Source organism: Ambystoma mexicanum, chromosome 1p (genome assembly GCF_040938575.1).
Source record: "Ambystoma mexicanum isolate Mex_15411 chromosome 1p, UKY_AmexF1_1, whole genome shotgun sequence".
NCBI classification, from domain to species: Eukaryota; Metazoa; Chordata; class Amphibia; order Caudata; family Ambystomatidae; genus Ambystoma; species Ambystoma mexicanum.
The window spans coordinates 454,487,877-454,559,965 of record NC_090921.1 but is presented as its reverse complement, the minus strand read 5'-3'; positions in this window follow the sequence as shown (position 1 = coordinate 454,559,965).

Sequence of the window (72,089 nt, the reverse complement as noted above, 5' to 3'; positions counted from 1 at the left end):
TCTCAATCGACTATCGATACGTACCATTATTTTACACAGAAAATACATTTCAGAAAAAACAACAAATATGAGCATGCACCAACCATCGCTGCTCCAAACCTGTCTCACTTTGCTTCCATCTTCCTATTCAGTCAGTACCATTAATGACTAAATAAATAAATAATTTACTCTCAACCTCTTAACACAGCCTATTGTTTGTCGCTCTTCGACATCTCACTCTTTTTCCTCTATACATAAAATACATACAATACACAAACAGACAAAGTGGCCAGTCCCAACATATATCTCTTCTCAGCGCTCCTCGCTACTATTCTTGCCCCTAAATTTACTCAGATGGGAGTGTAAATTATTCCTTTTAGCAGACCTTGTCTGCTTGTCGCCTGTTCCACTTGGATTTTGAAATAATTTCTTCTATACATTCCTTGAGGTAGGACTCTGGGCTTATCTGTGACGCTCCTCGTCACATACTTCTATGTGACGCTCTTCATCATTAACTAAATACCCAACCAACCTTCTGTTACTTTCTTCCCATTATCACTTCCCCACTTATTATTCATTCATTTTTTGCCACCTTTCTCAATCTACTCACCATTCACTTTTCAGCTCCTTACCGTCGGGATCGTCTCCTCCCCAACCGGCCACCGTCACTTTCGGTCCGCTCAGCTCCTTGTGGAGACCAGGAGAGGATTTTGTGAAAGAGGGACCCGTCCCACCTATCTCATATGTCTTGCAAGAATTTTTCGGCCGATATCCACAGGAAGCCTCGCAGTCCTCCAGCTAAATGGCAGATAACATCCGATATTCCGAGACCCTTAAAAGCCTACTGGGTCGATGAATCTTTAACCATCCTACCACTGCTGGCATGTGAACCCCGGGACCTGGAACCCTTTAAGACGAGGTAGCAATACTTAGAGATGGATGGGGAGGGGCGTGGTCTGACACAGTGGAAGATGGCCGCCTAAATATGCTGCTCCGTCTCACCTCCTCATAACTATGGCATTTTGTTTACTTACCGGCTTGTTTTCTTTGCGTTTCCCTACCCCGGAGTCGCAGCTACGCTTGGGTAGTCTAATCCGAAAATCCCTACTTCAATCCGTTAATTCGCAGTCCAGCGTACAGAACTGCATCATCCGTGCGCCTGCTGCTCCCTGCTGTGGCCACCCCGCGTGAAGAGACACCCAGCGGTCCGTTGCCTACAGTGCGCTGGCTCGGGCCTCGTCGGCTCCTCCTCCATTACAACACCACCACCTGTGTACTCTGCATAGTACAACTCAACATATTCAAGTTAAGTGTTTTCTCACGGCACACTTTCACTTGATATTAAACTGTTTTCTTTATAACGTGTGGTGGAAACAATCATTCAGTCGTATTGCACTAAAGTGAATTGGGCAGCATTAGTTTATGTAAAAAAAGGAAAAGAAGTGTGGTGATACTTTAAGAATACATTCTATTTCTTACAACGAACTGCTGCATACAATGAAAATTACTTAAATAAGAGGGAAAAGGGAAAAAAATCTATAAACAAAAGGAAAATAAGGAAAGAGGACAGATGAAAACATAGGGAAAGGCAAACATTTCTTAGCGAATCGTTAGCACAAATATAAAATATCTGAACAACCTATGAACATTTGGGTTCAACCTCAATATAATGTCTGAATCCTCTTTCTGAATCATCGCAGTACTTGCACTTCCCAAACCTTTTACAACCTTCTGAGTACAACTTCTGGCTATTGCACAGCCCTTACTACTGCCCTCTACATCATTAGACACACAGCTCTTCTCTGAACCTACTGCTTAGCTTTGCATCTAGAGCACCTCTAAATCGGTGGTCTCTATCCTTTATATCTCCTAGCTGGTACCTCGGACCACAATGGCAATTAGCAAAAACAATAAAAAACGACTGTCATCAAAGACCCTAACCTTTCCTCAACCAATCTGAAAAGGCCTAAAAGTGACTCACCACCTCCACTTTGCTTAACAGATCTAGTTATTGAGACCATTTTACAAGAAATTAGAGCACTAAAGCCCTTCATCGAGACCACTAATCAAAAACTTCGAAAATTGGATGATAGATGGAAGGGCTTTGAAGACAGAATGGAGGAGGTGGAGAGAAGGGTAGGTCTCATGGAGGATGTGTCTCCTAGAGTGGCGCAGCTTGAAAAAACTGTCAAAGACCTCCAAAAACATAATGAGGATTTAGGAAATCATAGCAGACACAACAATCTGCGTATCTCAGGCCTGCCTGAAGGTTGCGAAGGCTCAGATCCCATCGCATTTATACAGAAATTGCTACCTGCCATTCTTCATCTACCTATAGAAACTTCATTTAATATACAGCAAGCTCATCGTATTGTCCACTAAGAAACTCTGCATCCTCTCGCCCTCCTCCCTGAACTCTTATATTCTACCTGCTTGAATACACCCAGCTCCAGCTAACTATTTCAACAATTAAGGAGAAAAAATCTCTTATTTGGCATGAAAGTAAATTGCGTATTTCACAAGATGTAGCAAGGAGTACAACTCTACGCTGTCATGGTGTGGGTAAACTTCTTTCTCACAGTGACGCACTCAAAGAACATACATACATGGAGCTCTTGCAGGCACATCTATCTTTATTAAATGGCATACAACTCTGCCCGCTGGACCCTGCCCCCCTTCTTGTAACTTCCCTTAAGCTCAACACATCCCTTTCCCCAGCCTCCCGCCTCCCGCCCGTGTCCATGGATACGTCAACATGACATCTCCCCCCATTTTAAACAGTTACTAGACCTTCACAACGGGTGGACGTTTAGTGTGCAGTGTTAGCCCATCTCTTCAATCAGACGGTGAGGCTTGTTCCTTGCTCTCTGGGGACGTGAGCTGATGGGTTCTGCATAGCTGCCTCCAGTGCTGCCGTCCACATGTCCTTTGTGGTTATACTCCTCCGAGTCCTCGCAGTCCCCTTGATACAAATCATCAGAGGCGTAGTCACTGGGGATATTCACTAGTCCATTTAGTCTCCTTGATCCAAGTGGGATGAGTTCCGGGCGATAGACCCTTCTGTACCGTGCGCGGTGACCATGGATCTTTCTTTGGCGGTGACGAGCAACGGTTCCTCATGAAAGATGGAGGTGTTCTGATGAGTCTGGGGTTGCTTGACTGCTACAGCATCCCCCACCTCTATCTGGGGTACACAAGCCCCTCTGTGCATATCTGCGTATGCCTTCATGCGTTCCTTGGCAGTGCCGTCCCGCTCCCTCATCTCTAGATCCATTTCAGGTTGGTTGTCTACCCTCTTGGCTTGAGGAATTCTCGTTTGAACATCCCTCCCAAACCTCACCTCCGCCGGGGTTATTCCTGTGGTGCTATGAGGAGTACCCCTGTAATCCCTCATCAGTTGATGTAGTACCTGCTCATATGGCTGCCCTGTGAGCTTGGCTATTTGTAGCGCTCTTGTTAGATTGGCCATGAAGCGCTCTATCATGCCATTTGCTTGGGGCCATAAGGGAGTGACCTTCCGGTGATGAAACCCCATGTAGTCCGCAAACTGATGTCCATTGAATGGGGGTCCATTGTCTGTTTTGAGTACCTTTGGGATCCCATAGGCGGAGAAGATGTGATCCAGAGCCGGTGTTACATGATGGGCCACCGTTGATGATATTAACTGGGCTTCTGGATATTGATGATATTAACTGGGCTTTTGGATATCTGGAGCATTCATCCATTACTGCCAGTACGTACTTCCCTCCTTCGATAGGCCCAAAGAAGTCGGCCGCCATGGCCTCCCAGATTCCTTCAGGTACCTCGGACATGTTAGTGGCTCCGGGTGCCTGTTAGGGGTGATGAAGCTACACATGGGATATGATGTTAGTGCTTCCTCCGCCATGGAGTCTATGAGGGGAAACCAGACTTTCTGGTGAAGCATGCGCTTGGTGGATACAATTTCCTTGTGGTTCTCATGTGCTAGTTCAATGACTTTCTTCCACAGGGATGATGGGATTACCAGCTTGCAGTTCTTCAAGAGAAGATGATCGTCTGAGAGTGTCAGTTCATCCTTCACTTGCATTAGTCTTTTCACTTCTGTGTGCACGGGGTCCCCCGCTGCTTGCCCTCTCTCTCGGGCCCTTCTCCACATTCCAGAGTCCAGTCCATCACAGATGATTTTGCAGGTGGAATCATTTTCTGTTTCACGAGCTATCCTTTCTGTGTCGATTCCCTCCAGGGTGGCTTCATGTGTAAGATACCAGAGGTACCTGTCCGCTACGGATGGTTCTGGCGTGTACTCGCTCCTGGGCTGTCTGGAGAGAAAATCTGCTGTATTTTCCCCTTTTCCCGGCCGGTGAATGATCTCAAATGAGTAGTCCTGCAATCGTAGCCCCCATTGTGCTATGCGGGATGGCATCTTCGCTTGCAGATTTCCATATACAAACAGTAGGGCTTGGTGGTCGGTTATTACCTTGAATGGCTTGCCATATAGGAAGAGGTGGAAACGCTTGCACGCTCAAACTACGGCCAGACACTCTTTTTCAGCCTGTGAGTAGGCCTGCTCGGTGTTAGAGAGGCTCCGGCTGGTGTATGCGACTATGTGGGTCTGCGAGGGATCTTCTGGATCTACTTGAGCCAGCATGGCTCCTGATCCCACTGGGCTGGCGTCCACTGTTAGTTCAGTCTTGCGGCTGGGGTCATAATAGGATTTGTTTTCCGCCTTGGCGACCCTCTCACAGATGGTTTTGAAGGCCTTTTGGCATTTGTCTTTCCAGATAAATATGGCATCTTGCTTCGTTAGCAGTCTTAGTGGCTCACTCATGGTGGCAAAGTCCTTGATGTAGCGTGTGCAGTAGCTGGCTAGCCCTAGGAATGAGTGCAGCTCTGACACGTTTTCCGGGGGTGAGGTCTCGTTCAGAGCGGCTACCTTTTCGGAGTCAGGTGTCATGCTCGTCTCCAAGAAGATATGTCTGAAAAAATGTAGCGTGCTCTTTCGGAACTCGCACTTGTCACGGTTTAGCATGAGGTTGGCTGCCTCTAATGCTTTGCAAACCTTCATCAGTGCTTCGTCATGTTTGTTGACATCCGTGCCGAAAACCAGGATGTCGTCGCTGTAATGGAGGCATTTCGGTATGTGCTTGATAACATTGTGCGCCTCGGCCTGAAATATTTCTGCCGCCGAGGACACACAGAAACTTAGCCTCTTTAGCGGAAGAGCCCCAAGTGAGTAACGAAAGTGGTGATGTTTCTACTCTCAGGGCTCAGCACGAGCTGATGGTATCCCTTTTGTAGATCCAGCTTGGAGAACACCTTGGCTCCATTGAGCAGTTGGATCATGTCTGTTACGCGTGGAGCCAAGTGTCTTTCTAGCTGTATGGCTTGATTTGGTCACCTCATGTCCACGCATAGCCAAATCGCTTCCGATCCTTTCTTGGGGACCGGCACTATCGGGGACACCCAGGTGGTGGGGCCTGTGGCAGGCTCTATTATATCTTGTTCTAGTAATTTGTGCAATTCATCCTCCACCTTTTTCTGTATGTTGATGGGAATTCCCCTGTAGTGTTGCGCTATGGGGCATATGGATTCGTCTATGTGGAGTCTTATCAGCCTGTTATTTAGCTTTCCGATGCCTATGAAGATCCGGGAATACAGGTTGTTAATCATCTCGACCGGGTCAATGTACTTGTGGACCATTATGTTATATAAGATATGGATACGTCCCATGTCAGCAGCCGCCTTAAAGCTAAGGACACACCTGCTCTCTGTTTTGATCGGCAAGACATGAATTGGTATTTTCTTCTCGAGTCATTTGTATTGGCACAGGCCGTCAAACTGCCCTAGACATTTGAGTGGTGCTTTGGCACCATAAGCGTATATGTCCACTGTCACAGGGTACAGTTTAGGCCTTTGTGGTAGCTCTTTGAAGATCTTTTCGCTGACCACATTGACTGTGGCCCCTGTGTCTATGAGGAATTCAGTTGGTTGTTTGTTGAATTTGATGATTAAAGTGGGACTGTGCGCTGTGGCGGTGCGATTACCTGGTGCGTATACGTGCGCTTTCTTCCGGTGGTCGCTTCCTGATGAACTAGGGTCTGAGTCAGGTGGCGATTGTTCCACTAGGTAGCGCACATGGCATCTTGACCTGCGTTCCGGCCTTGCGTGCATGATGTATCTCCTATGTTCTCTTCTCTCCCTTCTTTGCCTCCCTTCTCCGGAGTCTCTTTCTCTTTGTTCCGTTTGTGCCTGACTCATGGCCTCTGAGAGGTGGTGTTGTGATGGGCTGCTGGTTGAGGGTTGGTTCTCACCTTGGGTCACGGTGGCGTCTCCCGGGTTCTGTCCCTTCCCTTTTCCCAGGTGAGCCTGCATAGAGCTTCCCGCATGTGGCGCAGCGCTGTCCGATGGCTGGGCAGATGCTGTCGTGTGGGTACTCAAATCCGCATTTGTAACAGAATAGCTCCTCAGACCTCCTTTCTAGTTGGAGTCTAAGTATGTTTTCGGCTGGCGTGGGGTTGTTATAACTCTCAACCTGATGGTCAACGGCACTCTCAGCTCTGGCCAGTGCTAGTATCTCGTCCAGCGTGTGTGCTTTCTGTAGCATTGTCCTCCTAAATGCTTGTGACTCACACCCTGCAATGATTTGCGATCGTAGTGTCTCAGTGTTGGAATAGTTGGCAAAGTGACAATGTTTCATTTTGGTGAGTAGGCGCATCACATAGGTGTCCATTGTTTCTCATTTGGTCTGTTTAGTGCTGTGAAACAGGCGGCACTCATAATCCACTTTAGTGTGTAAAGTGAAATATGCTGCAAGGGCGTCTTTCAGGTCCTGGGTGGAGTCAATGGAGTCGGGATGCATTTCGTCAATGATATTGTGTGTGGCGGAGCCCACCGCCAGTTTCAGAAGACATATTTGACGTACGTCTGCTATGGGCCCTGTGGCCCCCGTATATAGGTCAATGTCCCTTATCCATTTGGCCCATCTGGGCCCCATGTTGCTGGTGTCTGTGACGTATAGGGTGTCAGGCAGTCTGTACGGGGCCTGATCTGGGGCCTGATCTGGGGCCTGCAGGCCCTGTGCAGGCAGTCCTTGACCCTGGACCTGTGCCCCTTGGTTGTCTTCCTGTCCAGACATGTTCTTTGATGGATGACTGTATCCGCCGTGCATCTACTCCACTGGCACTTTCCTTGTGGCCACAGTGAGGTCACAGGACAACTCTTTGGCCTGTAAGCTGCTGGGTTGCTAGGATGGCCGCCTTTCCCAGGCACGAGCACCATCCACTTGTGCAGGTCGTGTCTTGGGCCTGCTGATGTGATGGGCACCTTCTTAGGCATGAGCACCATCCACTACTTGTGGCAGAGAGGTGGTGCCTGCTGCCCCTAGGCTCCTCTGCAGGCGTGAGCTATGGCCGCTGTGTACAGCATGGGACCCGGACCTCTGTGGCTGCTCAAGGTCCAGACCACTCTGCTCAGTCATGCGACTGACTCAGTGCACCACCGCAGCCCAGGGTGAGGGCTCAGCTGTTTCACAGCTTCCATATTACTGACCGGTGTGGTCCTAGCTGCTCTTTTCTTTCCCTGCGCAGGCGAAGTAGCCTCTCCTGGTGCATCCGTGCCCCGCTGCGCGGCCTCGTTGTGATGTACACTTGCCTGTATATTAATGAGCGGTGCCTCCAGGCGACCGACCCCAGCGTCTCCATTCTCTCGTGTCGCGTCACCTGCAGTGCTGCCAACCTTTGTCACCAGTGTTGCAGTGTGGGTAAACTCCTTTGCCACAGTGACGCACTCAAAGAACATATGGACACAGAGCTCTTGCAGGCACATCTATCTTTATGAACCGTTGTACAACTTTGCCACCTTGACCCTGCCCCCCTTCTTGTAGCTTCCCTTAAGCTCTTCACTTACCCTTCCCCAGCCTCCCGCCCTCGTGTCCATGGATACGTCAACATGACATATGCAGAAAATAATTCTTATCCTTCCGCATTGCATTGAAGCGGCTCAATATCAGATATGGGTTGTATCATCCATGCTCCTTCAAAGTCACCCACGAGGGACGCACTACCATGTTTCACGATCCTGCTGACCTGAAAGCTTTTATTCACTCCATCAAGACTGAGGGCATGGACACATGGACACATCATCACCGACAAATCCATCTACCTCTTCCAGAACATGAGGTTTCTGTTGCTTCGCCCACTGTGTACTTCATTTAATGCTGTTACTAACTTCATATTATACCATTGGTGAGACGGGCACTGTTGTGGCGTCTCTCTCCTGCTAAGAGTCATCTTTTCTTCCTTTTGACGACTCGGTAGGTGTCACATGCCCCTTATTTGTTGCCTCCTACTTCCTTTTTTTTCCACTTCCTGGTCTGATCTCCTTTTTATTCTTAAATCATGTATGCTGTTGTCTTTGTTTTTGTATTTGTATTTGTAATAATTGTTTTATATAGCGCCTTAATCCAAGGTGCTTTACAGTTAACAACAAGAACACATTAAACATGGAACAGTAGAAGCAATAACAGTAAACATGAACCAAACCAGAAAATCGCCATGTAGAACAATTTGCATAAGAAAAGGGGAAACGAGAGGAAGGGGTGGGAAGGAGGGAAGATGGAAAGAAAGTAGTGAGTAAAGTGAAGTGTAGGAGGCAAGAGAATTTAGAAGAGAAGGGAAAAGATAAAGAGAACAAAAAGAAGGGTACTAGAGGGAGGGAGAGAAGGTTGAGAGGGGGAGGGAAATCAGGGAGGGGAATGAAGAAGGAGTGATTTCAATGAGGAGCGGAAGGAGGAATAGGTAAGGGAGGAGCAGATAGAAAAAGGTAGGGAGTTCCAGTGTAACGGGCAAGGAGCTGAAAAGAGCGGAAACGAGAGAAGGCACAAGGAGGTAGGGGGACCGAGAGTAAGAAGAGATCAGCAGAATGAAGAGAGCGAGTGGGGGTGTAGAAAGAGAGAAGAGAGGAGAGGTAAGGAGGAGCAAGGTTGTGAAGTGATTTAAAGACGAGACAAAGGAGGTTTTTCCTGAATCTGAGGTTTTTTCCTCACTTTTTGACTCGGAATTGGCAATCCTTGATAAGACTTCCCCTCCCTATCCCCTTAGCCTTATGTGTTTTCCGTTTGTGTTATCCCTGTTATGGGAGGTCTCAACCATATCAATACTTCAATGATTCACATTGTTCTGGCATTGCTCATTTCATTCTGGTTTGATTGCGTTTTGTGCTCATTACAGGCGTATATCCTGACCCTACATTTACCTAATTGTTTCAATGTTATTTAAGTGTGTAACTTGGAACGTTAAGGGTTGTAATAACCCAATAAAAAGGTGCAAGATTATTTCCCATCTCAAATCCCTCTGGATCAAAGATGTTATTGCTAGTCCGGCGGTGGACAAGAAAAATGGAATTGCTATACTCTTCAGCAAGAAATTATCATTTAAAATTCTGGATCAAGATGCTGACACCAATGGACGATGGGCATGGGTCAAGCTTTTAATTGTGCCAGTTCATGTTTCTTTCTGTTCTGAACATCTATGGTCCTGCTGTACCTGATCCTAACTTTTGGGCTGCCATCAAACAAATGATTCTCAAAAATGACTTCACCAATCTTATTGTATGTGGCGATGTCAAGCAGATCCTTGACTCGTTCGTAGATAGAAAATCTAAATGTGTGTTCAAAACTTCTAAAACCCACAAATCCTTTTTAAAGTGCCTTGGTGAGACTGGCCTAGTTGATTCATGGAGGCTTTCCCATCCAACGCAGTTAGAGTACACTTTTCACTCACCTACACATGACACACTCTCTCGCCTAGATTACATTTTCTCTTCCATATCTCTTACGGGCACTATTATTGACTCCACAATCTCTAATATTATTTCTGATCATGCCCCGGTGTGCACTTCTTTTAATTTTGAGGATATTAAAAAGCTATTGTCCAGATGGAAATTCAACAACTATCTGTTGCAAGACCAGCAGTTCATTCAATCAGTACAATTATTCTTGCAGCAATGTTTGCCGAAAATCCTGATTGTGACACATCTGTTGTTAACAATTGGGATGCGTTCAAGGCAGCGCTTAGAGGTCATATCATGGCATACTCTGGGGAAAATAATAAGCTGCATAGAAAGCACCTTGATGAGTTTTATATCCAACTGTCCAACGCTAAAAAACATTAGTATCAAGACTCCAGTGCAATGAACCTTCATCAGGTCATGGCCTTACTTTTCCAAATTAACAAGGAGCTCACTGAATTAGCTGCTGGAACTCTATTGAAATACAAAACCTAGATTTACCAGATTTCCAACAAGGCTGGGAAGTCACTTGCATCTTATCCTAAAACTAGGAAGGAAAGAGCATATACATCACACATCAAAGACAAAACTGGTACCTCCCTTACTCACCCTGACGATATCTTATACTGTTTTAAACAATTTCATTCAGACTTATACACCCCTGAAACAACTGTCTCCTCCGAAAATATTGACTCCTTCCTCTGTAAAATCAATAGACACTCTTGTCCCCAAACTGACCTGTCACATTTAGAGAGCGACATTTCACTTCCAAAATCACTTGTGCAAATAGGGGATTGGGCAGAGGAAAGGCCCCCGGACCAGATGGTCTTTCTAACAAATTTTATGACAACATGGCCCATTCCCTTACCCCTAAACTTAAATTGTTGTTTTCCCACTTTATCTCCCAGAAATCCTCCTCAGGTTCTTTTACTGAGGCTCTACTCATTTTATTTCCCAAAGCTAAAGATCCCACACTTCCCTGCAATGTTGAAAGCAGAACCTTTGCTAAAATTCTTGCCAACAGAATTTAATCGTCTCTCCCCGTCTTGATTAAATCCGACCAAGTTGGGTATGTGAAGGGGCAGAACATCTCTGCAAATGCTAGATTATTATTTGACGCCTTTCATGTCATTTATAGGGATAAGAAAGATAAGCAGGGCTATGCTGCCGTTGTACTTGATGCAGAAAAAGCTTTCAACTGTGTCAACTCAGACTTTATATTTCAATCACTCCATGGCATGTGTTAAGAACGATTTCATATGTGTATGTAATTTTCCCTCCATGTGTCAACCCCCAAACTTTTTACTGCTGTTTAGACACCATTGACTGACTTTGCCAGAGAAGCACAGCCTTCAGCTGTACTCCTCTAGGCTTTCGCTCACTTTTTATGGGGAAACTGACATGCCCTTAAGACAGTCAGTACTGGGAGACTTTGTTTCCCTTAGTCCTTTCCTCATGTTGCAACTTTTGTGCAACATGTAACAGATGTGCAATGTATGTTACTATACAGCACACTTTGGTCTATATAGTCATTTCCAAAGGCCCTAAATACTCTTGCTGGACTTTTTATGAACTGTGCAGATGTGTCATGGACAGGACTGGTGGCAGCTACCGTTTCGCATTATAATTTATAAACCCTTTCCTGCCATGTTAACCGCGTTAACCGCCTTTGGCACAAATAGGTGGCCTGGCTCCAAAATGGCCATGCCACGAGGTTCTTTGTCCTGTCCTTTGACCATCTTGCCCCTTTACCCTCCCCAGGTCAAGCGACCCGGACCAGTCCTTATTTGGTCATGCATTTTCCCGCGAATCCCAATGCTTTCGCTGGCTTCTTCATGCCTTGTGTGTGCGCCTCCAGGATGTGGGCTGGGATGTCTGGTCCCAATACACATCCTGGGTGCCAGAGAGTCTGGAGTGTCCTGAATGCCTGAGACCATTGTTGTCTGCGACTGGTCCACGTATGGAGTGAGTGCTTGTGAGCAGATCTCCCATTGGGTCCTCTCCGTTTTGGCGCGAAGGCAACTTTGGATAAGAGGAGGCTGGAAACACCACTGCCATGTCGATCTCCTGAGTTCTCACTGAACAAAGGATAGGATCCAGGTATCCTGCAACTACGAAGCTGAGTCGAGGAACCGCTGGTGACCCGCTGGAAGGTTTGGCACCCTGAGTCCGCTGTCGTCCTGTGGGACCCCTCTGCATCTGGTCGTCCGAGAAGGTCTGTGAAGGTGCTTTGATCCATTGGAATATTGAGACCAACTATTCTCGGCACCTTCACCAAAAATTGCAAGTAAGCTTTCTGTGAAGTGTCCCTGGGCCAAACAGTGGGCTGACCATCTTACACAGGACCTTTGCTCTGTTTCTGCCGTTGTTTTGAGGAGGCCATTGAAACTTGATATACTGCTAGCTCTGTGTCCACGGCACCCTCACACCAAATTTCGTACACTTGGCATTCCCAGGTCAGATGTGAGACGAGTGTGTCCTGACCAGAGTAAACGCGGTTACCGTATTGCCCTGATGTGGCGACGTCCTTTGCAAGTCCGCTGCATTGGTGACCCTCTTGCCCCTGAAGCCTGCTGCAGTGAAACTGGGGGGATTCAACCCCCCGGAGCGGAGAAATCACCACTGTCCCGTTTGGGAATCCTCGCTGGATCTCAGGAACTAAAATGTGTCGAGACGTCCTTTTTGCCACTGTCGAACCTGCAACCGAATTGGAATAACCTGATGAAGTTTGGGTCTCCTTGCCTCAGGGACCATTGTGTAATCTTTACCCCAACCGGTGGCCCCTAGCGCCAGATCCCAACTTTACGCATGAGTGGCCCCTGGGGGCCCCTCTCCTGTCCACTGCTATTGCAAAATAGCAACTCCATCCCAAACTCTTGAACTGCCTCTGACTTCAAGTGGAGGTCCTTCTTGAATAGTGGGAACTTATTCTTCATCGCCTTATCCACCTTCCTGAGCTGTTAGAGACCCCTAAAGAGACCCTGCTTTGTCCATTGGAACAACCACGTGAATCGGCACACATGTACTATTGAGCACAAGGCTCCACTCTTCTTAGGGCTTGGACTGCCTCTTAGGTGAATAACTGATGCTGAATTGGGTCAAAAGATTAACTGCACTGCCTGTTTTCATCCCCTCTAGATTGTCATCACATTTAATGCAGTCATCCCTTTTGACCATCCTGGTCTTGTATATATATTGTATTGAGTGTGATGTATTGGTTTACTTAGTGTTACTGTGATTCTTTGCTATAGTCTGTGTTACAAAGGCCTTGTAATAATTGTGTCTATATTTTTAATATAACACCTGTCTGGAGTAATTTGTAAGTGTCCTTGCTCTGTGTGCTCATTGAGGTCCTTCAGTCACCCTCACCCCTCCTGAGACTTAAGCCCTCATTCCGAGGTTGATGCAACGGGAAAAACGATGCCGGTACCGGCATCGATTACCGCTGCAGCATATTCCGACCAACCAGACCGCTATTAACAGCATCGTAAAGTACGATGTAGTGAATAGCGGTCTGGTCGCGCACACGCGACCCACCATGCCGGCATTAGCGGCATGCCGTAAACCGGAGTAGATCGCAAGTGAGGCAGACATGCAAATAACGGCCTCATGAAGCTGAAAAAAGTGCTTACCGGCATGGCGTAAATACCGGCATCGCCGACATGCCGTAAAAAGCCCTGAGCAGTGTCCCAAACTGCCACAGGTGTACACAATCAGCACAGGTGGAGGAATTGGAGTCAGGCCCAGTACAAAAGGAGCACACACACACCACACCCCCTCCCACACCAAGATGATTCCAATAGTAGAAGCATTACTGGAGCTGGAGGACTTGCTTGCATTGCCACAACATCAACAACAACAGCCGCCACCATAGAGGAGACTCAGGAGGAGAAGGAGGGTGAGACAGGCCCAGCATGCCCCACCAGTGCAGTCACCATTACCACTTCGGCAGCCCACAATCCCTCCCAGAGCCAGTCCATTTAATCTAACCCCTCAGCAGATCCACACCCTGTACCGGCTTGACCGGGACACCATCACCACCATAGTGGACCTGATACACGACGACATAGTGAGCCTCATAGAAATACGCACCACCATCCACTCTCTACTGAAGGTAGTGTCTGTGCTCCACTTCCTTGCCACAGGCACCTACCAGCACACAGTGGGGCACATGCATGGCATATCACAACCCTTATTTTCCCGGATTCTGAACCAAGTGCTGGATGCCCTTCTCAAGCACACAAGGGACTACATATCCCTACCAGGGACTCCCCAGGAGATATTTGATACAAAAGTTGCCTTCCATGCACTGGCAGACATGCAAAATTGTGTAGGTGCCCTCGACTGCACCCACGTGGAGTTGGTTGTCCCGCATGCCATGGAGGTGGTGTATCGCAGCCGCAAGCAATACCACTCCATCAATGTGCAGATGGTATGCGATGCCAGCAAGATCATCACACATTGCTATGCCCGATATCCCGGATCAACTCATGACTCTATGGTCCTGCGGCACTCCACGCTACCACGCTTCATGGAGCGACATGCTGGACGACGTGCCTGGCTGCTTGGTGAGTTACCTGACTGGGCCATGGCAGTGCATCGGGGTTGTGAGGTGGGTGGATGCATATTCCACCTGGGTGGGAATGGGGGGGGATGCATACTGCACCTGGGTGGGAATGGGGGGGGATGCATACTCCACCTGGGTGGGAATGGGGGGATGTATACTCCTCCTGGGTGGGAATGGGGGGGGATGCATACTCCACCTGGGTGCACATCACCGAACACTGTGCCCCAAAGCATCACAAACGGTACATGACACCAAAATCCCATAGTGATGAAGTATGGTCGACACCTATCACTACATGACTTCCAGGTAACCAGGGGGTGGCATGTCCCGTCGGCGCATTGCACGGACCGACCGGCGGAGTGGGCTGGTTTGTGTCAAACTGCTGGTGGATGGTGTGGCCTCCTGATGAGGTAGTAGTGCGGGATGACCTGCCTCCAAAGCATCAGCGATGCGCCCTAGCACCTGCCGGAGGCCCGAGACCTCCTCACAGAGGCGGTTGGTGTTATCCGTGAAGGACCGGCCCAGTGCTGACAACTCCGTGCACCAGTCCTCCCTGGCCTGACAGTTGTCCTGCACATATTGCCGGATGAGTGCAGTGAGTGGGTCAGCCCGCTGTGCTCCTGCGGCTGCCCTGTGGCCGTGCTGGGAATCTGGCTGGCATGCCCAGCCTGCTCATCCTCCCCGAGACTGAATACCGGACTGATATGTCCCTAGGTGTGGTCTTGCCCAGACTGCTCTGGGGTGTTGGTGTCAACGGTATCGCTCATGGATACCTGGGGGGATGCAAATTGTGTGGGGGTGTGGACAACATCCACTGTATCATCCTCGATGGTGCCCCAGATGTCATCTTGACTGTCTTCCACTGTGAGGGGTGCCGTGGCTGCCACCTCCCCAGCCACACTGGACTCCTCTGAACGGGATGTGGGACAGGTGTCTGCAGGCAGAACAGTGGGGGTGGGGATGGGGGTGGTGTGCCCTCCACGGGCCTTGGTGTTGCAGGTGCTATGTGTCCCTGCTGTGTCTTGCTTGCTGGGAAACGGCACCCCTGGCTTATCCCCTGGATGTAGACGGACGGTTGCTGACCTCCTGGGACCTCTTACTGGGTCTGGCCTGTGCAGGGGTGGTGTCCTGCTCTTCACTTTCATGCTCACTGCCTGTGGGGGTGAAAGAGAGGGACGGCATGAGTGATGTTTGGATATGCATCATACATACATTGGGACGATTGCACATCCACACAATTGTGGGTAATAGGCATTTGTGTTGGGAAGGGCACGTCATTTCATACATGGGTGGTAAGTGCAGCCATATGTCAGTGTCACTCATGTTGGCCAGGTACTTTGCTGTCTGGCATGCTCACAATTTAGGTCATGCACGCTGTGTGCCTCATGGAATTTCCTAATTTGTGTGGTTTGTGTCATGTACGTTACGGCCTTGCACCAGGCATCGGCATGTGTCTCACTTGCTTCGGCATACTTTATAGGGAGTGTGTGTGTGGCCGACTATGGCGTCACTCTTTGGACAGAAATTGGCATTGACTTTCACCAGATTTGGCTTAGCAGTTTTTACTTTGGACACTCACCTCCATCAGCAGATGTTGTGACGCCACACTCCATCTCTCCTATGCCTTCTATTGATTCCGGGCCAATCATGCTTGCACATGTTTCCTCCCACGGGGTGAGCTTAATGGGAGAACTTGGTCCTCCTCCGGTTTCCAAGGCCTGGGTACGGTTTACCAAGAGAATGTTGGAGAACTTGGTCCTCCTCCGGTTTCCAAGGCCTGGGTACGGTTTACCAAGAGAATGTTGCACACCCTCAGGCGCAGATCAGGTTCCATGTAATAATATGGCGACATTATTGCATGGAACATGCGGGGGTCACCCCCGCAACTCCAACTTTTTTTTTAAAAACATTTTTTTTTGCCCCTGATATGGTCAGCCAAATAATATCACCATGGCATTTTCCCAGCAATATTATTTACGGCGACCATATATATGGCGATATTATTACCTGATACCGCAGATCATCCCACCACTTACGGCAATCCTTCACCATGCGGGGTGTGTTGCCCACTGCACTGACCTTCTGGCCAGCTAGTGCCCAGATCTCCTTTTTGCGCAACACTGCCTCCCTCCTCAGGTTGCTGCTGAACACTGTCCCTGCATGCTCATGCAAGGTGTCGACGAGCATCTGCAGTTCATCCTGGCTAAATCTCTCCTTTCGGAGGTGGGCAGATCCCTTCTTGAGTGCTTTAGGCATTCTTGGGTAGTAGGATGTACTATTTGGTCGGTCAGCAGTGTCCCAGGGGTCCTGTGTGCTAAGGATGGCAATGGATTGTGCTTTTAAAGATGGCCGCTGTGCTCCTTCCCGTTCCTGTGCGATGACGCTATTTCCAGTTCCGCTATTTAACGGTGACCGTAAATAGCGGTGTTCGCTAATTACGGTCAGCGCTATTTACGGTCACCGCTGATGTCGCATTGGACTATGTCGGAGGTGTAATCTGCACCTAGCTTCATGCCAGTAAGGGCTTTTTGGGGGCCTTTTGTGGCATGGCACTACGTCCCTTACCAGCATGGCGCAAAGCTTGTGGCCACGAAGTCGTAATAGTCCTTTATTAGCGGGCTGGTGCCAGCACGGACACGCTATTTGCGCCATGCCGGTAAGGGACGGTACTTACCTCCAAATTCGGAATGAGGGCCTTAGTCTTGACCGCCTGCCACATCTACCCTGATTGGTCTGGCTTTTCCAGAGGTTACCCTGTTCCAAGAAACTAGGTTGGCCTTCTGAACCTCTGCCCCACCTGGACAGAGTTCAGAAATCCTTCTTAACAGCATGGTTGTGGCGAGCAGTTTATATCCCTGGTTATGCTTCTCTGCTCTTGTCACAAATCATCCCTAATTATATTATTAACGGTCAATCCTCATCCTTCTTTCCCTTATGTAGAGGAACTAGACAAGGCTGTCACCTCTACCCCATCCTTTATATTCTCTCTCTTGAACCCTTGCTAGAACTCATCAGATCCGGGAGACACATTCCTGGAATCCCCTGTGGAAATTCGATTGTTAAAATTCCAGCTTACGTAGATGATATTCTTAACCTTATTAAAAATCCCAAATGTCATCTTCCTCACCTGCTTAATAGTCTTCATCAATTTTCCCTAGTGACAGGCTATAAACTAAATAAAGAAAAATCTGAGATTTTACCCCTCAATTCCTTTTGTGTCAGGCATGACTTATATGTCTTCGGTTTCAAATAGTGTAATGAGTCAATTAAACATCTAGGCATCCGCTTTGCCGCCTCAACATATGACACTATCAACGCATATATTGTTAGATAGACTTAGAGAATTAAACTCAATGTGATGTCCCCTCTACCTCTCCTGATGGGGCCGTCTTGACACCATTAAGTGATGTTGTCCCCCATTGTTTTATATTACCTACAACTCCTTCCGGTCCCACTGTCTGCTTCATTTTTCAAGTCTATCTGCTCTATTCTTCTCAATTTCTTATGGGGCCCTGGCAAATGTAAGAGGATTGTTGTTGCCAAGTTAAAAGCCCCATATGACATGGGAGGGGTCCAGTTCCTGGATTTCAAATCATATCATTCAGTATTTATTCTTAAACAATCCTGCTGCTGGTTTGCCCCTCTCAATTTCTCAGACATTCTCTCCTGGTGTGTATTAGAAAAACATCTATTACATACCGATGATGTAGCTGATCTTACCTATGTATGTAGCCACTTTTCTACAGCCCTGTCTGACCCTACTAAGGCCACTTTTTCTGCCCTAAAACTATTTCTGTTTCTACATACTAAGAGCCTTTCGAGAACCTTTTCCCACTGCTCTGGCACAATAAAAATTCACTATTAATAGCAGAATATTATATTGCAAATCCTGGTTAAAAAGTGGCATCAGATTTCATTCAACAAATTGTCAATGGCTCCTCCATTCTCTCCTTCCAACAACTAAGAAATCTCTTTTCTACCCCTGTTTCTGACTTCAACTTTCATAATAATTTGGTAAATGCGTGCCTAGATGCACTCCATCACTTCTCGAACATCATCCTTTCTCCTGATGCCTCTAGACTTTTGTTACTGACCATGGCTTCCGATGTAAAGGCCTCAAAATTTTTCAATGCTTTGACCTTCAAGAATGTTGTATGGCCTGTGCGCTTGACATGGGAGAATGACCACAGAGCATATATCACTCCCGTGAAATTATCCAAATCCAAAAAAGATACAGATGATAAATGGTGGTCATGCGGTTGTGCCTCTGCCTCCTATAAACATGTTTTTTGATTGTTTATATGTATTTAAGTTCTGGCAGGAAGTTTGGAAATTCCTTAAACTCATTTTTTCTGTGAATGTCCCATTATCATTTTAAATATTGTGTTAGGAAGCCTGGCGGTCACGAAGATTAATCTGCATACCTCTGCCAAGTTATAGGGCTTGTTCATTGCCCTTTCTCTGAAGCTCATTACCACCAAATGGAAAGACTTGCACAACCTTTCCACCAAGGGGTGGTGGAACAACATCTGTCACGTGCACAGAATTGAATTATATATGGACACTTGTCTGGATACTATTACCAAGTATAACGCGAACTGGGCTCTCTTAATTCGCTATCTGGACTGTTTTAATGCGTCATCGCATGGTACTTGAGCACTGGTTTTTAATCCCACTCTCTGTTTAAGTATCACATATTTGCTTTTATTTGTTCATTAGATTATTCTAATGCTTTACTTCAAAAATACCAATTATCATTTTGCTATTGATACCTCCCCCCACACCCTCCCCTCTTCTTCTCTATTCTTGTGCTAGTTTTTGGTCTGTTCCCGTCTGTCCCCCCTGTAAGTCTTAGGTATATGAACTTGTTTCTGAACTTCCCTCATTAATGAATTATTCCCTTGGTCGTAATCAGTTTGCTACAAATTCTAGGGATATATTATCCTATTCCTTGTAATCAAATTGTGTTCAATGATTTTTCTTCACAAATTTCTGCAATGTTATCAATATGTACTGTTCTCACTTCGTATAATCTCAATAAAGATTATTAAACAAAAATAAAGAGATGGATGGGGATGCAGAACTTATTCATACATCAATAATCAAACCGACTCAGGAGGTTGGCAAAACTCAGTACTGTTTTATTAACAATTATCTAAAACAGGGAGTTACAACAGACATCAACGGACGTTTGCTCGATTTCTCTCAAAGCATCACATGAAAAAACAACATTCTGATACTAATAATTCATCACTACTGACGTCATCCTACGTGGCAAACTAATAAAACCTACTAAGGGATGTGATAGGCTTGAAGAGAACATCTAAGTATACTATAATGGATTTTATGGCACGTCACACTCCAGCCAGGGACTTCTTCCACTGACACTGAAGGTAGCGCAAAATAAAAAGCACCTTTTTATTTTTATTTGAACTCTGTGTTCTTTTTTGAGAAGGCACCCAACCCATCTCACACCCACCTTAACAAATACCCCATGTCGCCATGGACCAGGAACCAGGCCGGTGTGTAATAATGACATATTTATTTATTTTTATAATTCAAATGAAAACTCAGAACAAAACACAATTAGGGCAGCAGCCACCAAGATGTGACAGTACAAATGCAAAGTCTTATAATACAATTAATTCAACTTTCAACATAAGATACCTACACCTTTAATAGAAATGGAAACAAAATCACTTTTTCTTCACAATCACAGATGGCACATAGGTTATGCACTCCCCCTGCAACACTTCCTTCAAACACCTGCTGACTAAATTCTGTGTGGATGGAAAGCAGTGGCAAGGAGTCACAAAGAAGAGGGAAAAATCAGATTAAAAATTCAACCCACCACTCCACAATTGGAGGCCAACACGAAAATGAAAACCCTCAAAATGAGCAATGTGGCATACTTGGATTTTAATGGTTACTGACAGATCAGTTTACACTTGCGGTAGGATAGTGAAGGCTTACACCTTAGCATGCACGTGTCCGAAAGACAGAATAAAGTACACACCTCGCTATTGATTGAGACCAGGAGAGTACTTGCAAGGAAACCAAAATTTATATAAGCAAATAAATGGAGCAAAGAACTCTGCTAACCAAAAGCGCCCTGCGAACATTACATGAACAGTACATTATATGCTCTGGAAACGTCACTATTGACGTTTCCTTATAGGTACATAATGTTACAACAGGAAGACATGGATACATTATGTTGATAGAGGGACTGGTCCCACATGATTGCTGTTAGCATGGAGGTTCGGCAGGCACCACGTGGGTCAGCTGGGCTCATCCTTGCGGGGTGAAGGTCAGGTGAGCTTTCTAGAGATGATGTTGCATTTGTCTAACTAAGCTAAACAACAAACTTGGCATGCACAAATAATCATTGTCATTCCAAAAAGGAGATGTTCGGGTGAATTAGGTACATACCGACCTATGTTTTTATGGGATCATGGGTTAGGGATCGTTCCTTGAGGTGTCTTATCAGAAAGGGCGATTTGTGGTCCTGGGGACCTCACGATTTCAAACACAGTGGGGATAGATGTTAGTGTTACCAGAATATATGAATTCTCTGGATTAGGTATGTGGTGGGTGATTTGATGGTGGTCCGGGCGAAGGGACAGGTGACCAGGTATGTTCAAAAGGAATAGGGGGCATGGGTTCAGAGGACCAAGGCCAAGGCTTGGCAGGTAGGGGGTGGAGAGGGCATGAGTCGGTCAGCAGAGATGGATGGAGCAATAGGGCAGGAGCAGGCCTGGGTCTCACGTTCTAGGATGAGCACATTCTGTCATAGTTCAATATTTGTTAGTTGCTACAATGATGGGCCGAGTTTCAGTGAGAACAGGAATTGCGCTGAGCTGACAGAGGGGGGTGGCGATGCTCTGGGTGAGGGAGAGTAGACATTTCAGCAGAGAGGCAGAGGGCATAGAAAAATTTGGGAAACACAAAATGGAGTCCGCACTACACGATTTTGCACATGTTTACACACTTATAGTAACAGATGGGAGATGCGAATAGGCACATTAGGGGCAAAGATAGCTTCCCCTTAACTCACACAACATTTGTCTGGTGCGGGAATGGTGCAGGGGAGCAGAATATACCACCTCTCCCCCAACCTTAGCTAGGACAGAAATTTGTGTGGCTGCACTAAAGAGACAATGAAGCTTACAGGCTACTGAGCAGGACACTAAAGCAGTGTGAACACAGGTGAGAAAATCGATTTTGGGAGGAAAACAATGCACAGGAAAAGTACACACGGCAGGAGTGCAATTTCTTATTTCACACAGGCTTTAAACTGGCAAACAGCTAAGAAAATGGGCTTAGCAGTCAAAATCGGAAATCGGATTTTGGGCTGGGAAACAAAGGTATAAAACAGATAGAATACTGAGGGGAAGAGATGACTCTTTAGAGGATGATAGTAGGTTTTTTTTATGAGAAATGCAAGTCAGAATTTTAAAGAAAAGCAAAATACACGGGCAAAATTGGTTTCGTGAGCACAATGATTAGTTCTAATGAGACTATATTTTAAGGACTATAATTGTTAAAGAAAGGCACTTGTCATGAAGTGGTGGGCTCGAATTGCCAAAAGTTCACCTTGAATCTCTTTATAGGGGAATTAATTTATTTAATTCAAATAATACTAAGGACTTACACAAATAACTGAGAGAAATAGAAAAGACATATGCAAACATATATAGACTAAAACAGATTCTCCTAAGGAAAGGGTACACAGAGGATACTGGCAATTTGAGATATGACTAGGGTTTTTATGGGATTCTAATAGGATTTGAGAAGGATCCAAGGTGAAAGAGCGGGTTATGCAGTTTTTGGGTACTGCGTGATAGGATACTTACAAGGCAAACTTGAGTTTGGTAATTTGGCCAGCCAGCAAGGTGTCTGGACAGCGGGGCAAAGGATCTGGTCATGGGCAGTGGGGTCAAGAGATCTGGTTACTGGGTCATCTGGGCTCTCCTCGTTGGGAACAGCTGGGCAAGGTCTGGTCACTGTGGACAACGGGATGCGTCAGCTGGGCAAAAGGTCTGGTCACTGGCTTCTCCCAAAGTGGATAAGCTGCCTTTCCTCTTTTCTCCCTGGACTATTGGGTATGCCTGTATCTGAATAGGTGGTTCTACCTGGATCAGGATAATGAGATGTATCTCTGCTTTCCTGGATCTTGGGGTCTGGTTTTCAGTTGCTTGTCCCTAGTGTTTCCCTGTCTCCCCTTATATAGGCAAAGTGACATCAGAGAATTTTACAGTCTGCGCGAAAGTACTCTGGACTTCTCCCTCGAATGGGATAGGCCAGGCTACGGGTGTCCCCTCCTCCCTCCAGGCTGATTGGTTCAAGGGAAGTGATATCACTTTATGTGGTGTAATTTATGACTCCCTTTGTCTCACCAGCCTATTTTTTACATAATGAGTTATGGAACAGAAACTTCATATTTACACTAGTAACCGTCATAAAAATCAGATAGGCAGATCCCATATTTCACAAGGAATTGAATGTTCCAATCATCAACTCTGTGCGAGGTAGCATCACTTTTGGGCACAATTTCATTGTTTTTAGGAAAAATATAATATTTACAATTCTGCAAATGGCTTCACATATGCATACCAGTATTTGGCATATTTTCCCCAGGTTCAATGTATGTGCCATTTACTCTTCACCCAGAAATGCATTTTTCCTGCCATTCCAGTTCACCACGTGCCAGAGCACATGGTCTCATTGTGCTTGTCCAAAAATCCCATGAAAACTGTCATAATATAACATTGCTGCTTATTCAGAATGCAGGGAAAAATTTCGTAAAGTAAAATGTCCTTTATTGTCAATTAGGTTTATTTGCCCTGGATGTGGGCGGTACTACAAATCCCCACAGCAACTGTCTCTGCCAAGCTTGGCTGTCAACAAAGTACTTTTCTGATGTCTTTTGAATTTGTTGACAGTTACCCCTTCAGCGGGATGCTTGAGGAAATCGCACCTCCTGGCCTCCTTTGTTCATTCTGGGAGAGCTGCCAGTCAGTCTGACGAGGCCGCGAACTTCCACACCTCTAGGGCTTTCATGTACCCATGGGGGCTGGTTCACTGGTGGAGCTAATTCTGTTCCCATGGGAGGCAGGGCACCTTTGAAGTAAGTGCCTGCCAAACCTGTTCTGCTGGTTTCCCCATGTTTTCTTTTCTTTTCTTACTTTCCACAGAAACCAAGTCTTTTTGGCAATAAATATTATGTACTCTTTAGAGCAAGACACATATCCCCACATATTTAATCCCATTTCTGTGTGAGCACAGTGTGTAATTGTCTTTCATTTTGAAATAGCATTCACCTGCTTTGCAAAAGCACCATTTTACACGTTGGTTAATTTTTCTTGTATGTCACTTTCCAAATGCTGTTTTGCCACACACAGTTTCACTTCACTCAATCTTCTGGAAGGTTTTTACAGATATGTTCAGTTTCTGAACACAGAGATATATATTTCCAAGCATATCTTTGAAACTGACATGGGAAAAAGAAACACTGCATCATTTCTTTCATTTACTGCGGTTGGTGCGCTGAAAACCGCATTCTTTGCGTTTCAAGTGATTTCCCAGTACATCAGCTGTTCTGGAAATGTATTTTCCTTATTTCTTGGTGCTCATCAGAAATAAAGCATGCCTGGGTTGGTTTCCATGAAGGACACGACTTTGTGATGTTTTTAAAATGAAATCAAGAGCAACGTCTTGAATTCATGTCATTTTCTTGTGCAGCCGGGAGTCTTTAAATGACAGAACAGCAATGCAGAGCCATTCTGAACTTAAGTTATTTTCCCTGGATTCACATGAAGGAAAACAAATTGCAGCCATTCTTGGGGTGGCTGTGTAAAATCTCGCCTACATATGCCAAGCAGACAAAAGCACAGCCGTTTTTGGGTGAATGTTGAAAAGCGGTTTTATGATGAAGGGAATTTCTGTTAAGGCTGTTAAATGTACGCCACATAACCCCCCCCACCCTGCTCTCCCGTGACATTTTGTTGAGGGGGAGTAGGGCAGAGTGGGGTTCATTTGACTGAGTACTCTTCCATCAGGGAGCAGCACTCCAGGATTTCCTTCCGTCTTTCGGTTGGAGAATATGGAGCAGCACCCTCTTTCCTTCCTTCCCTTTCCAGGTTTCCGGGGAGGCCCTCACCAGGATATGAGGTAATGGCGTTAATTATCTAATAGGAGATAGATAAAAACAGGTTTTAGGATATTGAAATGACAGCATTCCCAGAAAATTTACAACAGCGGAACACTGCTTATCGTTACAATTTTCTGTGGTTTGTTCCTTACATTTGGACAATAACATCAAACACATTACTGCAAAGAACAAGAACATAATTTGATTTTTACAACTTGGTTTCATTTTTACAATACATCAAGCAACTTACTCAACAGGACCAAGACAGCAAATTGACTTTAAGAACATCTTTTTTTTATTTTTACAATAACAATAAAGGAAAATACTCCCTGTTACATAGATATACCTATGCACCTAAATACTTCCTTCTGCTTTTTCTCTTCCTTTCTTCTCATTCTTCCGATGGTTCCTCTGTTTGATTTTCCTTTGGCTCATCAATCAGCTGTAAAGCATGTCTGGGGTGACAACTTTTTAACTGATTGATGTGGACCTACTTCTCTTCTGACAGCTCTCCTTTCGGGGTGTGGATCCTGTAGGCGACAGGTGAAATTTTGTCTACAATTTCAAAGGAACCACACCAGGAAGGGAGGAATTTTATCTCCTTAGTCTAGTTACTCTGAAAATTGTACAAGTAGACCCTATTTCCTACTTGATATTTTATTTTAGTTGTTTTTAAGTCATAGTGCGTTTTCATCCCCTCTGCCGATTTCTCCAGATACCGCAGAGCGTATGCAAAGGCATGCTGAAGGTGTTTTCTTAGATTCTCAACGTATGCATGTGTTGTGGAGGCGTTTATCAGTGTCTGCTCTTGTGTTCTATAGAGTAGATGCTGAGGTAGCACCATTTTTTGTACAGTCATTAGCTCAAATGGAGACATTTTGGTCACAGAAGATGGTGTAGATCTGATTGCCATCAGGACAAGCGGTATTCGGATGTCCCAAATTTGCCCAGAGTCTGCCACAAACTTCTTAAGAATGCTCACAATGGTTTTATTGTACCTCTCAACTCCCCACTAGAGGTGGTAGTATGCATTATGGAGTTTCCTTTTTACACCAGGTATCTCCCATATCTTTGTCATCACTTCGCTGGTGAAGTGACTTTCTCGGTCTGACTCGTTACAATTTTCTCTGGTTTGTTCCTTACATTTGGACAATAACATCAAGCACATTACTGCAAAGAACAAGAACATAATTTGATTTTTACACCTTGTTTCATTTTTACAATACATCAAGCAACTTACTCAACAGGACCAAGACAGCAAATTGACTTTAAGAACATCTTCTTTTTTATTTTTACAATAACAATAAAGGAAAATACTCCCTGTTACATAGATATACCTATGCACCTAAATACTTCCTTCTGCTTTTTCTCTTCCTTTCTTCTCATTCTTCCGATGGTTCCTCTGTTTGATTTTCCTTTGGCTCATCAATCAGCTGTAAAGCATGTCTGGGTGACAACTTTTTAATTGATTGATGTGGACCTACTTCTCTTCTGACAGCTCTCCTTTCGGGATGCGGATCCTGTAGGTCATTAGCTCAAATGGAGACATTTTGGTCACAGAAGATGGTGTAGATCTGATTGCCATTAGGACAAGCGGTATTCGGATGTCCCAACTTTGCCCAGAGTCTGCCACAAACTTCTTAAGAATGCTCACAATGGTTTTATTGTACCGCTCAACTCCCCCACTAGAGGTGGCAGTATGCAATATGGAGTTTCCTTTTTACACCAGGTATCTCCCACATCTTTCCCATCACTTCGCTGGTGAAGTGACTTTCTCGGTCTGACTCAATCCATTGGGGAAGGCCGAATCGTGAGAAGATGTGGTTGATCATCAGGGCAGCTGCTGTTTCTGCCTTGCAATTTGGGGCCGGAAGACATTCCACCAATTTGGTAAACAAGCATGTTACTGTTAGCATGTACTTGTTCCCTTAGAGGAGCGAATCACAGGCCCGATGAAATCTATTTGTAAATCTGACCAAGGCAGTGTCATCCCCCTCTTCTGGAGGGGAGCTCGGTGTGTGAGTGAACTTGGCTGAAATTGTGCACACCCAAGACACTCCTTCAAATATTGGTCGAGGTCCACCCCATCTGTGGCCAGTATGCAACCTCCCGCAATATTTCTAAAGTAGTGTGAAACCCCTGATGAGCGGCAGTGGCCACGTCATAGGCGTGACTTAGCATCAGACTTCGGAATGAGGTAGGTACCACCCACTGTTCACATCCAGAGAGGGATCTCCTTACCAACAAACCGTCTTGGATTCGGAACATTTTGGGAAACTTCATCAACACCCTGAGATCCTCTTTCCCAATGTAATCGGTTTACGTCAGAGGAAAGTTCACGGGGTCCTCAATGTGTTGGTAACATTTCTCAATAATTGTATCCCCTTTTTGTGCCATAATTAAAGCAGCATCTGGGGTCTCCTTACTCCACTGGGCAGTTGAGAGTTCATTGTGAGCAAGTGTTTGGGACCTAGTGATAGCAATGACCTGGATTTCCCCCAACGGGGTCTCAATCTCAAGGAGATCCCCTTGGATGGCTCTTGTTTTGGCCAACTCATCAGCCAGATCGTTTCCAGTTTTGTCCGGTTCCTCTATTCTAGAATGAGCCTTAATCTTTTTCCAATAGATGGTCATCCCATTAGAGGTGACCAGATCATCAATAATTTGTATGAGTTTGCCATGCTTGAGTGGTTTATTATTTGCACACCAAAGCAGGAAGCTAGAAGAAAAACATCTAGCTAATCAGTCGCCCACTATCTATACCCTCTAAGGGGTTACTATGGGCAATTCTCAAAAATGTATAATGAATTGTTCAAACAAAAATAAAAGTCTTAAGGGGCTAATGGTTTCATTCAAAATTAAGAAACAGGCTCCTCCTGGTCTTTACGTAAAAGATTCAATAATTCTGTGAAAGTATATTCATGCGTAGGGGGCCAGCATTAACTCAAGTACATTTAGGGTTTATTAGCCAATGCATTTCGGAGTCAGGGCGAACCCCCACTAATAGTACTAAAGCACAGCATGTTATTCACAAGTTTAGCTCAATTACATGATTATTTGTGTACAGTAAGATGACAACATAATTAAACCATGGAATTACATACCCAATGGTCCATTCATCACGCCAGTACCAAAAGGGAGAAAGCCAAAAAATAAAGCATACAGTAAGACATAGAAACAACCTAATATGTTGAAAATAGGTCTTATTAATTCAATTATAAACGTGTTTCACTGGATCGAGAAGAGACATAACCTTTCCCAGATTAGGTTTCCTATCCTGTAAGTCTTGTCACAGACCAACCAACACAAAGAAATGAACTTGAAACTGGACAGAAGGGAGACATGTTGGATACATCGGCTTGGAATGCTGACACCAAATGGACTCAACAAAGAGGTACATTTTCCCTGTTATATTTAAAGTAGTTATTCTTAACACCTTTTTTCACACATGCCATTACAAATGTATGGACTTATTTTCAGAGTTGATGTACCTTCAATCTCATCACATTGATGTACCATTAGTTTTTTGATTATACAAGGGTGAACTGAACCTGTTCACAAAACATGGACGTAGTTACTAACCTAAGGTCATAGAGTATAAATACATCACCACATTTACCTGCATACACAAGGATTTCTTCTCAAGTGAATGGTCTTCATTTTGAATGAAACCATTACCCCCTTAAGACTTTTGAACAATTCATTATACATTTTTGATAATTGCCCATAGTAACCCCTTAGAGGGTATAGATTGTGAGCGACTGATTAGCTAGATGTTTTTCTTCTAGCTTCCTGCTTTGCTGTACTTTGGGTCCAGGTGTCTCAACACCTACTCAGTCTGCTCCTTGAAATTGTCTACCACAGGAACACATTTTAAAATAAGTTATGAGATGAAGTAAGACACGTGGTGCCCACCTATCGACACAGCCCTTGTTATTTGCACACAGCATGCCTCTGGTTTTCAATTGATCAGGTGCTCCACGACCCCCTTCCGGACATTCTGCCTCATCACGAGCTTGGCGGTAATCCTTAAATGCGGTGGTAACGCTATTACCGCTGCATTTTAGGGTCTGCCAAATCACAGGCTTGGCGGATTTACCCCCAGCTCTGAGCTGGGGGCAAATCCGCTGCAATTTTGCCAATTATCAGTGTTATTACTGGCGGCGGTAATAGTGCAGAGCATTCCCCATTGGGCCCAATGGGGAATGAGGACTTACTGTTCCGCCAAACCCGTGATCTAGCACTAATAGCGCCGTGGGTTTGGGTGGTAACGCTAATAGTCCTGGCGGTAATACCGCTGGGGTTTCCGCCCAACTTGTGATGAGGCCCATAACCTGAAGCAGTGATTATGACCAGTTTGTGGAGTCGGTGTTACACAGCAGTGAGGATGGCCGGGGGCACTGCAATCAACTCTGCCACCTAACTGCTGCGGGGACCGATCTTGTACCCAGAAGAGGGTTCCGGGGCATCATCCACCCAGGCATTCCCAGCGTCGCCCAACAGTTCCATTTCCCTGTTGTTTTCAACATGGTAGGAGCACCTGTCCACATGAACTGTCGGCATTCTCTTGCATGTGTCTTCTTCATAGACATTGTGCGGGGAATTCAGGTACGCCTCCATGTTGTCTTGGGTTTTGAGACTTTCGTCCTCGAGACAGTTTTCTCCGGAACAATCATGCAAGTCAGCCAAACCTTGCGCGATGGGACTCTTCTTGTTTTGGCCATGTCTCACATCCACAGGAAAGCCTTGCATGGATCACCTTCAACATCCCAACCTCCTCCCCATCTACCCCCCAAACCCTTACCACCAGCTCTCACAAGAAGTGCCCGCCAACTGACCAAAGAAAGAGTCTTACCCTTCCGACAGGGACCTGCCTGTAGACCCCCCTTTTCCAACGACCCAGAAACCCTTGCCAAGAACTACGACTCTGCTATCACGGCAGCAATCAATGCTATCGCCCCACTTAAGCTGCGCAAAACCAAACCTACCAGCCACACCAATGCCTGGTTCACCCAAGACCGTCTCAAACTGCGCACAGACAAGCGAGCAGCTCTAGCTCAATGGCAAAAACAAACTTAACTTCAAATCCCTCACAAAAGCCATCATCAAAGCCTAAGCCAAATCATTTGAAGATAGAATCTCCGAGGCCAAATCAAACACCAAGGAATGTTCACCATATTCAGGGAACTCAAGACCCCTACACCAAACCCTCAAAACTTCACCAAAGATAAAGCATGGTGTGACGACATCCAAACGGCCATGCGCAATAAAATCGGCTCACTCCAAGCCAAAATTCTGAACACCAAACTAGCGCTCCCCACCCACCCAACCCCCCTTCTCCTCACCCAACCCCCCTTCTCCTCACCCACAGAGGCCGCCCCTACCTTCTCTTTCAAATCCATTCAGGAAAAAGACATGATCAACATCATGAAAAACATCAAACCCTCCAATTGCAAAGGGGACCCCTGCCCCGCTTCCATCATCAAAGACTGCTTAGACACCCTTGCTCCTTTCCTAACAGCCTTTGTAAAAATGCCTCCTTCACCACAGGGAGAGTCCCCTCATGCCTCAAGGAAGCATGGGTCCGACCTCTCATAAAAAAATCTACACTTGACCCCACCTCCCCCAACAACTACAGCCCCATTACCACAGTCCCATTCCTCCTCAAGATTCTAGACAAGGCAGCCTACCTGCAGGTCCAGCACTTCCTCGAAGAGCATAACCTCTTAGGACTGAGACAATCCGGCTTTCGGCCTAGGCACGGGACAGAGACCGCCCTACTCGACCTCAAAAACCAAATGGATGACGCTAGAGACCAAGGCAAACCTGACCTGCTCCTTCTACTCGATCTCTCTGCAGCTTTCGATCTTGTAGATCACGACATCCTCTGCCATCACCTCACCTTCACAGCCAACTTCTCCCAAGAAGCTACCACTTGGATCACCTCCTTCCTCCAAGGCAGAACCATGCAGGTCTTCTCTGACCTAGCCACTGCATCACCCACCATCATGCTATGTGGTGTGCCCCAAGGCTACTGCCTCTCCCCGACTATATATAACATCTTTACCCGCCCCCTCTTCCTTATCCTTGACGCCATGGGCATCTCCTACACCAACTACACTGACGACACTCAGATCCTCCTCACACTAACAGGTAACTATGACACTGACTGTGCAACTCTTAACAACATATACAACACAATCCAAATGTGGATGGCTATCAACGGCCTTTGCCTTAACTCCGACAAAACTGAGCTCCTTCTCGTAGGATCCCCCGACACCCTCAAGAAACTTGACTCCCAGTTTAGCCACTTTACCATTGACTCAATCAGAATTCCAGTACTCGACACGGTAAAAACGCTAGGTGTCTATCTAGATTCCAACCTATCTATGACCAGACAAGTAAACGCAATCGCCTCCTCTGCGGCTTACCATGCAAAACTCCTCAACGCAATCAGGCCTTTTCTGTCAAAAGACACCTGCACCAACATAGCTAGAGCCATAACTTGTTCCCGGCTAGACTACTGTAATGTTCTCTTCCTAGGGACCTCCAACAAAAACCTCGAGAAGCTGCAAGTAATTCAGAATAGCGCCCTGCGCGCTGCACAAGGCATTGCCAAGAGGGAGCACATCACCGCTGCCAGAAAAGCATCCCATTGGCTCCCCATAAAGGAAAGGATTATATTCAAGGCGCTAAGCATCACCCACAAATGTGTCCATCTCTCAGCCCCAGCGTACCTATCCCAGAGAATCCACCTAGTCGCGTCCACAAGACCCACCAGGACACCCTATGCCAATATGCTCTCCGTACCCAGGGTAAAAAGAGCTAGAGCAGGTGGCGCCAGCTTCCCCTACCTTGCCGCACTACATTGGAACACCCTCCCCACCTCTCTGCGAGCTGAACCCTCACTGACTGCCTTCCGCAAAGCCATGAAAACTACCTTGTTCACCTAACCAACCTCTCATGTTTAAACTTTAATGACTAACATGTATGATGTACCCTGTTGTATGATTCTCCTTATCGCTTGACACAGGATCCTGCCTCACTGTAACCCAAGGCACAACCTATACCTGTAACTAAGTTCCCTTACAAGTAACAGCGCCACAATGCCCTTGGGCTGCCTGCGCGCTATATAAATGTAATAAATAAATAAATAAATAAATGGACAGAATCCCGGAAGTAATTCTGGAATTACTGTCATTTCCTGCCAGGATTCTGTCACTTTGGAGATATTGCAAAGGCTGGTGCGAAGTCTCCACAATGATGTGCTCCCCCTGGATGAACGGGCAGTCATTTTTCAATGCCCACACCATTGCCAGGAGTGCCTTCTTACAATTGTTGAATTTTTCCTCCACAGAGGATAAAGTCTTACTTACGTAGGAGATGACTTTATTGACCTTGTCATGCTTTTGATATGATACTGCTGTTAAGCATGTATTCGAGAACCCCGTCTCCAAGAAGAACTCCTTGTTTTTGATGGGGTAAGCTAAGGAACGTGTGAGAGGCTTCTTTTGAGTTGTTTCACTGCCTCGGCGTGTTCTGGACCCCACTCTCTTTTGACCCCCTCCTGTTACAAATGGACCAGGGGTTTCGAGACCTCTGCGTAATCCTCAATGAACGTCCTACTGTAATTAGTCAGTCCAAGAAGGCTCCTTAGTTCACGCAGAGTTGTGGGGTCTTTCAGTTTTAGCAGTGCTTCCACTTTCTTCGCCTGGGGACAGAGATTTCATGTCCCAAGAAGTGTACATGGGTCCTACAACACTGTGCCTTCTGGAAGGACAGTTTTGCTCCAGCAACCCTCAACTGGGTGAGAACATAGTGGATTTCCGCTATGTGTTCCTCCACAGTTGATCTTTTAATCAGGACATCATCCACATAGGCCAGCTTTCCCCTTTCACCCAAGTTGGGCATGGCCTTTTGTAGGAAGGTGTTGAATTAATTGCTGGAGTATATGTATCCAAAGGGAGTCCGGGTCCATGGGTACTGCTGCCCCCGAAGGTAAAGGCCAGCTTTCACTGGTCCTCCCTACTGACGGGTACTGTCCAGTATCCATTTGTCAGGTAAATGGTGGTGTACACCTTTGACCCCTGGATCTGGGCCAGTCTCTGGTCAATGTAGGGAAGGGGCTATCGGGACATGTGGACCCGTTTGTTTAGCTCCCTAAGGTCTGCGCAAAGTCTCTGTTGGCCATTTGGTTTTAAAATCCCCAGTACCGTATTATTAAAGGTACTGTGGACTGGACAAATTATTCCACAGGACTCTAGGTTTTTTGTAATTTCTGTAAGGTCCGTGGGAATTGAGGTAGAATGTATCTCGGTGCGACCGCAGTCGTACAATTCCACACAAAAACACTTGTTTCAACTTTTGCTTTTGTTCCTCGGTCTCACAGGCATCAGCGAGGTTGACCCATTGTGCAACCATCTGTCTGACACCTGGGAAGACCTCGGGTTGCGCAATCTCAGCGGCCCCCTCCAGCTGTGTGGAGAAATGTCTGTTGAGGGTGTTGATCTAGACAGAGGGTGTCAGGTAGGAGAGGCAGTCAGTGTGGACCTTGAATATCACCTCATCCTTCCTGATGTCACAGGTCACCCCCCCCCCATAAGGGCGGGAGGAGTACACCAGGAAATTCCCCCCTTTCCGGGTGAAGATCCTTTCTGGCGGTATGTCATTTTCACAATCATAGCAGTCATTGGGGATAGGTCCTATAATTTCATTTCTTAAGTCCATGGAAAAATGCTGGTCATCATCCGCCATTCTAATAATGGTGCCTGCGCCCAGAGTGATACTCCTATGGTCGCTCTTATCCACCAATATTAGAATGGCTTTGTCTTCTAAGTCAACTAATGGTGTTGGGTTTAACCCCAACCCCTGCTGTTGGAGATGGGCATTGCAGTGTACATAAGCTTCTGGATCTTGAAGTTTCTGTACTCTTAATTTTTAAGTCAAGTGGGAATTGTCAGGCCCGTCCTGGGATGGTGACCTCCTCTCCAAATTGAATCAATAAAACCCATAGGGTTTCCCCCCAGTGGGGACCAGGCCTTGTAATTTATAAGGTCCAAATTAATTGCAAACCGATTGAGAATTTAACTGCCTAAATAGAATTCCTTTATTTAATTATCTAAGCAATACAGATCTATACTCTGCTTTTGTCTGCTTTGTCTAGTTTAGGGTTAAGTTTACTTTATTTTTACACACAGGCCTGATACCTAGGGTATAAGTTTGGGGCTGGCGCTTTTACAGTGTAACACAGATTTCTAACCCCCAAAAGTATTGCTACCTTTGCTGAGTTAGCCTGCTGTGTGAAACTGTCACAGGTGGAAGCACTTACTTCAATCACGGCACAAGCCCCCAAAGTGTAACGGATTTTATGGCAAGGTACACTCCAGCCTAGGGACTTCTTCCACCGACACTGAAGGTGCTGCACAATAAAAAATGCCTTTTTATTTTTATTTGAACCCTGGGTTCTTTTTTGAGAAGGCACCCAACCCGTCTCGCATCCACCTTAACAAATACCCTGTGTCACAACTGACCATGAACCAGGCCGGTGTGTAACATTGAAATATTTATTTATTTTTATAATTCAAATGAACACTAGGGCAGCAGCCACCACAGTGTGGCAGTACAAAAGTGTTATAATACAGTTAATTCAACTTTCAACATAAGATAACTACACCTTTAATAGAAATGGAAACAAAATCACTTTTCTTCACAATCACAGATGCACTCCCCCTGCAACACTTCCCCCAAACAACTGCTGACTGAATTTTGTGTGGATGGAAAGCAGTGGTAAGGAGTCAGAAACGAAAATGAAAACTCTCAAAATGAGCAAAATGGCATATTCACATTTTCCTGTTACTGACAGAACAGTTTACATTTGAGGTAGGATAGCAAGGACAGACATTTGTGTGGCTGCAGTAAAGCAACAAGGAAGTGTACAGGCTACTGAGCAGGGCACTAAATCAACGTGAACACAGGTGAGAAAATCGATTTTGGGAGGAAAACAATGCACAGGAAAAACACGCGGCAGGAGTGCAATTTCTTATTTCACACAGGCTTTAAACTGGAAAACAGCTAAGAAAATGAGCTTAGCAATCAAAATCGGAAATTGTTTTTTGGGATGAGAAACAAAGGTACAGAACAGATAGGATACTCAGGGTTAGGGATGACTCTTTATAGAATGATAGCATGTTTTTTTATGGGAACTGAAAGTCAGAGTTTTAAAGAAAAAGTAAAATACACGGGCAAAAACTCTTTTGTTAGCACAATGATTAGTTCTACTAGACTATATTTTAAGGACTATAATTGTTAAAGAAAGGCACTTGTCATGAAGTGGTTAGGTTCGAATTGCAACCAGCTCACCGTGAATCTCTTTATGGGGGAATTATTTAATTGAATTCAAATGATACTAAGGACTCACACAAATAACAGAGAAATAGAAAAATAAATATGCAAACATATATAGACTAACACAGATTCTCCTAAGGAAAGGATACACAGAGCATACTGGAAATTTTGGATATGACTAGGGTTTTTATGGAATTTTAATAGGATTTGAACAGGATGCAAGGTGAAAGAGCGGGATATGCAGTTTTTGGGTACTGGGTGATAGGATATGTACAAGCTAAGCTTGGGTTTGGTGATTTGGACAGCCAGCAAGGTCTCTGGACAGTGGGGCCAAGTATCTGGTCATGGGCAGCGGGGTCAAGAGATCTGGTTACTGGGTCAGCTGGGCTGTCCTGGATGGGAACAGCTGAGCAAGGTCTGGTCACTGTAGACAGCAGGATGGGTCAGTTGGGAAAATCTCTGGTCACTGGATTCTCCTAAATGGGATCAGCTTCCTTTCCTCTTTTCTCCCTGGATTATTGAGTATTATTGGGATTATTGGGTATGCCTGGATCTGAATCGGTGGTTCTGCCTTGATCTGACTAGTGGGATGTATCTCTGCTTTCCTGGATCTTGGGGTCTGGTTTTCAGTTGCTTGTCCCTAGTGTTTCCCTGTCTCCCCCTTACATAGGCAAAGTGACATCAGAGAATTTTGGGATAGGCCAGGCTACGGGTATCCCCTCTTCCCTCCGGGCTGATTGGTTCAAGGGAAGTGACATCACTTTATGTGGTGCAATTTATGATTCCCTTTCCCTCACCAGCCTATTTGTTTTACAAAAATGAGTTGTGGAACAAAAACTTAATATTTACACTAGTCACTATCATAAAAATCAGATAGGCAGATCCCATATTTCACAAAGAATTGAATCGTCCGATTGCTAACTCGAGGTAGCATCGCTTTTGGACACAATTTGGTCATTTTTAGGAAAAATATAATATTTACAATTCTGCAAATGGCTACACATATGGATACTAGTATTTGGCATATTTTCCCCAAGCTTAATGTCTGTGCCATTTATGCTTTACCCAGAAATGCATTTTTCCTGCCATTCCAGTTCACCACGAGACAGAGAGCTGTACATAGTCTCATTGTGCTTGTCCAAAAATCACATGAAAACTTTTATAATATCACATTGCTGCTTATTCAGAATGCGGGGAAAAATGTCTTAAAGCATAATGTCCTTTATTGTCAATGAGGTAGATTTGCCCTGGATGTGGGCGGGACTATACATCCCCACAGCAACTGTCTCTGCCAAGCTTGTCTGGCAACAAAGAACTTTTATGATGTCTTTTGAAGTTGCTGACAGTTCCCCCTTCAGAGGGAAGCTTGAGGAAATCTCACCTCCCTCTTATGCCTAGCCCAACTGACCTCCTTTGTTCATTCTGGCAGGGCTGCCGGTCAGTCTGATGAGGCCGCAAACTTCCACACCTCTGAACCTTTCATTTACCCATGGGGGGCTGCTGGTTCACTGGTGGATGTAATTCTGTTCCCATGGGAAGCAGGGCATCTTTGAAGTAAGTGCCTGCCAAACCTGTTCTGCTGGTTTCCCACATTTATTTTTCTTTTCTTTCTTTCAACAGAAACCAAGTCTTTTTGGGAATAAATATAATGTAAATTTTAGATCAAGACCCTCATACCCACATATTTAATCCCATTTCTGTGTGAGCACAGACTGTAATTGTCTTTTATTTTGAAACAGCATTCACCTGCCTTGCGAAAGCACCATTTTACACGTGGGTTAATTTTTCTTGTATGTCACTTTCCAAAATATGTTTTTGTGGCACAGTTTAACTTCACTCAATCTTCTGGAAGTCTTTTACAGATACGGTCAGTTTCTGAACACAGAATCAAAAAATAGGGCTCCTGGTGTGAAACCTATTCTACCCAGGAGGGTTAACTAGGAAAACAAAAGATACAAATGAATAGGTCCAAGGATGCTAGGCTCAAAACAACACCTCCACATGTATTATCAAACTCTGCATTGCTAAGGAAGGAATCACTCTTCAATAGTATGTTGTAGAGATAAATCTCATTTTTTTATATTAAAATTGTGTGCAAAAAGACATAAATCCAACATTTAGAGAAATTAAGACATCAAAATGGTTTGCTAAAACAGAACAATCAGACAAAAAAATATATTTACAACACACAGTGCCAAAAAAACATTTTTTGGGACAATCTCCAAATTGTGTGTGTGTAACAAACCCGACTCCTATTAGGATTTGCCAAGAAATTCACAAATTGCAGTGTACATATTCAAGTCAACATATGTGGAAAACACATAGAACAATGGTAGGTACACAACATTATTTTTCTTGCGTAAACAGCATTAATGTGCTGTAGTTTTGGGGGGAGTAGTGCGTCTACACCAGGTGTTTCAGCCGTTTCTAGGTGGGCTAGGTGTGCCTCATCTTTAACACGGCCTTCATCAGGACGGAGTTCTGTGTAGATTGACGTCTGTGCTGCAGGGGAAGGAGACTACAGTCAGGGGGGTGTCTGAGCCAAAATGATTTAGTTTGAGTGAATCACGTGTGGTTGATGTAAAATCAAAAAGCACATAGCTTACCTATGGGTTAATAGATTTCACAGGCGCTAAATTTGAGATCTGCTAGCCGCATGGGCTGGTCTCTGTATGGTCCTGTTGCAAATAACAGAGAACGAGAGAAGCAAAGGGAGGTTGAAGCTAAACATGTCCCCGTTTAAAAAGGCATGAAAAAAAGTTTTTTATTATATGCAGGGAAAAAAATCGTACCTCTCGCTGGAGGTCGAAAAATGCTGATCCAGGGTGGTATCAGTGGGAAACAGACACGGCTTGCACAGCTAAAAAATATATATGGCTCAAGGTGAGTGTGGTTACCTAGTAACAACTGTCTCATATATATAGCAGTAAGTGCAGGGTTTATTTTAAAGTACCTGTGAGGGTTGCAGCATGGGCAGCCTGTCTGCCAAAAAAGTACGAGCTGGAGCTCCTCAGGCTGCTGTGACACAGTTGAGACTGCAGGGGCCTGACTGCAAAGCGTTGGTAACGCTGTTGCTAGGTCCCTGTAGGTATTTATATGTCAGCCATCTTGGAATGGCCCTAGGATCGAGTGAGAAACAAAATGATGGATTCTGCTCCATCCGGGGGGCACAAAAAAAGCTCAATCAATTATGGGTGTGATTAGTGTCAACGTGTGTCTAAAAAGTTAATTTAGACAATATTGTTGACAAACGGTTGTCATGGCAACAGTAAGCATTGCGGGGTGGCATTGGTTTTTTATACTCTGAGACAACATAGCTAATGGCCCCATGAGGTTGTGATTACCGAAAATACTTCATTTCAATATGTTGTGGCATGGATCACAAAATGTTTATGTGTCTCAGGAATCTCAGCAGAGAAAAACCATAATTAAGTAGGTGGACAGTTTGTATTGTATTACTAACAGCCCGAGAGGGTGAGAATTAGGGCGTGTCGCCTGGAAACTTAATACATGGTTTCATAATGACAGAAAACATTTGGAATTAACAAAGAAAGTATAGTTTTTCATGTAGGTGATTTCATACATTGACCAAAAAAAAAAAAAAACACTGTCATAATATCTACTGACTTCTGCATTTCATGAAATGAAAAATGATCATAGTGTTAAGAAGTTCATAGCTCATACTCAATCATTGGGCGCATGTCATTACAGGAAAGACTTCCATTCAACTGACACATTTAGACCAGCCTGAACGGAGTTAAGTCTGTGGACCCACCGTTGTTCTAATTGGGTCAGCGTTTTGTTCAGATCCCCCCCACGCTTTGCTGGTTTCACTTTTTGGAGGACAAACCATCTTAGATCAGTATCACTATGGTTCTTACTGATAAAATGCTCTACTAGGGGCTTGTCTGCTACCTTGTTCCTGATACAGGAACGATGTTCAGAAATGCGCATTTTGATGGCACGTGTGGTTTTTCCTATGTAGAGGAGTTTGCAAGGGCATTGTATTACATATATGACACCCTTCGTGTTGCAGTTTGTAAAATCTTTCATTGTCCATTTAACTTGTGCATGTTCGAAAGATTTCTTTTGTAGGGTCAAAGGGCATGCCACACATTGACCACATTTGTGATGTCCAACTATCGGAGGTAAATCCCATAGTGTGTTCTGTGTTTGTGGGGGTGGCTCTATGAAGGTGTGTACTAGAGCGTCTCTTAGATTTCTGTTTTTCTTGAAAGCAAAACATGGCACATTGTGCAGAGTGCCGGGGTTTTTCACCAAATGCCAGTTCTTCTTGATGGTTTTCTGGATCAATAGGCTCAAGGGTCCAAAAGTGGTGACACATACCAGTCTTCCCAAATCTTTTTTCGGTTTGTTTTCCAAACAGATTTCTCTAGGTGTATGTTTGGCTCTCTTTTTGGCTTGGTTGATGGCCTTTTTTGGATAGCCTCTCTCTGCAAGTCGTTGGGTTAGTCCTTCCGCATGTTGATGGAATTTTGCCAGGTCGGAACAATTTCTTCGTATACGCAAAAATTGTCCGTAAGGTAAATTGTACTTTAATCCCATCGGATGATAACTTTGGAAGTGCAACAAAGTGTTGCGGTCCATGGGTTTTCGAAACAACTCAGTTTTTAGTCGATCCCCGGTCTTGTAGATATGCAGATCCAAGAAATCTATTTGGTGGTGGTCCTAATGCATGGTAAAATTAATGTGAGTATTTCTTAAGTTGATCCAACTGTGGAACTGTTGTAGTTCCAAAGGTGTCCCCTGCCATATAATAATCACGTTGTCAATGTATCTCTTCCATAATGAGATGTTTCCTAGGAAGGGGTTGTCTGGCGTGAAGACATGGTTCTTTTCGTAGCGGGCCATATATAGATTGGCAATGTCCGGGGCGAAAGTAGCGCCCATACTCACACCTTTAGTTTGTTTGTAGATTTGGTTCTGGAACAGGAAGACATTTTCAGACATTGCCAATCTAGTGCACTCAAGGATGAAATTTTTGGGGGTAGAATCTAAGTCTTCTCTGGTGTTCAGGATGTCACGAATGGCTTCTAGACCTTCTTGTTGTGGTATCGATGTATATAGAGCCCCGACATCCATTGTGACAAGGAGGCTATCGGTGGTGAGGATGATGTCGTCAAGTAAGTTAATAGTGTGTGTGGTATCCTTTAGGTAGGAGGGCATTTCATTTTGATTACAAAAGGTTTTAAAAAATAGTCTGTGTAAAGGGACAAAGGTTCCAGGAGGGATTCACACACCGATACAATCGGTCTACCGGGCGGTTTTTCTGAATTTTTATGCATCTTTGGGATGATATAGAAGGCTGGGATGCGTGGGTTGGTTTTGTTCAAGAACATCTTCTCATCTTCACATATCCAACCTTGCGTGAGAGCGTGTTGAGTGAGGCTTGCAATTTCGTCTTGGAGGACCTTGGTAGGGTTGTATTCCAAAGGTAGGTAAGCTTCTCGATCGCCCAGTAGTCGTAGGCACTCAATGTTGTAATCAGAGGTATCCCAAACGACTATGCCGCCCCCTTTGTCTGCGGGCTTGATTGTGATTGATCTGTCGGTTTCCAAATTTCTCATAGCAATCCTTTCTTCTTTGTCAAGGTTATCGCTGTAGAAGTTGTCTTTTTTAAAACCAGCTAGTATGGTCCTTGGTGACTATCTTCTCAAAAGTTATGATCTCGATGGGAGTCGAGCCAGGTGGAGGATAGAACTTGGATTGTTCTTTTAAACCTGTAGTGTTGTCTGACTTATTCTGTGGTTGTGTTTGTCCAGTGTCTCTGCACGAAGGTAAGTAAACTTCAAAAAAATGTTTCAAACGTACATTTCTGAAGAATTTCCGCAGTTCTAATTCAAACTCGAAAGGTCGTGCCTTTTGGGCAGGGACGAAGGATAAACCCTTGGCGATGAGCCTTAATTCTGGTGGGGTCATAAAGCGGGTGGATAAGATGAAGACTGGTATCCCTGGTTCTGTCCTTGGTTTTGGTACCACTGGCGCGTTCTCATTCGCTGTCCTGGTTGCGTCGGTCGTCTCCTGGGTCTTCCTCTTTGTCCGCCCCTGGGAAAAAAAGGTTGTGGTTGCTGTTGCACTGTAGATCCCGGTAGGCTTGAGGTACTTCCACTCCCACTGGAGGAGGTCCCTGCGAAATTGACTGATCTATTTCTCCGATTGTAGTTTTGGCTTGCTTGTAAATCTGTGTAGTATGTAGGTCTGAGAAAAGGATAGGTTTTTCTTCTGAATAGTTCGCTAGGTCTTTTTTGAACTTGTCCACCTTCCTGTCCAGTGTCAGATTTTTGAACTTGGTGATTTCCAACTCCAATTTATCCAGTTTATCCTTAGCATCCTGAATGGATTTGTCTTCGAGAAACTTTTTTTCCAAATCGATTAATTCAGCGCCTTGTTTTTCACATTCCTCTTTAGCCGTGTCTATAACCAGAATCAACCAATCGCGGCTGCATTTATTTCCAACCCCACTAAAGTTTTTCGTGAACTTAGGGTTATCTGTAAATACCCTGGGGATGTTCCGTACCTGGAGGCCTTTGGGTATTATGCCGGCCCTCAAGTATTCGAGCATGAACTTGCCATGCAGCTCTGTCCGAATTATTCTTTTTTTCTTTTGATTGAGTATTTCTAATTGGTCCTCAGTCAAACCTCTAGTGAGCACACCCTCCTCGTTTCGTAGTGTGGAGGAGGTCCCTAGAAGTTGTTTAAAATAGTCATCGGTATACGAGACTACATTGACGTTATCCATAGATGACAGATGGAAATTTATTTTACTATAGCTAGATTTTGACCTTGTTATGAGTCGGTCGATGCCCACAGCCAAGGGCTGTACAGACTAGAATCAAAAAATAGGGCTCCTGGTGTGGAACCTATTCTACCCAGGAGGGTTAACTAGGAAAACAAAAGATACAAATGAATAGGTCCAAGGATGCTAGGCTCAAAACAACACCTCCACATGTATTATCAAACTCTGCATTGCTAAGGAAGGAATCACTCTTCAATAGTATGTTGTAGAGATAAATCTCATTTTTTTATATTAAAGTTGTGTGCAAAAAGACATAAATCCAACATTTAGAGAAATTAAGACATCAAAATGGTTTGCTAAAACAGAACAATCAGACAAAAAAATATATTTACAACACACAGTGCCAAAAAACATTTTTTGGGACAATCTCCAAATTGTGTGTGTGTAACAAACCCGACTCCTATTAGGATTTGCCAAGAAATTCACATATTGCAGTGTACATATTCAAGTCAACATATGTGGAAAACACATAGAACAATGGTAGGTACACAAAATTATTTTTCTTGCGTAAACAGCATTAATGTGCTGTAGTTTTGGGGGGAGTAGTGCGTCTACACCAGGTGTTTCAGCCGTTTCTAGGTGGGCTAGGTGTGCCTCATCTTTAACACGGCCTTTATCAGGACGGAGTTCTGTGTAGATTGACGTCTGTGCTGCAGGGGAAGGAGACTACAGTCAGGGGGGTGTCTGAGCCAAAATGATTTAGTTTTAGTGAATCACGTGTGGTTGATGTAAAATCAAAAAGCACATAGCTTACCTATGGGTTAATAGATTTCACAGGCGCTAAATTTGAGACCTGCTAGCCGCATGGGCTGGTCTCTGTATGGTCCTGTTGCAAATAACAGAGAACGAGAGAAGCAAAGGGAGGTTGAAGCTAAACATGTCCCCGTTTAAAAAGGCATGAAAAAAAGTTTTTTATTATATGCAGGGAAAAAAATCTTACCTCTCGCTGGAGGTCGAAAAATGCTGATCCAGGGTGGTATCAGTGGGAAGCAGACACGGCTTGCACAGCTAAAAAATATATATGGCTCAAGGTGAGTGTGGTTACCAAGTAACAACTGTCTCATATATATAGCAGTAAGTGCAGGGTTTATTTTAAAGTACCTGTGAGGGTTGCAGCATGGGCAGCCTGTCTGCCAAAAAAGTACGAGTTGGAGCTCCTCAGGCTGCTGTGTCACAGTTGAGACTGCAGGGGCCTGACTGCAAAGCGTTGGTAACGCTGTTGCTAGGTCCCTGTAGGTATTTATATGTCAGCCATCTTGGAATGGCCCTAGGATCGAGTGAGAAACAAAATGATGGATTCTGCTCCATCCGGGGGGCACAAAAAAAGCTCAATCAATTATGGGTGTGATTAGTGTCAACGCGTGTCTAAAAAGTTAATTTAGACAATATTGTTGACAAACGGTTGTCATGGCAACCGTAAGCATTGCGGGGTGGCATTGGTTTTTTATACTCTGAGACAACATAGCTAATGGCCCCATGAGGTTGTGATTACCGAAAATACTTCATTTCAATATGTTGTGGCATGGATCACAAAATGTTTATATGTCCCAGGAATCTCAGCAGAGAAAAAACAATAATTAAGTAGGTGGACAGTTTGTATTGTATTACTAACAGCCCGAGAGGGTGACAATTAGGGCGTGTCGCCTGGAAACTTAATACATAGTTTCATAATGACAGAAAACATTTGGAATTAACAAAGAAAGTATAGTTTAGTATAGTATAGTATAGAAAACCAACCCACGCATCCCAGCCTTCTATATCATCCCAAAGATGCATAAAAATTCAGAAAAACCGCCCGGTAGACCGATTGTATCGGCGTGTGAATCCCTCCTGGAACCTTTGTCCCTTTACACAGACTATTTTTTAAAACCTTTTGTAATCAAAATGCCCTCCTACCTAAAGGATACCACACACACTATTAACTTACTTGACGACATCATCCTCACCACCGATAGCCTCCTTGTCACAATGGATGTCGAGGCTCTACATACATCGATACCACAACAAGAAGGCCTAGAAGCCATTCGTGACATCCTGAACACCAGAGAAGACTTAGATTCTACCCCCACAAATTTCATCCTTGAGTGCACTAGATTGGCAATGTCTGAAAATGTCTTCCTGTTCCAGAACCAAATCTACAAACAAACTAAAGGTGTGAGTATGGGCGCTACTTTCGCCCCGGACATTGCCAATCTATATATGGCCCGCTACGAAAAGAACCATGTCTTCACGCCAGACAACCCCTTCCTAGGAAACATCTCATTATGGAAGAGATACATTGACGACGTGATTATTATATGGCAGGGGACACCTTTGCAACTACAACAGTTCCACAGTTGGATCAACTTAAGAAATACTCACATTAGTTTTACCATGCATTGGGACCACCACCAAATAGATTTCTTGGATCTGCATGTCTACAAGACCGGGGATCGACTAAAAACTGAGTTGTTTCGAAAACCCATGGACCGCAACACTTTGTTGCACTTCCAAAGTTATCATCCGATGGGATGAAAGTACAATTTACCTTACGGACAATTTTTGCGTATACGAAGAAATTGTTCAGACCTGGCAAAATTCCATCAACATGCGGAAGGACTAACCCAACGACTTGCAGAGAGGGGCTATCCAAAAAAGGCCATCAACCAAGCCAAAAAGAGAGCCAAACATACACCTAGAGAAATCTGTTTGGAAAACAAACCGAAAAAAGATTTGGGAAGACTGGTATGTGTCACCACTTTTGGACCCTTGAGCCTATTGATCCAGAAAACCATCAAGAAGAACTGGCATTTGGTGAAACACCCCGGCACTCTGCACAATGTGCCATGTTTTGCTTTCAAGAAAAACAGAAATCTAAGAGACGCTCTAGTACACACCTTCATAGAGCCACCCCCACAAACACAGAACACACTATGGGATTTACCTCCGATAGTTGGACATCACAAATGTGGTCAATGTGTGGCATGCCCTTTGACCCTACAAAAGAAATCTTTCGAACATGCCCAAGTTAAATGGACAATGAAAGATTTTACAAACTGCAACACGAAGGGTGTCATATATGTAATACAATGCCCTTGCAAACTCCTCTACATAGGAAAAACCACACGTGCCATCAAAATGCGCATTTCTGAACATCGTTCCTGTATCAGGAACAAGGTAGCAGACAAGCCCCTAGTAGAGCATTTTATCAGTAAGAACCATAGTGATACTGATCTAAGATGGTTTGTCCTCCAAAAAGTGAAACCAGCAAAGCGTGGGGGGGATCTGAACAAAACGCTGACCCAATTAGAACAACGGTGGGTCCACAGACTTAACTCCGTTCAGGCTGGTCTAAATGTGTCAGTTGAATGGAAGTCTTTCCTGTAATGACATGTGCCCAATGATTGAGTATGAGCTATGAACTTCTTAACACTATGATCATTTTTCATTTCATGAAATGCAGAAGTCAGTAGATATTATGACACTGTGTTTTTTTTTTTTTTTTGGTCAATGTATGAAATCACCTACATGAAAAACTATACTTTCTTTGTTAATTCCAAATGTTTTCTGTCATTATGAAACTATGTATTAAGTTTCCAGGCGACACGCCCTAATTCTCACCCTCTCGGGCTGTTAGTAATACAATACAAACTGTCCACCTACTTAATTATGGTTTTTCTCTGCTGAGATTCCTGAGACACAAACATTTTGTGATCCATGCCACAACATATTGAAATGAAGTATTTTCGGTAATCACAACCTCATGGGGCCATTAGCTATGTTGTCTCAGAGTATAAAAAACCAATGCCACCCCGCAATGCTTACGGTTGCCATGACAACCGTTTGTCAACAATATTGTCTAAATTAACTTTTTAGACACGCGTTGACACTAATCACACCCATAATTGATTGAGCTTTTTTTGTGCCCCCCGGATGGAGCAGAATCCATCATTTTGTTTCTCACTCGATCCTAGGGCCATTCCAAGATGGCTGACATATAAATACCTACAGGGACCTAGCAACAGCGTTACCAACGCTTTGCAGTCAGGCCCCTGCAGTCTCAACTGTGACACAGCAGCCTGAGGAGCTCCAGCTCGTACTTTTTTGGCAGACAGGCTGCCCATGCTGCAACCCTCACAGGTACTTTAAAATATACCCTGCACTTACTGCTATATATATATGAGACAGTTGTTACTAGGTAACCACACTCACCTTGAGCCATATATATTTTTTAGCTGTGCAAGCCGTGTCTGTTTCCCACTGATACCACCCTGGATCAGCATTTTTCGACCTCCAGCGAGAGGTAAGATTTTTTTCCCTGCATATAATAAAAAACTTTTTTTCATGCCTTTTTAAACGGGGACATGTTTAGCTTCAACCTCCCTTTGCTTCTCTCGTTCTCTGTTATTTGCAACAGGACCATACAGAGACCAGCCCATGCGGCTAGCAGATCTCAGATTTAGCGCCTGTGAAATCTATTAACCCATAGGTAAGCTATGTGCTTTTTGATTTTACATCAACCACACGTGATTCACTCAAACTAAATCATTTTGGCTCAGACACCCCCCTGACTGTAGTCTCCTTCCCCTGCAGCACAGACGTCAATCTACACAGAACTCCGCCCTGATGAAGGCTGTGTTAAAGATGAGGCACACCTAGCCCACCTAGAAACGGCTGAAACACCTGGTGTAGACGCACTACTCCCCCCAAAACTACAGCACATTAATGCTGTTTACGCAAGAAAAATAATTTTGTGTACCTACCATTGTTCTATGTGTTTTCCACATATGTTGACTTGAATATGTACACTGCAATATGTGAATTTCTTGGCAAATCCTAATAGGAGTCGGGTTTGTTACACACACACAATTTGGAGATTGTCCCAAAAAATGTTTTTTTGGCACTGTGTGTTGTAAATATATTTTTTTGTCTGATTGTTCTGTTTTAGCAAACCATTTTGATGTCTTAATTTCTCTAAATGTTGGATTTATGTCTTTTTACACACAACTTTAATATAAAAAAATGAGATTTATCTCTACAACATACTATTGAAGAGTGATTCCTTCCTTAGCAATGCAGAGTTTGATAATACATGTGGAGGTGTTGTTTTGAGCCTAGCATCCTTGGACCTATTCATTTGTATCTTTTGTTTTCCTAGTTTCTGAACACAGACATATATTTCCATGGATCTCTTTGAAACTGATATGGGAAAAAGAAACACTGCTTCATGTCTTTCATTTACTGCAGTTTGTGCGCGATGGTTGATAGCAAAGGAAAACACAAGCTGTGTTCACTGGAAAACCTCATTATTTGCCTTTCAAGTGATTTCCCAGTACATCAGCTGTTCTGGAAATGTATTTGCCTAATTTCTTTGTTCTCAGCAGAAATAAAGCATGCCAGGGTGGGCTTGCATGAGGTGCACAACTGAAATCAAGAGCAAAGTCTTGAATGCAGTTCATTTTCTTGTGCAGCCTGGAGTCTTTAAATGACAGAACAGCAATGCAGAACCATTCTGAACTTAAGTTTATTTTCCCTGGATTCACGTGAAGGAAAACAAATTGCAGCCATTCTTGGGGTGGCTGTGTTAAATCTTGCCACACATGTTCTAAGCAGACAAAAGCACAGCCAATTTTGGGTGAATGTTGAAAAGCGGTTTTATGATATAGGGAATTTCTGTTAGGGATGGTAAATTTACCCCACAATATGTTCCATAATGACAAGGGTTGTGATTGGGTCTTTAAGATCAGGTGGACAACTAAGCCCATCCCAAGTGCAAGTCGTCTTCCGTGTCATACTAACACTTGACACCCTATTGGTTACACAAGCTATAGGGCTTTTTGGTACATAGCCCTCTATAATTGGTTGGCATGTGTGTACCCTTCTGGAATATTCCACTTGCTAGCAGCACGCAAGCTGGTTACTGCAGGTGCTGGGAGGGTTGGCTTGATCATGCCTCCCCACCCAATTAGCCCAACATCTATCATCACTCCTGCGGTCTGTCATTCAATTAGCTTTGAACTCGGTCTTCTAGAGGCTCACTGTGCCTGAGAATAAAGGGGAGTGTGGCATGGTCTTATCCTCTGGTTTCGGTGTAGCTCGACCCACAGTCTTTTTCTATCTGACCATGTGACTGGAGACTTCGTTTTCGAGCTCTTCATTGCATAAAATACTATTAAATGATGAACTGTTGGCACCTTCAGTGTTTTTTCATTACACCTCAAACACAAGTTTGCTTCTTTCTCACGTTCATGTAGCTTCTTGACAGACAACCAGGCTCATGGTGGCCTCGACTCTTGGTACTGGACCAGCCAGCCTTTCTTGAAATTTTCTTCGCCATTAGCTATTTTCAACTGTGCCACACTTCAAGCCCTTTCCATTCACAGGGTTCAAGTTTGCTAAAGTGCATTGTGGAACATCCAGAGTCTATATATTCTTATGTATATACATTGGCGCATCGCTGCAATCTATTCACTATGTAGCCAGCCTTAGGATGACTTTATCTACTTGCGTTACAGCATCTGTACAATTGTAAAATGACTTTGCATTTTCTTCAGTGGTTCTTGGCACAAGCAATCTTCAGTTTGATCCCGAAATGTTGCTTTTCTCTGATACCTCATCCTTAGATCCTATAGAATGTCTATATTCTTTCTTCATTTGTGCCTTTTCTGGGTGTATCAATTCTGCATTATGTGACGTCACCAGTCTTTTTTCTTATTCATTTTCGTACTTCTGTGATTTTTTCCAGAAGACCATTAGCTCTTTGTGAATGCATATAGGGTTTTCTCAATGGATACCTTGTATCAAGAATTCTTTGCGGTATAGGCATCCTCACTGGAACAGCGCATTTCCGGTTACCAACATATAGGCAACATGGGTAAGGAACTTCTGGTAAGGGGTATTTGACTCTTCCTCTACAGTAGTGTGGATCGTCTGCAGGAGCTCCCATCTGGTAATCTGTAACCATTTTGCATTCGCCATCGTCTGGATCCCCGGCATGAAGATTGTCGCGAATACTGCTGAAGTCTGACTGAACAACCTGTGTTCATACGGAATATAATTAAAGGCTTTTATTGATTTAGCTGAAAAGTAGTTCTCCCTTTTTGTTCGATTAAGAAATTCAACTGATCTTCTCTTTCTCAGGTGAGCATCTGCTTTTGGAAAATCTCCAATGTTCAGGTCACTTCGGAATCACCAACGCTGGGACATGGACAAGTACTATAGGACACAGCCCTCCCCAGTCCTTGGGCATCTTCATGTATGCTCTGGATCCACAGGCCCATTAGTGGTCCATTATCACTACTATTCCATCCTTCATTCCTGTTATATCGAAAAATTGGACCGCACTGCTGATTCTCTCCAACTTTTCTTGTGCCATTGTTTCTGAAGCATGGGTCTGCACTAGCCAGAGGCACTATCTGCAACGGGCCTCCTTTGTCATCACCCATGTCAGCAACTTTGCATGCTTCGGCCAGAGAGGTTTACATCCCTTCTCCACAAGATCTATAACTGGCTTGTGATGTCCTGTTACTGCCACCGCTCTGCATACAACTATGCCTTCCTTCCAACCATGTAGATAAAGTACTGTTCCCCTGATTTGCATTTGGCCTCTCTCCTTACATCTCCATATTTATTTTGCCATCATTCTTTCCTTGACAATTGAGCTTTTTATTTATTTCCCATCTAATTCCTGCTCTCTTCATTCCATCCAGGCTGTTCGTATTTTATCACATGGTCTCTGGTGTGCAGTCTCTCTCTTGTCTTTAAATCTTGCATGTAATCATATTCTTCTGGATCTGTCCATTCAGTCACCCATACCAAGGATACTGTTCAAACCTGGAACTGACCTCACGTATGGCAGAGTGTAAGGTGTGTCAGGCAATTAGCTGTCTGGACTGCTACTTCTATAGCTATGAATATATTGGAATTCTCCATAGCATAAGGTAGGAGAGCACAAACATGGCAACTCTCCTTGGATGTCCTTTCTCCCCATCTCTTTCATGTGCTGATACCACAAGTCATTCCCCAAATGTGCTGTACTGTCTAGATCATTATTTGACTCATAATCATCTTTCCTTGTGCTTCTTTTGTGTCTCCCTCTTGCAATGAGGGTGCGTGCATAATGCTCATTTAGTATATCCATAAGAGTCCATAAGAGTCCTTCCTACAGTGGGAATCATAGGAACCCTTGTCAGAGAAATGGATGACCTCACATGTGTCACTGGTGTAGGGATAATCACATATGGCCTTGGTCTCTTTGCAACAGGTAATTCTGCATATGTCACTGGAGTAGACAGTATGGATTAGCAAAATCAGAAAAACAATAATAAATGCTGAAGATGCATATATTATGCACCAATACTTCAATCCCCACAATTTTTGATTCTCCACACATCGTTGAATTTGCTCACTTTCCGGAACTGCATTATTCTCAACAGTCCACATTGTGCCTGTGTACTTCTTTAAGGAAGGAAAAAAAACGTTTTAATCAGGCAACCTTGTTAAATGATCATGTAGTTGCAGGATCTGTTCAACTATCGCCACAAGTATCCTCCTAATTGTAGGGCCATTTTTAGGATCTTGCAAAAACACACATATATTAGTACAACACGCAACAAGAGCAGGATAGGTTTGGAGTATGTATACAAAGACAGCGAGTAGTAGTCTATGGGTATCGACATAAGATAGGACCATGGGTTTAACTAAGGAGAATCAGTGAGGAATGGATCGGGAAACTGTTCCCTCTTCCAGTCGTCAAACTCAACTTCTAGATTTGGCATATTTAGCACTTCAACACTTTCTAAAGTCCCCTTCAAATATTACTGTAGCTCCAGAACTTTGCTTAGCACTTCTGCTGTAATATCTAGAAAGAGTGTCCGGGGTGAGCCACAGTCCAAATGGACACTTGCATTTATTTAATCAGCAATCTTAGCGTCCTTCTTCCTTGTCATCGATCGAGTCTGCACATGCTGAAATTCTTCTTCTTGTCTTGCTTCCGAATCAAAGGTTGGGGGTGCATCGGTCTCACCAGCATACGGTTTGACATCGGCCAAGTGTATCCATGCATGTCTTTCTTGGACTTTTACTGCTGATGGAGTAATGTTCTCCACTGTAAAGGGACCACTAAAATGGGTCTCGTGCTGCTTCTTTGTGAAGTTACGCAGTAGGATTGCATCTCCCACAAACAGTCTAGGTATAGGAAGGTAGTTCTTGAAATCTGGTTGCTGAATGGTCTTCATCTGTGTCCTGAGACCGACATGCCTTGCACTTGAGTTGATCTGAAATGACAGAGATACTAGCGATCATACATGTCAAATACCTACGTAGCTCATTTCCTAACAATTCTGCAGTCTTCTGGGCATCACTTCTGCTCCTCGATGGAGGAGACAAGGGCGTTGTCATTCGCCTCCCTGTCACTAGCTCATGGGGCGTGAGGTGGTGGTGCGACCCAGGCTGATTCCTTAATGCATATAATGCTAGGGCAGGCAATACAGCCACCCCTTCTTTAATGTCAATTTTAATTTTGCAATTCTCTCTCTGAGAAGACCGTTGAGTCTCTCGCATTTTCGGTTCGCTTTCAGATGATAAGCAGAAGAAAACATATGTTTTATGCTAAGCAATAAGCTAATCTGTTCCAATGCTTCATTAACTAAATGGGGCCCATTGTCGGATCTCAGCCCCTCACATACTCCCCATCTGGGCAAGACTTCCCAAACTAAAAACATCACTGCACAAGTAGCATCATGGTGTATACATGGACCTGCTTCGATCCACCTAGAAAAGGGACACACCACCACTATCATATACCTGTATCCACTATATACTTGCAGCATATCAACATAGTCAATATGTAAATGCTGAAAAGGACTATTCGGTTGAGGAATCAATGGCATTGTGTGCCCAGTGGTAAACTTTTGATGGTACAAACCAGTCCTCCGCAATAGCTGCCGCAAGGCTTTCCCTAGTTACATGTGCAGGGTAGTGCAGCTGTTCAAGCGCTACCCTTAACAAGGCTACAGGCATCACCGGCATTCCAGTTCTGTCCTGTCACCACAATGCTTCAGAGGGGGATAAAGAACACCCACTCCACTTCCACAATTCTTGCTCCTCCTGTGGAGCACTGCCTTAAACTTCCATCAACTGTGTTCTTGACAAATCATTAAACCCTTAATTTACAATCATAATTATGTCTACTTTTTCTTTTGCATCTGGAGTATCAAAACTTGAAATATATGGTGAATATGCAACCCTTTTGGCCTCTTCGTCTGCAGCTTTGTTCCAGCGTGAGCAAAAGTCAGTTTGCTTAGTATCTGCTGTGCATTTAACTATTGCGATGGCTACTGGGAGTTGTAGTGCCTTGAGAAGCCTGTCCAATAATGCGGCGTGTTGCACCGGAGTGCCGTCCACTCTGAGGTAGCCCCTCCTTTTCCAACACGCTAGCCCTGCATGCACAGTTGACGTCACTTAGGCGGAGCCAGTGTACATTGTCTCTTCCGCCCTGCATGTTTCTCGAACACGACAATAAGCACCACTAATTCTGCTGCTTGTGCCGAAAAGTGAGACGGTAGTCTTGCACTGGCTACCACTTCAAATTCCCCATTCGCTCTGTGCCGTACCACAGTTGAACCTAAAAGCCTTTCCCCATCAGTTTGATCAATTTTTGAAGACCCGTCAATAAAGAGAACCTCCCCCGCTAGAGCATTCTCCTTTACTCAAGGAATATCATCATAGACTACCTTGTAATTAGCGCAATCATACACATGCTCTCCCTTTGCCACAGGCTCAGCTACAAATGTGGCAGGGTTCACTATTTTACATCTCACTATTTTGATTGTTCAATTCGATATAACTACCTCATATGTGGAAGCCCTCTGAGATTTCAATTTACCCTTAGGTTTCTCCAAAATGACAAACAATGCATGCTCAACAAACAACGTCATAGAACACCCCATCACGATTCTGGTAGACTTCTCTATTGCGAATGCGGCTGCTGTCAGCATCTGTTCGCAAGGAAAGTGCCCTCTCATAAATGGATCTAAAATCCCACTGTAATATGCCAGGTGTTTGTACCCCAATGTATATCTCTGTGTAAGCACCGCTGTCATGACTGTCCCATTAGTATGCGAGAACAAGAAGAATTCCTCATCATAGTTGGGAATTCATAGAACTGGAGCTGGACAAATTGCTTTCTTCAATTCTTCAAACCCTCCCTCCATTTCCTCAGTCCATTCTATTTTTTCCTTGTTCATTTGTGCTTTCTTCAGAGCCTGCAAAAGGGGTCTTGTGTATGAACTATAATCAAATGCCAATGCTCTAACATAGTTGCATAATCCCAAAAACTGCTGCATTTGTTTTATCGTGTGCAGTTTTACTGTTTTCATAATCGCCTCAGCTGTTTCATGTGTGACTCTCTTCCCTTCATGTGAAATTAACTGACCTATATACAACACTTCTTCTTGACAATATTCCAACTTTTCCTTGTCCACTTTATATCCCTTATCTGCTAGAATAATCATTAACTGAATCAAATTTTGTCTGCACTCATCTTCTGTCTTGCTGCAAACCAAAATGTCATCTCCGTACTGCAGCACAACACTTTTCAAATCATTATTGCCTAAGTCCATCTGCAGGACCCTATTAAAGATTGATGGAGATTCACAGTACCCTTGGGGAAAACGAGTGCTCTTTAGCTTAGTTTGACTAAACGCAAATGACGTAAACTCTTGAGAGTCCTTATGCAACGGCATTGAGAAAAACACGTTTTTCAAGTCAATCACCGTAAAATATCGTGCCTCTGTGGGGATACTACATAGTATCATTGTCGGATTCGGAACTAAAAGAAACTCTGCCTCTACAATCTGGTTAATTGGTCTAATGTCCTGAATTAGTCTCCATGACCCCCCTTTCAATTTTTTCACAGGGTGCACTGCAGTATTACACAGTGACTCTGACATCACTAAGATACCCTGTTCCATTAGTGCTAAAATAGTCTAAAGATACGCTCATCCGCCTCTTAAGACATTGGGTACTGTCTTGCTCGAGGTAAAATGGCTCCTGGCTTCAACTTAATCCTAACCTCCCCTACCTCCTTCAATAGGCCTATGTCATAGGGGCCTGTGGTCCATAAAGAGGTTGGCCCTTTTTCCAACTCTTCATCAAAAAATGCTAGGCACTGCCGCACTTTCATCATTCGCTGTGGGACCTCTCTTTTCTCTATTCTGATCCAATATGTAATATTCATCTCAAGTATTACTTCATCATCTGTTGGATCATCTCTAAACATATCCTTGTCAGTGACGTCACTCAATTTATACCCTTCCCCAATGGCAATCACTGTTCTCCATGGCCTGCCCTCGTCATGGGTTCCTTCCAGCATGGCTAATTCCCCTCGCACTATGGCTGCAGTTAACCCTAGGAGAATAGTCTGTCCCCGCTCTTCATCCATAGGTATCTATGACCTGAACAAAAACTCATCAGGTATTCTCATGATTTTTCCCACAAGGCCGGGTAGCCATGTCAACAAAATGAGTACCCCATAAAGAAAGACTTCTGGCTCTAATGGCGTTCCTCGCAGAGCCATTTGCCCTGTAAATGCCAATATAAATTTGCCCACATTAATATAATGTATCATATATATTGTCATATTTAACTTCGTTATTAAATCTCGTCCTAGAATATTAACTGGTGTTTGCCTTGAGTAGAATAATGCAACAGACATGTCAGACTCTCCCATAGAGACTGGTAATTCAGCAGTAAAAGGATCTCTGCTTGTAGCTCCAAGGAAACCTTGCGCATCCATGTCATTTCCCGATATTGGAGATTTTCTCTCTCGTATACATGATCGAGTTGCACCTCTGTCTACTAAAAAAGAAAAAGATTTGCCTCCTATGGTCTCATCAACCTTGGGGGTCTGGTGTCACCGATAGTACTGAACACATCAAGTCGCCCTGTGAGCTGTCCTATTGTGGCTATATATTTAATTATTTATTTGCATTTTTAAAGTGCTCACACAGCCCGGGGGCATCGAGGCGCTGTTACAGGAACATGGGCCTCATTACGAGGTTGGAGGTAGCCGTGCCCTTGATAAGGGCACGGCTACCCCCAAACTCGGGTCCGGCTCTGGGTCCCGCGAAAGGGGAATTACCGGGCCATTCCGACCTTGGTGGGCCTGGTAATTTCCCTTTCGCAGGACCTGGAGCCGGTACGTTCCCATTCCCATTGAGCCTCCATAGGGCTCAATGGGAATGGGGAGGATGGTAGCAGCGGTACGGTTCTTAACTTTCATTGACTTTCAAACTATAGGCCTCTTTGCTACGTGGCCCTCTACAATTGGTTGGCACGCTTGTATCGTTCTGGAATATTCCACTCGCCAGCAGCACGCAAGCATTTTTTTGAGCAACCAACCCGGTGGTCAAGCCTCACCTCAAGGTGTTGTCCAGGCTCTTTCCTCTAGTAAATAGGCTACATCTGGTCTGGATTCTAAATGTGGTTCTTGCGGGCTTTAAGCACAATTCATTCAAGCCAATGACCTTGGTGGACATCCAGCTGGTGACAGTGAAGACAGTGCTATTGGTGGCGCTCACTTCTGTGTGCAGGCTCAGCGAGCTGCAGGCTCTGTCATGATACACGCCCTTAACCATGTTTCATAACGATAAAGTCATCTTGCACACATATCCAAACTTCTTGCCCAAAGTGAGCTTTCTATTCCATTTGAATCAGGAAATCTGTCTGCCGATATTCTTTGAGAACCCGCTGTCGTAGGCGAAAGGGCCTTACATTCCTTGAACCTCAAGAGAGTCCTCTAGTTCTAGCTGTCTCGGACTAAATCCTTCAGGAAGTCTGAGGCATTGTTTGTTACCTTCGGGGGCACGGCTCCCGGCACCCAGGCTTGGAAAGCTTCTATCGCCCGTTGGATGGTTCAGGCCATCTCAGAGGCGTATACGGCCATGGGCAGACCGGTGCCTCTGGGGATTCATGCCCATGCGGTCAGGGCTAAGGCCATGGCCATCGTGTTTCAGAGACATGCTTCTTGGGATGTCATCAGCAGGGCGGCTACCTGGGCCACCTCATCTGCGTTCTGTAAGTACTATTCCCTGGATAACCGCTCCAGGCGGGATGCAGAGTTCGAGCAAGCGGTTCTGAAGAACCATTTTGCTTCGTCTTCGATATGAGGCAGGTTGTCACAGCTCCACTCTATGGTCTTGTTCGTTGGAATAATCCATAAGGATGGAGGAAAGGAGACGGGACATATGAGTAAGTAAAGTTACTCACTGTAGTGACTAGAGTACTCATAGTCCATAGTCCCCTTTCCTCCATAAGTACCACCCGCCTTCCCCCATTTGTATGCCAGGGGCTACTATATCTAGTATACCCAGGTATTAAAGTGTCCAATGTGATAAGAGGGGACTTTGATGAGGTGCTGTAGGGCGGTGTCTCATCGGCGTTCCCACACCTGGGGCCATGCTCAAGCAAGCTATACTAAATTTAAAGGGGAAGCTATATTTTTTGCTGCCAAAGGTTTCCGATACCGTCGGAATGGGGGACACCCACAAGGATGGAGGAAAGGGCACTATGGACTATTAGTGCTCTTGTCACTACAGTGAGCAACTTTAATCTTATTAACAATCCCTTCCACATCGCCTTATATGCATCACACCATGCCCATATTGACCTCCCCAGTGTCACTGGACTTAAAACATTCCCACATTTCCTGCTTTATCAGGTAAGCAAAAATCATGTCTCACCAGAGGGTGTCATCGCATCTCCATATCGAGTCCCATGTTTTGAGACTTCTCACATTTACTTCCATAAGGACTAGATCATGATTCATCCAACACACCGGTTTTATCTCAGAGAACCCGACCATGCCTTCCATCCTCCTTTTCAGTAAGAAGCAGTGTATTCTAGTGCTGTGAATAAAATAAGTCGCCTTTCACAATAGTTAAGTCTGAATCTAGTGCCATGACCAGGTCTAACACCTGCTTACAGAAGGTGGCCTGACACTGGTTCGGACAATATATCGTCGCCAACACTATCCTGACACCACCGAACGTTCAACAAACCCTAAGGAACCTACTCACCATAGCTTTGTAAATCTCAAGGTAATGGAGGATCATTGATCTGAAAAGTAGTACCCCCAAATCCCCTTCTTGATCTCCCCCACAGACCCAAAACATTGCCCCATCTGTCCACTCCTAATATAGCGCTCCTTCCGCTGCCTTCCATTTCATCTCCTGCACGAACAGGATAGCCAATGTTGCTTGGCGGAATTCCGTTGCCACCCGTGCCTTTTTGGTCGGGGAGTTAATCCTCCTCCCATTGGGAGTCCGCACTCATAAACACCCCTCAGCAAATCTAGTATCCACACCCAACACCATCATGAGGGAACTTTTTCAAGCCCAAAGCACTCTCCACCATTAACAATTGTAATGGCCATATCAGAATTCCAGAGGCCCACACACAGTATATTGCACCCCCGCTTCCTTTACACCCCCACAACCTTAACCCCTCCAACTCTGACCACCAACACCAAACTCCCACTTGTAAGTGGGCCAGTAGGGCCCCAAAACTCCCCACACCATGGATCATTGCAACCCAAACATCCCCATCTTCTAGATCCCCCGCCTCCCAAACCACACTGCCTTGAAAATCTAATATGTAGTTTGCTCTCCCAGAAGGCAAAGCACATGTGTCACTTAAATGGGGGTGAAGTACCCATCTTCATAACTTTTTTCCTCCTAGCACTCTCTTACATGGTGTGGTACCACGGGGTGGCCTCCTCGCAGTCCGAAACAAAATCCTCAGAGGCCCTGGTGTGCCGGTTGCCTCCACATTGTAAACTTAATGCAGTGCCTGGGTCGCTTCCACTCCCATAGTAATCCTGTAGTCAGTGCTAGCATATTTAAATACCAGAATGAATGGTCCCTTCTCCACAAAAGTGTATAGGTTGAGAGGTCTGGTAAATCCTAATTGTGTCCTCTCCAAGCCGGGGTAACCATGCATATCCTCTGCCTTAGTTTCAAGATATTGGAGCCTTGCATCATACTTCATCTCCATAAGGTCTCCAGCGAGCTGGTTGTTTTCCATGGTCTCCATTTTGACTTCTAAGGAGTCAACTCTTCCCCTCAAGTCCACTATAGAGGAATGAATATCAATCTGGAGTGCATTTATCTCCTACAACAAATCCACTATGTCCTCCTTTGTGGCCGGGTGGGTATTGCCTGCCCAATCGGTGCCTCGGATGCTATATTGATCACCCTTTGCAATTTCTGTAGTCTGAGGACCGCCAGGTTAGTGGGCCCAGTCCTTGCACCCTCCAGCGTCCGGCTCTGACCCTGTGGCCACTCACTGTGCCTCCAGGGCCTAAGGCCTCCTCTCCTTGTATTGTACCATGCATAGCACTGACAAACCGGACCGCCAGAAGGGCTTTGTATTGTCTGACACACATGGCCCCGCTCACAACCGGTTCTTTGGACCTTCCAGGCATTTTAGAAAGCTCACACGTCAGGGTGCATCCCTTCTTCCTACACACATTTGCGACTCAGGGACCAATCCTTCTCCTTCAAATCCTGAAGGTCACAGGCCACACCCTGGCACAGCCTTTATCACAGCCGTCATGCCTGGATGATCACTGACTCCTCCTTAATCTCTGGGGAACCCACCTTCACAAACAACCTGCGAGTCTAACAGCATTCATCTCTGCCAACTTCAGGCGAATGCTATCTCAAAATGGCAGCCAGTGCCCAGGGGCCCCAACTGCAACCTGATCATGCCAATTCCAGACAGGCTTACAGAGGTTCCGCTCCCACCGAGACCACCCAGCCCTCTATGTGTGGGGATGGGGGCCAATCCTGTGTGCGCTTTTCCCTGCACTATGTCATGAGACAAGCCTTCTTCAAAAAGTTATGAGGCGCTATCGAAGGGCCTCCACCACGCAGCTGTGCCGAGAGCAGTCATGCTCCTCCTGGTGCCTCTTAATCCGGGGTTCTGAACCCCCAGCCAAACCCCGACTTTATCTGCACCAGGGGCACCTCAAGACACCAGTCCGTTAGAGGTCATACCATATAGCGATTGAAACTGATTCTGTGTTGTACCCTGGTCTGAATCCAGCTTGAGCCAGATCTAGGAGGCCATTGTATTCAGAGAAGGATGATTATAGGCTGCCTTGTCGGCTTGCTTTGCTAGGTATCTGCAGTTGTAAATGCCCCTGTAGTTATTTAGGTTTAATTGGCCAGGTCCCAGTTTATTTAGATGCAGCATACCTTTAAGTCTGGGGGTCCCATTTATGTGAGGAATAAATTGTGAATAATTCATCTTGTGTCCTTTTTGGTAGAAGTGGCCTCCAGCATAGTTTTGAAAAACACTGGGGTGCAAGGGTCTGCTAAAAAATTTGCTTGAGAGTTGCCTACTACAAGAGTGAAGAGTTGCCAGGGTAAGGATGATGCTATGAGTGTGATGAGGGCTTTGTGGATGTAATTGCCAAGTTAGCTTTAATGTGCAAGTCCATTGTAATCTTTTTCTGGGAGAAATGAGATGCATAAGACTTGTGATGGAATTATAAAGGTGACTAACGAGGTGAGGTTTCTAAATTCCTAAATGATTTTGAATGTTTCCCTTTAAGTACCAGAACAAGAGCAGAGCCTGTTTGAGCGATTGAAGCGGCACAAGTTTTTTTACATTTTTATTTATTGTTGCATTCATGGTTTACAAGAAACCTTACACAACATAAATTACAAAGACACTCTTTTAAAAGTCCACAATATAAAAATCATACATTGATTTGTTTTTTTATCCAATTCAATTATACGAAATTTCAATAAAATATTCAATGCTAAAATAAGAGACATGTTAGTGCTCCACATTAACCGACACCAAAGCAGATTCATAGACAGATCCGTGCTGTTGCCACTTGTCCTTGAAACAAGAAAACTGGGTATTAGCAAAATATGGACACATAATGACCAGATGTCTCAAGGTTCCAGTAGTGTCCACTATACCACACAATCTGCAAATAGTGTTGGTTTGGGGGTGCAATGAGGGATAATTCCAATACTTGATCCTCTCGTTTGTATGGAGTTGATTGAGCCTAAAGAGCATGTAGGCTGCGTGTATTTTTTCACCAGGGAAACGTTGTAGATACATAGGGATGCATTCTCTTGAATGTATAAAATGTGAGTACTCAACATAGGTAGCATAGGATACAATGCTATCCGTTGTCTCAGCCCAATCTGCTCTGTATTGACAACTCCTGCCCGCTGCACAAGATCCAACTCAGAAACCCCAATAGAATCCAGCATACATTGCATTCTCAATTTATATGATTTGATGGAGGAAACCGATTCAGCACACAATAACTGTGTTAAGAACCTTGTATAAAGAGTTTCGAAGAGGATCAAGGATTTTCCTGTCAGTGGAAACTGTTTCCACGTATGTCTAGCCCTCAGTGAAATAAGGCAGAGTTCATGTCTTATGACAGTGTTGGGAATTGCTAAGATTAGTCCCAAAACCTCCTTCCACAACATCCCTTGAATGGTATTAAGCAAATAGCCCAAATCATGGAGGGACAAATCAAGGCCGTATAGGATCATGGGTTCAAACTTGGCTAGATAGTAACGCTGTAAGGGTAGCAAAGAAAATCTGCACATTCTGTGCAGCAAATATTTCAGTTGGGAAACCATGATGACTTTGTTGGTAAGATTGTAGCCAAGATATGTGACCGCCAGGACTTGGTCCACTCTTTCAGGTCCCATCGCCCAAGATCTAATTTTTGCTTTCATTCCCCTAGTGAACACCAAAACCTTAGATTTAGAGGCATTCGGTAGGAGATTATTAGCCAGGGCATAGGCAAAGAATAGATACATTTTGAATCTCAAGCCTCTAGGGGTTCTATCGAACAATATAAAATCGTCCGTAAAAGCCACTCATTGAGGCTTTGTGTTTCCGAGCTTTGCAGGAGCAATAGATGGACCCTGCCACAGTCCCTCTACGTCACACACATACAGATTGAAAAGTATGGGGGCCAGGCTACATTCTTGTTTCACCCCTATGAGCGAGCTTATCTCTTACGACAGTGACCCTTCCTTGGGCAAACGTTCACGTATTGTGGTATTGGTGTGGAGAAGAGCGAGGAGCTGGACCAACTTTCTTGGAACGTTCATATCAAGTAATTCACACCAAAGCCTAGATCTAATCACTCCATCAAAAGTGCTAGACATAGCAAGGGATGCTATAAATACTTCCCCAACATGTGTGTGTTGCACGTAGTGTCTAAGATGGGCCATGATAGTAGCGTTGTGGGTGGTCTCCCAGCTCCTGCCTTAACCCCACCTGGAACTGGCTCAGAAGATTATATTTCTTGACTACTCGGTTTAAGTCCCTCAAAAGAAGGATAGCAAAAACTTTGCTAGTAGCGTCTATCAGGGCTCTAGGCCTATAGTTGTTTTGATCAAGTATGTCCCCCTTTTTAAAGATTGGAATAATAATTGACTGGGCCCAGGAGGCAGGAATGACATAAGTCACGAACATTTTGTCAAACATAGGTTTCAATAGTTCAGACCATCGTTGCGGTGCACATGTTTGTCTGAAAATAATATGGTTCATGACCATTCTTTTGTGACTTGTCTGTGTTTAGAAGGGGGCTTGTGTTCATTGCCATAGTGATCCAGCCATCAAATGCTTCTATTTCATTCCCCTGCCAAGTGCCACTGCACTGTGTTATGATTGAAGCACTCAACAATTTAATTTATCCCATAAAGTTGATGGATTTCCAATGCCTAAAGTGGGACTTATTCTTCGTAGAAGAAGGCATAGGGTGTTATGGGAGTTCAAGGAAAAGAATAGTGCCATGTGGTCGGCCTATGGTAGTCTGAGCATCAGTAGTGCCATTTGTGCAATTGGGAGGGTGAATGGCATCAGGCATATTGCCTGCAAGGTGGGTCGCCTCTGTGAAGAAGGTGTAGTCCTGAACTTTCTAAGTCAGAGAGTAGGCTTTTTGTAAGTCTGTTTGAAGGATACCGCACCAAGATGTAGGAATCGGCACAAACGTACAGGTTGGGGTGACCTGCCGACAAATTTGCTATGAAATTGGCTAACTCTTCCTCAAATTTCGCTCAGTATCCCGCATCCTTTAGATACACAGGAATGAAATGGGTAGTGATGTCATGATGTTGGTATGAATAGCACACACTCCGTCTGTTTCCTCAGTTCCATTTTTCCACATGCACAGCACACTTTGGAATGGTTTGACTCACCTCAGCACTTCAAATTTCTTTTGCGTAGTATGTTTTTTCTTTCAGTATGTCTACTGCGAAGATGGGTTTTAAGAGGTGCATGTACTATGACTCGAAGATGTCGATCACAGATCCATACAGGATATGCCGCTAGTGTCTCGGTAAAGAGCACAAAGTCGGCCACTGTGGTTCCTGTCTGTCCATGACAAGCAAGGCCTTGAAGGAGAGGAACACTAAACTCACTTTAGAACGGTCCATGTCAAAATCCCTGTCCTTTACTCCTTCGAAAAGGAGATCCTCCAAAGATAGGAGTCTAAAAGATAAGTCACCTCAAAGGCCCAAGGAAAACTCCAAGCATTCTTAGCAGTCGAGGTGAGGGAGCGATTTGCATCAGTCTTCGTCTTCTCGAAGAAAATCCAAGAAGAGACGTCATCAGTCTTAGTCATCGGACTCCTAACCAGACAAGAGAAATGTACTTTTCCCAGACAATTCTGCCTCAGCAGCAGACTGGTAAGAGTTCTGTCAGAAGATATTTTCTCGAAGGCAGCCCTCCTGGTCCCTCGAAGGAGCCAGAAAAGGCTTAAGACCCCACTGTGCCTTCTAAAGCTGACAGGGGAGTCAAAGTCCCGACTTGTGTGCCCAAGAGCCCAGGGCCAGAAGCCTCATATGCCGATTTGAGTGACGTCGATGATCTTGATCGCAAAGGAGGCATCTAAGCCAAAGGATTCCACATCTTCACAGTCTAAGGACACAACATCGAAGCCATCAATGTCTTCCTCCAATCCATCTTTGAGTTTTAAACCTTTATCTTCTTTAGGTCCTTTGGATCTATTTTTTAGGAGGAAGAAGAAGACATTCTGCCATTTGGGTATCAACGTTTTGGCACACCCAATGTTCCTGAAGAACCTATTTCAGAGGGATCTTACATTGAGGACTTGGTTATATGCCTTAAAGCCAGTGGGTTGGAAATTTCTCCAGAAGTAAAATTTGCTTCTCCAGACTCAGCTCCTCATCCAAGTACAGGCACACAGGTCAGTGAATGAATAAGGTAACTGAATATTTGGGTTGTGGGTGCCCTGCAAAATATATAGTAAAGGATGATCTTACAGATATCCGGGACAAAGGACCCCCTAAAGATCCTATACTGCCTTTTCACTCTACACTCAAGAACAATATTTAGGAAAATTGGCAGAAACTGGATAAACCACTCCTGCTGTCAACAAGGAGTTGGTAAGGAAATATAAGCCATCGAACATTGACCCTGATTTCCGATCCAGTAACCCTACTGATGAGAGCTGAGTGGTTTAAGTGGCTGCTTCTACATTTAAAGCAGCTGCTTATCTAACCATCTCACGTGATGGGGATGACAAATATGATGTACTAGGAATAATGGTGTTCTCCGCTGGGAGAATGGCGCTTAAAGCCATTAATGTGTCTTGCAAATTAGCTAAATACACTTTCATCTGGTGATGTTATCTCCCAAGCGGCTGAGAATATTCATGAGGGCAAAATGAGGGATGGCTTTATGAACATCATTCAGGATGATAAGGAGGCTGCATATCAGTCTCTCCCATCGGGACCCAATGCATTCTGACTGTGTTGGTCACTCTATGACAGCGAGTGCAGTCCCAAGAAGATTTGCATGGCTGCACAAATCTGGATTTGTTCCCGATGTCCAGTCGAGAGTTTTGGACATGCCATTCAATGGGTCAAACCTTTATAGGGCAAAGGATGATGAAATCTTAGAGAAGCTGCAAGCTTCTAAGGCAGCTGCAAAACCCTTGGGTGCCGCCATCTGTCAACCTCAACAACATCCGCCTTCCCAGAGTTGAAGAGGGCGTTCCTTTCGCTTCTACTCTTCGTTTGGTCAGAGAAGTAGAGGCCAGTCTACCCAAAGAGGCCAAAAGAGATTTCCACATGGCACTAGAGGCCATTGAAGAAGAATAGCTCAGACAGTCACCTCCTCATTACTCTCTGAGACAGCAGCAGCCCCAAAGCCACTCTGAGTGCTTCACTCATAAGACTCCGGTGGGAGGCATTTTAACCCAGGATTTTGAAGAATGGCAATACAGTACTTCGTATGCATGGGCTCTGCAGACGGTAGCTCCAGGGTACTGTCTCACATTTTTTAAAAGGCCCCCAGATTGCCCTTGAGCAAGCAATATCCTTAGGAACCAGAGCCGTTCCTTCTGCAGGAAATGCTTTCCCTGCTGGAGAAAGGTGCTGTAGAAAATGTACCTGTAGTGGAGCAATACCAAGGTTGGTACTCCACCTATTTTCTAGCTCCCCAGAAAGGCGGAGGACTGCGACCCATCTTTGGACCTGAGACGGTTCAACAAGTTCCTCGGCAAGGACAGATTCAAGGTGGTCACTCTTTCGCAGATCCTTAAGGCTCTTCAGCTCCAGGAATGGATGGTGTCATTCAATCTTCAGGAAGCCTACTTTCATGTGCCCATACACTCTAAGCACAAGAAGTGCCTGAGGTTTACCGTTGGCAGTTCTCATTTTCGGTTTTGTGTACTGCCTTTTGGGTTGACCCACCCATCCTCCCTCGAGAGTCTTCACCAAGTTCATGGTGGTGGTGGCAGCGAATTTGAGGAGGGGAAGTATCCACATCTTTCCCTCCCTAGACGATTGGCTGATCAGAGCTTGTTCTCCCGAATAGGCTCTGGAATATCTCAGCAGCACCTGCGACTTTCTGCACAAACTGGGCTTCTGCCTCAACTTCAAGAAGTTCCAGGTAACACCTTCCTAAAAGCTTCAATTAATTGGAGCAGTCCTGGACACTTCCTCAGGGAAGGCTTTGCCCTTTCCGAGTTGGGGGCTCAACATAACTTGCAGATGGTGGCAATTTCAGAATGCCCAACATCTACCGGCTTTTGATTTTCTGAAGTTGCTAGACCTCATGGCACCCTTCATTTTTCCGGTGCCAGAAGCTTGCCTAAGGATGAGGTCCCCCAGTGGACCCTCAGATCCCATTGGTCATAATTCTCAGGCAGGCTGCCTGACCTTTTTCAGGTCTTGAGCAAGGTTGCACAGGATCTCCTGTGGTGGGCTTGCAAAGAGAATGTGATGATAGAAGAACCCTTTTAGCAACCCTGGCCAGAGATGACAGTAGTCTCGTATTCTTCCCTCACGGTTTGGGGAGCCCACACAAATGATCTCATGATCAGCAGCCTTTTGTCCCCATCAGAGTAACCCCTCAAGTGGATCTGTTCACGACCAGTGTCAACCGGAGGTGCAAACTGTACTGCTCCAGGGAATTTCCTCAGAGAGGAGATCTGGGGGACTCTGGGATATATGTACCCACTCAGCAGTACTTCCCCACATCACCATTCTGCACTTCAGCAGAACCAGCAAAATGGCTGCGCTGGCTCCTTTGAGCACCACTGCCTCGTATCAAAACTGTGTTTTGCAGCTACAAAAGGATGGCTGCACTGTTTTGCCAAGCACCGTTAGGAAAGTTGGAACAGGAGCACCCCGAGAAAGGCTGCCAGGGTGTGTTCTTGTGCGCACTAAAGAAGCGAAGTGAAAAGCTGTGCTGATTTGCTGCTAGCCGAGCGAAAAACAGAAATATTTTACATTTAAAATGATGCCGCTCTGATGCTCTTTTCATCTGTTCTACATTACTCTGCTTTTATCAGTAAGGCCCTGCCATGCCCATTCCTATTCAGATTGTGCCCCAGCAGAAGAGAGAATTATTCCTGAATGGCAGGTTGTGTCAGACCAAATCTGGGAAATCAACAGAAGCTTCATTTCAGCTGCACGAAAAAACGCTTGACTTTTGGGCTACAAAATGTAAAAAATCACTGATTCAAAAGAGGCCCTGGCTCTCTGGGCCTATGTCAATTTCAGTGGATCTGTGTCTTAAACAGATTGCTGTATGAGAGAAACTGACTAGGGCTGCAAAACCATGTGGGAAATTCAGATGGAAGAGAACATTTTTGGAAGGGACATACCAGCAGACTTCACCACATTTTTAAATGTGCTTTTGCAAAATAAGAAAATTAACTGTTTTAAAAGTGTATGTTGGATAAGGCCCTGTCCCGGCCTAGCAATGTAAAGGGTTTTTTGTAGGGAAACAAAAATGGGATTTTTTATTTTAATAGGCTTGCTTCTTATTCAGAACTAAATAACATTATATAAAGAATTAAATGCAGTGGCTGGACTGTGGAAGCTCCAGAACAGGTTTTTCTGCTGGCTAAACTGAGGCCTTCCCCCAACAGGAGCCACAAGGGAGTTCTGGGACACATGCATGTTAATTGCTACCTTTGAAAATTTTGAAAGGACCAAGACAAAGAAATGTCACACGCTCATCAGACATTTTTCTGGACTTCAGCTTGAGACAATAGATCTTGGACACCTATGTGTGAAGTGGGGGAAGTGGCAATAAACATTCAATCAAACTGGGAAACCCCCATGGCCACCCTGGGCTGAAACTGACAGTTGGTGGTAGCTGAAGAAAAAAATTGTCCTAGTTGAAGGACAAAGGCTGTTCATATGTCTCAAAATACTATTTGATGAATAACCTTTTAAGACTGTTAATTCTGGCTTCTAAACAAGATACCACGGCCGTCGATAGAATGTATGGGACACGAACGCCAGGAGAATGTAAATCATGGGGAAAGTACATATGGTGGAACGTTACACATTAATAGAAACATGCCCTGTGTTAATATGCATACACACCTAAAATTGTGGGATTTTGGGTGAAGCGGTTCGCACTAAAATCGCAAAAAACTATTCGAAGGGCGAAACAATGGCACGCAGAACTGGAAGTTGGACTTTCATGCTCTGCGTAGATATGTAATCTGACTATGTAATTTGTAAAAGTCCCACAACTGTACAAATGTGTAATTTATGTTAAGAATGATTTTTGGCAAAAAGGACTGTGGGAAGGATTTGCACCTCATGAAACACAACCACCTAACCTGAGTCCCCTCTTTGAGGAGGCAACCAACATTGGCTGACCTATTCGGTGCTTGGGGGTAGGTCTAGCTTAGTTCTGCCCAACCAAAACCCGATGATGTCACCCGCTTTATATAAGTGATGGCAGCTCACAGGGACAGTACACTCTCTCCTGAATTTCCAGTGCCTGCGTATCCTGGCATTCCAGATCCACCTTTGCAGGATTCCAGACTCTACTGCCAGGCCAAAGCATAGCAGACCCTATCCCAGCAAGGCCATTGATCCAGAAATTCCACTAAAATCTCAATAGCAAAGGGGAAAAGCTGTGGTACCCTCTTTTGAAAAGCATCCTGTGACCCGACCGTTTTCTTGCCCACTCCCTGCATGCCCGCTGTATCCTTGCCATCATCCAGTGACCAGATTTGCCCAGCTGTTTGTTGTTAGGAGAGCCCCCTTCCTGTGACCAGAATCTTTTGAGTCCAGAATCCAGTTGGCTGCCCAAATCCCCATACTCAAGTGCAGATTGTGAGTATTTCCCCATCCCATAGCCACACATAGTCTACCCCATCTTGATACTTTGCCTTTGTTCTACTTTCGAAGTAATCGTATCCTTGCCTTGGTAACTTGTTTAAGACTGTTAGAATTCTCTGTGCATCTTGTCCTTGATCTCCAAGCGTTAGCGCCACTGTTCTCTTCATTTCTGTCTTGCATAGATCATACGTCCTTAGCAATATTTTGATTAAATAAATTAATTTTCCCTGAAGAAAAGGGGTACACTGCGTGAAGGGTTACAACTGCAGCATCATTTTTATATTCATGGGTGGCGTTCTTCTTTTCTAGCCACTAAATCTAGTGTAAGTAAAACATTTCCTTTCTTTCCAAACCGATTTTCTCTTTTTAACTGCTCTATTTTCCTAAAATCGACCCTCATTGCACTTTGAAAATCTCATTCAATTCTTCAGCTATAGTCGCCCTTTTCCTTCTATATTGTCCCTGTGATGTGCATCTATCACCCAGCCCAGAAACCGCATTCCGATTCTGTGTTCTTCACCTGTTTGTTTAAAAAAACGCTTTTGAGATTTAAAGCTGAAAAAGAGAAGAATGCAACTTTTCCATGTGTGATTTGACTGCACTGTGTTTTCAATTTCAACCTGTTTTGTGAACTATATGCTTTTGTGATACTTTACCTTATATTTGCTAGTGATATGACATCCTTGAGACTGTGATAAAACATATGTACAACATTATTTAATTACACATATAATTAATTGTTTTCTGAAATCAGAGTGTCAATTTAGGCCATTGCAAAGGGTCTTATTTTGTGTGGGAAGGTCAGATTTTGATTCTGCTGCCTCATATCCCTGATTAACTGCTGCTTCTTTTTATCCACTCCAAATTCGAGTAATTGTGGGTTGAGGGAACATTGCAGGGGGAAACCGTAACTTGGGTGGTATTTATCTTAACTGAAAAAGTGTTCCTATTCATTTGTGCGTTGGATATGTTCTTGTAGAAGGTTACCCAAGTGTATTTCAGTAGTTTTCATTGTTATTATCTCCCCATTGGTGGTTACTGCCCATATAAATATTGTGTGATTTTCTTTGAAATGAAAATAAATAAATATTGTATTCCTACCAACCGGCCTGGTTCATGGCCCATTGTGACCCAGGGTATTTGTAAAAGGGGGTGTAAGACAAGTCGGGTATCGGCTGAATTTGAATTAATTGAAAATAAAGAAAAAGTATTCTATTTGAGCGCTACATCCTAGGCTAAGGGCAAGAGTCCTGATCCAGTGTGTGACTCCCGGTTAGAATCCTTCACAAATTGGGGGCTCGTAGCCGGGAATTGGGTTTGTTTATTCACCCATGACAGCTTAACACGGCAGACTAACCTTCAAGGTAGTGATACTTTGTGTGGCAGGAGCACTTGTTATGCTGTAGAAGCGCCTCCCCAAAACAAAATCCTAATTACCAGGCCTGTGTATAGAATTAAAGCTAAATCAACCCCAAAAATAGACAAAAAGCAACAGAATACAGATTGCCCTTGCATAAATAAATTAATAAAGAAAGAACACTTTCCAAAATGGCCACAGTAGAGATCAATATAGCTAGGAAGCACCTTCTGCACAAATTATTTGTCAGGGGGGAATGGCCAGAACATGATGAAAAAGTCTGGCTAGAAGAAATGGTGCAACAGGTCACCGCCATGAACATGGACACGTAGCAGGACGTGGCCTATTACATCAAGATTTGAGTGAGTTGTGCATGACTCCGAAAATTAAAGAGGAGCAGATTAAAATTGTCAGAATCACGGCCTACATGTATCTCCATATGGGAGTGATGCAGGAAAAGCATGAAGAAAATACAACTCTTGTGCAAAGTCAATCTGAACTTGTAACTAAAATTCAGACTGTACTAAAATTAATGGAACAAAAATTGCAAAAGAGCCAAGATTCGGAGGCAGAATCTGGAAATTATATCAAAAAGTTAAGAGGATTTGGCTCTAAAGCAGCAAAATAATGCAGATCAAGAGGCCCAATCAGATGCATTGAAAGAGGAGTGTAGGGAAAAGGTTGGCCGAGTCAAAAATTCACATATAACAAGGTCTGCTCAGGATAAATAACCATGCTGCAAGATCAGATAAAAAATTGGAAGAGAAAAATAATAAATTAGTTATGAGAGACCTCCACTCTCAATAACAATTTGATGAAGAGCGGCAGAAATTAGGCACCATAACACAACAAAGGGACTACCTGGCAGAACAAAGGGGCGCTCTACATCAGGAGAAAGAGGCCCTATACCAGGAAATGTGCAGTTTAAAAACGAATCTGGAGAGAAGGGAGTCAGACCTTCAGGTACTGACTGGCATAAAAGAAGAATGTGATAAAATAATGGGACATAGGAGACAAACAGAACTCGAGTTAGAGCAGGACTTAGAGGCTCTAAATGTGCAGAAAAAGGAGGTTCACCTCCTGCAACAGAAATGGTCTCATTGTTCCCAAACCCTACAGGCAGCACAGAGAGACAATGAGGCACTCTGTGGGGAGAAAGAGGAGCTCCACCAGCAGGTGGTAGCTCAAGAGCGGGTCATAGAGGCCAGTAAAGCCTTGATAGCTGAGCAAAAGGCTCAGATCTTTGCCAATTATCAAGAGGTAGGGGCTGAGAAGGAGAAACTAGCGGGATTGGAGAAAGAGGGTGCTAGATATAATCCAAACTGGAGGGACCCCGAACAGGTAGAGAGGGACAGGGCAACCCCTGATCATAGTATGGTGGCCTCTGTACTAAGGGACTCAAACCCATTTAATACATTGAACACTGCTGACTTCCTGTCTACTGGTTCACATGAGCCAGAAACCATGAGGCCGGCAGAATTAAATAGGTTTAGTATGATGGATCTGACAAGTCAGCGCCCCCCAGAAATTGATGGCGGGCGTCTCTGTATAGATACAAAAACATTAAGGCTGATGTCTCCTATGAGGAGAAAGTCAGGGAATCAGATCTGTAGGCATACTACCTTCAAAGGCACAAGTGTGTTCAATTTATAGAAAAACAAAATGAAATAAGGCCCAAAAAGAGCATTCTGAAGACCTCACCCAATCACGGCGGTGGGGGGGATCCTCCACCAACCCTGGAAGCAGGGAGGAGTCAGAAGAATACTCTCCTGTGCGCCGCAGGGGAGAAGAAAATAGGCCCCACCATTCTGCGAGCCCCTCACATGCTCAAAGAATCAGGGAGGGCCTAGAAGATCATGAGGGTTCCTCCAACAGTAGCGCCTCTGAGTCTGAGGGCGAGTGGACTCAGGTGATGCGGCCAAAGAAGGCAAATAAACTAAAGAGAGTTAGGGCGAAAGACTCCATTAGGCAGATCAAGGCCATTAGGAGTTTCCTAACCCTGTAGCACAAGAACACAAACTATTCTGTCTGGGAACATTTGGAATTCTATGAAGAAATTATGGACACTTTCACCTAAAAGACAATCAGAACTGCTATATGCTAAATGGACATTCTCTCCAGAGTACTGCAGCTTCTTTACTGGATTGGAAGACCAGAACCATTCGAGATGGTCTAGCTACAGGGCGTCCATCTTAAAACACTTTTCAGCCCACAGAAACCCCAAGAGGCTCGCAAAGCGGCCTCCAATTTGCAGTGCGGGGAAGACCAGGCCCCACGAGAATTTGTGCAGGAGCTAAAACGTGCCTTTGCACTAACCACAAGAAGGGTGCGCACGGATAGCAGAGAGTTTGTCACCACCTACTTTCATGCGCTCCCAAAATATATCATGACCCAGCTGGTGAGGAATTTCCATGATAAAAGATCTCTGGACTGGGTAATAGAGGAGGCTTCCCGCATTTATGAAGTCCACAGACCTGCAGAAAATAAAACCAGACCAAAAACCCCAAACCAGCCAACACCCCTGATGCTGCTAAGGTGGTGGAGGTGAAGGCTGCCCCCATTTTGGACCTAGAAATGGGGGGGCCTAACAATGTACCTACACAAAACCAGCAAAATCAGATGGCAAGAAGGCCTTCTGGCCAATCAGAAACAGGGGGCAGTCAGGGAGGTAATCCCACAAATGGGACCCCTAACTCTCCTGATTATGTAAGTCCTAGATACAAGGGTAAACGCCCTATCTTGGGGTATGTATGGACTCCTCTGGCCCAAGAGGGGGGTCCCGCCAGGTAAGTACTGCCCTCTGGAGGGCAGTAATCCCCCAAATCCCGGGTTAGGTTTCTTTCCCCCATAGCCACAAAACCCCAACCTGCAGGACAACTCTCCTTTCTTTTCCCATTTCCAGCAGCCCAGAAAACCCACTCTGGGAGAGGGAAGGCCAAGGGTTGAAGGTTACCAAAACCCTGTGTACGCAAAGTACTCTATGAGAAGGAATAGTTACCCTTCCCGTGAACCCCCAAAGTAAGAACAAAGACACACGTACCAGTCGGAACGGGTGTCCCAACTGGAGCGCCACGTCCAGAACCTCACACAGGATCTGGGTCGCATGTTGAGGGCTCAACAGAACCGTCAGATGAACATGGCGCCTCAGAACCCCTCAAACCCAGGGTCTTTCACCCGAGAACAATGACGGGGAGATAACCCCGATAATTCACTGGTTCCCGAGGAGGAGGCACAGCGGTAAGGGGAGTTTAAAGCCTTAGAGGAAGCTTCCTTCCTCACCCATGAAAAGCCCCTGGTCACCCCGGAACCGGAACTAAAATCTCCTGCCCCTGAAAATCTCCAATCCAGAGAACAGAGGGTTGGTAGGAGAAATAAAGATCTCAAAAAGGCCCATTTTGGGGAGGAAGTTAGTGTCCTCCAATTTGAAGGGGAAGAATCTTTAGAGGATTCTGGGAAAACAATCT